At 44.2% G+C, this 72,089-nt stretch overlaps 3 protein-coding genes, 3 non-coding genes and 3 pseudogenes across 6 annotated transcripts; 6 read left to right on the forward strand and 3 right to left on the reverse strand.

Annotated features, from left to right (window-relative positions):
* Positions 1 to 21,886: 21,886 nt before the first annotated feature.
* Positions 21,887 to 22,616, forward strand: LOC147961638 (uncharacterized). Its single transcript, XM_087533885.1, has 2 exons — positions 21,887 to 22,345; positions 22,515 to 22,616. The coding sequence occupies exons 1-2, from the start codon at positions 21,887 to 21,889 to the stop codon at positions 22,614 to 22,616; spliced, it is 561 nt and encodes a 186-aa protein (XP_087390011.1).
* A 4,736-nt stretch (positions 22,617 to 27,352) lies between these two features.
* LOC125521005 (histone H2B.3-like) lies at positions 27,353 to 27,969 on the forward strand. The gene has a single exon (XM_048686044.2). It carries the CDS (start codon positions 27,423 to 27,425, stop codon positions 27,840 to 27,842), a length of 420 nt encoding a protein of 139 aa, XP_048542001.1. The 5' UTR covers positions 27,353 to 27,422; the 3' UTR covers positions 27,843 to 27,969.
* A 6,868-nt stretch (positions 27,970 to 34,837) lies between these two features.
* On the reverse strand, positions 34,838 to 36,654 carry LOC147961639 (F-box/FBD/LRR-repeat protein At1g13570-like; annotated as a pseudogene).
* A 3,283-nt stretch (positions 36,655 to 39,937) lies between these two features.
* LOC125519373 (alpha carbonic anhydrase 7-like) lies at positions 39,938 to 41,312 on the reverse strand (annotated as a pseudogene).
* Positions 41,313 to 44,067: 2,755 nt separating this feature from the next.
* Positions 44,068 to 44,985, reverse strand: LOC147961640 (nuclear transport factor 2-like). Its single transcript, XM_087534662.1, has 2 exons — positions 44,793 to 44,985; positions 44,068 to 44,630 (listed from the first exon to the last, which is right to left on the reverse strand). The coding sequence occupies exons 1-2, from the start codon at positions 44,983 to 44,985 to the stop codon at positions 44,068 to 44,070; spliced, it is 756 nt and encodes a 251-aa protein (XP_087390788.1).
* A 5,683-nt stretch (positions 44,986 to 50,668) lies between these two features.
* On the forward strand, positions 50,669 to 51,191 carry LOC125519375 (SKP1-like protein 1A pseudogene; annotated as a pseudogene).
* A 5,393-nt stretch (positions 51,192 to 56,584) lies between these two features.
* Positions 56,585 to 56,697, forward strand: LOC147961641 (small nucleolar RNA Z278). The gene has a single exon (XR_015612465.1). It is a non-coding gene; the product is annotated as a small nucleolar RNA Z278 (small nucleolar RNA).
* A 274-nt stretch (positions 56,698 to 56,971) lies between these two features.
* LOC147961642 (small nucleolar RNA Z221/R21b) lies at positions 56,972 to 57,063 on the forward strand. The gene has a single exon (XR_015612466.1). It is a non-coding gene; the product is annotated as a small nucleolar RNA Z221/R21b (small nucleolar RNA).
* Positions 57,064 to 57,536: 473 nt separating this feature from the next.
* On the forward strand, positions 57,537 to 57,631 carry LOC147961643 (small nucleolar RNA Z221/R21b). The gene has a single exon (XR_015612467.1). It is a non-coding gene; the product is annotated as a small nucleolar RNA Z221/R21b (small nucleolar RNA).
* The last annotated feature ends 14,458 nt before the right edge of the window (positions 57,632 to 72,089 follow it).

The raw sequence follows: 72,089 nt of genomic DNA on the forward strand, positions 1-72,089 counted from the left end.
ATAAGGAGGACAATCAAAGAACACCTCATGTTTCAAATTTGTTACATAATGTTTACCATATGTGCATGCTATGGGACTTGCAAACTTCAACAAAAGTATTTCTCAACATCACAACTACTCAATTAGCACAACTTTAATATCACTACCTCCATGTCTCAAAACAATCATCAAGCATCAAACTTCTCTTAGTATTCAACACACTCATAAGAAAGTTTTTTACTAATCTTGAATACCTAGCATATTAGGATTATTTAAGCAAATTACCATGCTATTTAAGACTCTCAAAATAATCTAAGTGAAGCATGAGAGATCAATAGTTTCTATAAAACAAATCCACCATCATGATCTAAAAGATATAAGTGAAGTACTAGAGCAAAACTATATAACTCAAAAGATATAAGTGAAGAACATAGAGTATTCTAATAATTTCCGAATCATGTGTGTCTCTCTCAAAAGGTGTGTATATCAAGGATGATTGTGGTAAACTAAAAAGCAAAGACTCAAATCATACAATACGCTCCAAGCAAAACATATATATCATGTGGTGAATAAAAATATAACTCCAAGTAAAGTTACCGATGGAAGTAGACGAAAGAGGGGATGCCTTTCGGGGAATCCCAAAGCTTTGGCTTTTAGGTGTCCTTAGATTATCTTGGGGGTGCCATGGGCATCCCCAATCTTAGGCTATTGCCACTCCTTGTTCCATAATCCATCAAATCTTTACCCAAAACTTGAAAACTTCACAACACAAAACTTAAAGTAGAAAATCTCGTGAGCTCCGTTAGCGAAACAAAACAAAACAGCACTTCAAGGTACTGTAATGAACTCATTATTTATTTATATTGGTGTTAAACCTACTGTATTCCAACTTCTCTATGGTTTATAAACTATTTTACTAGCCATAGATTCATCAAAATAAGCAAACAACACACGAAAAACAGAATCTGTCAAAAACAGAACAGTCTGTAGTAATCTGTAGCTAACGCAAGATCTGGAACCCCCAAAATTCTAAAATAAATTTCTGGACGTGAGGAATTTATCTATGAATTAACTAAATATAACTTTTCAAATAAAAATGGAAGCAGTTCTCGTGAGCGCTAAAGTTTATGTTTTTTACAGCAAGATTAAAAAGACTTTCCCCAAGTCTTCCCAACGGTTCTACTTGGCACAAACACCAATTAAACACAAAAAAGACAACCAAAACAGAGGCTAGATAAATTATTTATTACTAAACAGGAGCAAAAAGCACGTAATAAAAATAAAATTGGGTTGCCTCCCAACAAGCGTTATCGTTTAACACCCCTAGCTAGGCATAAAAGCAAGGATAGATCTAGGTATTGCCATAGTAATAGGATAAATCATTAAAACTCATTTCATATTCTCTATGTTCGGCAGCAAGTTTTCTTTGAGGCAAGCAAAAGTAATCAAAAGGGCTAAATTTAATGGGACAAAAGTCCCCAAGATCAACTTTAGGAGGTATAGGCTCCTCCTTCGGCCCTTCATATTGCACAATTAATTCATCATTATAAGCATTCTTTTGACAGAACTTCGTGAGCCTATACTCGAGGGAATATTCTAACTCATTATTTCGAATACCCAAATCATTATTAAGTTCAGAGATTCTATCAACTAGAACATTGGTAGGAACCCTTTTTCTAAGATTCTCATTGAAAGCAACAAAGTCTAGAGATTGAAAACGCATTATTTCTTCTTGATCAAAAAGGATAGCCTCTATGGGAGGACGACCAGCGTCCACCCTATAATGCGCAAAGATTTCTTTGTCCTCTTTTATTATGAATCTAAACTCTTGAGCTAAAAAGATAGTAGCGGCACGCTTAATAGAAGAATGCTCAATATTAGAAAATTCTAGGAAAATCCTTTGTATGCAAGGGTGCAAGTGCATAAATTGTCTTTCAAGTTCAACTACAAGCATGGCGATAGCGTCCGCAAGGCTACTGGTTCTATGAAGAATAGAACTACCCATAGAAGGCAAAGCACCGGCACAAGTAAAGAAATCTTGGATAACTCCTTTTCCAATAATATTACCACTACCAATAAGGAATTTCTTTGTATGTAAGATAGGGGGTTCTTCATCAGCAGCATCAGAATTTTCCATAGTATTTTTATTGTCCATATCGACAATAATTTTCCCAATTTTAGATATGACGGCAAAAAGTGCAAGGGGCAGAAAGATGCAAATAGAAAAAGAGGGAGGATAGAGAGAGAGGGCGAATAAAACGGCAAGGGTGAAGTGGGGGAGAGGAAAACGAGAGGCAAATAGCAAATAATGTAATGCGGGAGATAAGGGTTGTGATGGGTACTTGGTATATTGACTTTTGCGTAGACCTCCCCGGCAACGGCGCCAGAAATCCTTCTTGCTACCACTTGAGCACTGCGTTGGTTTTCCCTTGAAGAGGAAAGGATGATGCAGCAAAGTAGTGTAAGAATTTCCCTCAATTTTTGAGAACCAAGATATCAATCCAGTAGGAGGCTACGCGCGAGTCCCTCGCACCTGCACAAACAAATAAATCCTCGCAACCAACGCGGTAAGGGGTTTTCAATCCCTACATGGTCACTTACGAGAGTGAGATCGGATAGATATGATAAGATAATATTTTGGTATTTTTATGATAAAGATGCAAAGTAAAATAGAAAGCAATAAAAATAACAAAGTATTGGAAGATTGATATAATGGAGAATAGACCCGGGGGCCATAGGTTTCACAAGTGGCTTCTCTTGAGAGAATAAGTATTCATGGTGGGTAAACAAATTACTGTTGAGCAATTGACAGAATTGAGCATAGTTATGAGAATATCTAGGTATGATCATGTATATAGGCATCACGTCCGAGACAAGTAGACCGACTCCTGCCTGCATCTACTACTATTACTCCACACATCGACTGCTATCCAGCATGCATCTAGAGTATTAAGTTCATAATAACAGAGTAACGCTTTAAGCAAGATGACATGATGTAGAGGGATAAATTCGTGCAATATTATAAAAACCCCATCTTGTTATCCTCGATGGCAACAATACAATACGTGCCTTGCTGCCCCTACTATCACTAGGAAAGGACACCGCAAGATTGAACCCAAAGCTAAGCACTTCTCCCATTGCAAGAAAGATCAATCTAGTAGGCCAAACCAAACTGATAATTCGAAGAGACTTGCAAAGATAACCAATCATACATAAAAGAATTCAGAGAAGATTCAAATATTGTTCATAGATAAACTTGATCATAAACCCACAATTCATCGGTCTCAACAAACACACCGCAAAAGAAGATTACATCGAATAGATCTCCACGAGAGAGGGGGAGAACTTTGTATTGAGATCCAAAAAGAGAGAGAAAGCCATCTAGCTAATAACTATGGACCCGAAGGTCTGAGGTAAACTACTCACACTTCATCGGAGAGGCTATGGTCTTGATGTAGAAGCCCTCCGTGATCGATGCCCCTTCTGGCGGAGCTCCAGAATAGGCCCCAAGATGGGATCTCGTGGATACAGAAAGTTACGATGGTGGAATTAGGTTTTTGGCTCCTTCTCTGATTGTTTGGGGGTACGCAGGTATATATAGGAGGAAGGAGTACGTCGGTGGAGCAACATGGGGCCCACAAGGGTGGAGGGCGCGCCTGGGGGGTAGGCGCGCCCCCCTACCTCGTGGCTTCCTGGTAGCTTTCTTGACGTAGGGTCCAAGTCCTCTGGATCATGTTCGTTCCGAAAATCACGTTCTCGAAGGCTTTATTCTGTTTGGACTCCATTTGATATTCTTTTCCTGCAAAACTCTGAAATAGGAAAAAAATAGCAATTCTGGGTTGGGCCTCCGGTTAATAGGTTAGTCCCAAAAATAATATAAAAGTGAATAATAAAGCCCAATATTGTCCAAAACAGAAGATAATATAGCATGGAGCAATCAAAAATTATAGATACGTTGGAGACGTATCACACTGGTGGCCAATTTTGACGGCCAGTGTATGTAATATGCTTCTTTGTTCCCTATATTTCCACTGGTGGTGAACTTTGATGCCCAGTGGATGTAATATGTGTAATAGCGGTAATAGTCTAGCGTTAATTGCTTACTTATTTATGTCCTTATTGTCTTATTTAGTTGTTTGCTTGTAGTCCCTGCAGTTCTTTTTCTGTGTTTTTCTAGTGGCCACAATAACCTATTTTTGGAAACTAGGCCAAAATAATCATGGCAACACACGAACTGTTGTAACCATGGGCCTTCTACGGGCCGCACGATCCATGGGCCTTCTACGGGGCGTATCGTCATTTCGCCAATCATGGGTCGTACTATTCGTGGACCATAACGGGCCGTTAATAGGCCGTATTTGATAACTCTATGAAAACAGCCCAACTGGTTTTTTTGACATGAAAACGGCCCAACGTATTAACGGGCCACAAATGGGCCGACTGTAACCACTTTGGCCCACAAGCAGAAAATGACAGTAACGGGCCATAAGTAACTGAATGCTGGAAATGAGCCCAAGAATAAATGGGCCCTGAGAAGGCCGAAAGATAACCTGGGCTGGAAATGGCCCAATGGAATAATGGGCCGTTAATGGGTATGAATTGATACACTATTCGTTACGGGCCAGTTTCACCACGGGCCGTTAATGGGCCAAGAGTTACAAAGGGCCTCATATGGGCCGAAATACGTCATGGGCCATACATGGGCCGGAAGTTAACACGGGCTGGAATCATATTGGACGGCCCAGATGACGGTACTGAGCCTAATTCAGAGAGGTCGTAACGGGCCCTGGGTTAGCGGGCTGTAAATGGGCTATATGCGAACATACCGTTAACAGGCTTTCCGTGGGCCGGCCCGCCACCTTTTCACCAAGTCAAACGGGTCGGCCTTTTCACAGGAATGGGCCTCTCTTGGGCCGTGCCACATGTCGACGTATCATACGCGCCTTGGGTCCAATGAGTGGATGACATATGTCCTAACAGTGAGCCGACACGTGTTTCCTCCAGCCAATGATGATTTTACACGTGGAAAATCCCCATTGGCCGGGGCTGTTAACGGGTTAAAGGATCCAAAACTGGACCTGATAGCTTAACGGTGTTCCGTTATGGTGGATTTCACGTGTCGGTCACCCTTGCCGAAAGCACTTCTGTGACGCGCGATTTATCGTCAGACAAGTGGACACTTCTGTGATGATAATTTTGGTAATGTCATGGAACACTTCTACGACAGCACAGGTATGACTATCTTGATTCTGTCATAAAATCGTCATGGATGTAGATGCATGACAAAAAATGTGACCTACTGTGACAAACATGTATCATCATGGAAGTGTATTTTTTTGTAGTGTTGGTACTTGTGAACCATGCCTTATGGGCAAGATGACTAAAACTCCGTTCTCCGGAACAATGGAGCGAGCAACAGAGTTATTGGAAATCATACATACTGATGTATGTGGTCCAATGAACATTGAGGCTCGCGGTGGATATCGTTATTTTCTCACCTTCACAGATGATTTGAGCACATATGCGTATATCTACTTAATGAAAGATAAGTCTGAAACATTTGAAAAGTTCAAAGAATTTCAGAGTGAAGTGGAAAATCATTGTAACAAGAAAATAAAGTTTCTAGAATCTGATCGTGGAGGAGAATATTTGAGTTATGAGTTTGGTCCTCATTTGAAACAATGCGGAATAGTTTCGCAACTCATGCCACCCGGAACACCATAGCGTAATGGTGTGCCCGAACTCGTAATCGTACTTTACTAGATATGGCGCGATCTATGATGTCTGTTACTGATTTACCGCCATCGCTTTGGGGCTATGCTTCGGAGACATCTACATTCACGTTAAATAGGACGCCATCTAAATCCGTTGAGACAACACCTTATGAACTGTGGTTTGGCAAGAAAACCAAGTTGTCGTTTCTTAAAGTTTGGGGTTGCAATGCTTATATGAAAAAGCTTCAACCTGATAAGCTCGAATCCAAATCGAAGAAATGTGCCTTCATAGGATACCCAAAGGAGACTGTTGGGTACACCTTCTGTCACAGATCCGAAAGCAAGATATTCATTGCTAAGAATGGATCCTTTCTAGAGAAGGAATTTCTCTCGAAAGAAGTGAGTGGGAGGAAAGTAGAACTTGATGAGGTAATTGTACCTGCTCCCTTATTGGAAAGTAGTTCATCACTGAAATCAGTTCTAGTGATTCCTACACCAGTAAGTGAGGAAGCTAATGATGATGATCATGAAACTTCCGATCAAGTTACTACCGAACCTCGTAGGTCAACCAGAGTGAGATCCGCACCAGAGTGGTACGGTAATCGTGTTCTGGAAGTCGTGTTACTTGACCATGACGAACCTACAAACTATGAGGAAGTGATGATGAGCCCAAATTCCGCAAAATGGCTTGAAGCCATGAAATCTGAGATGGGATCCATGTACGAGAACAAAGTGTGGACTTTGGTTGACTTGCCCGATGATCGACAGGCCATAGAGAATAAATGGATCTTCAAGAAGAAGACTGACGTTGACGGTAATATTATTGTCTACAAAGCTCTACTTGTTGCAAAAGGTTTTCGACATGTTCAAGGAGTTGACTATGATGAGACCTTCTCACCCGTAGCAATGCTTAAGTCCGTCTGAATCATGTTAGGAATTGCCACATTTTATGATTATGAAATTTGGCAAATGGATGTCAAAACTACATTCCTTAATGGATATCTTAAAGAAGAGTTGTATATGATGCAACCAGAAGGTTTTGTCGATCCAAAAGGTGCTAAGAAAGTGTGCAAGCTCCAGCGATCCATTTATGGACTGGTGCAAGCCTCTCGGAGTTGGAATATACGCTTTGATAGTGTGATCAAAGCATATGGTTTTATACAGACTTTTGGAAAAGCCTGTATTTACAAGAAAGTGAGTGGGAGCTCTATAGCATTTCTGATATTATATGTGGATGACATATTGTTGATCGGAAATGATATTGAATTTTTGAATAGCATAAAAGGATACTTGAATAAGAATTTTTCAATGAAAGACCTCGGTGAAGCTGCTTATATATTGGGCATCAAGATCTATAGAGATAGATCAAGGTGCTTAATTGGACTTTCACAAAGCACATACCTTGATAAAGTTTTGAATAAGTTCAAAATGGATTAGGCAAAGAAAGGGTTCTTGCCTGTGTTACAAGGTGTGAAGTTGAGTCAGACTCAATGCCCGACCACTACAGAATATAGAGAGAAAATGAAAGGTGTTTCCTATGCTTCAGCCATAGGCTCTATCATGTATGCAATGTTGTGTACCAGACCTAATGCGTGCCTTGCTATCAGTTTAGCAGGGAGGTACCAAAGTAATCCAGGAGTGGATCACTGGACAGCGGTCAAGAACATCCTGAAATACCTGAAAAGGACTAAGGATATGTTTCTCGTATATGAAGGTGACAAAGAGCTCGTCGTAAACGGTTACGTCGATGCAAGCTTTGACACTGATGCGGATGACTCTAAGTCAAAAACCGGATACGTGTTTTTATTAAATGGTGGAGCTGTCAGTTGGTGCAGTTCCAAGCAGAGCGTCGTGGCAGGATCTACGTGTGAAGCGGAATACATAGCTGCTTCGGAAGCAGCAAATGAAAGAGTCTGGATGAAGGAGTTCATATCTGATTTAGGTGTCATACCTAGTGCATCGGGTCCAATGAAAATCTTCTGTAACAATACTAGTGCAATTGCCTTGGCAAAGGAATCCAGATTTGACAAGAGAACTAAGCACATCAAGAGACGCTTCAATTCCATCCGCGATCAAGTCAAGGAGGGAGACATAGAGATTTGCAAGATACATACGGATCTGAATGTTGCAGACCCGTTGACTAAGCCTCTCTCACGAGAAAAACATGATCAACACCAAGACTTCATGGGTGTTAGAATCATTACAATGTAATCTAGATTATTAAATCTAGTGCAAGTGGGAGACAGAAGGAAATATGCCCTAGAGGCAATAATAAAGTTGTTATTTATATTTCCTTATATCATGCTAAATGTTTATTATTCATTCTAGAATTGTATTAACCGGAAACTTAGTACATGTGTGAATACATAGAAAAACAGAATGTCACTAGTATGCCTCTACTTGACTAGCTAATTGAATCAATGATGGTTATGTTTTCTAACCAAAGACATGAGTTGTCATTTGATTAACGGCATCACATCATTAGAGAATGATGTGATTGACTTGACCCATCTGTTAGCTTAGCACGATGATCGTTTAGTTTGTTGCTGTTGCTTTCTCCATAACTTATACATGTTCCTATGACTATGAGATCATGCCACTCCCGAATACCGAAGGAACACTTTGTGTGCTACCAAACTTCACAATGTAACTGGGTGATTATAAAGGTGTTCTACAGGTGTCTCCGATGGTGTTTGTTGAGTTGGCATAGATCGAGATTAGGATTTGTCACTCCGATTGTCGGAGAGGTATCTCTGGGCCCTCTCGGTAATGCACATCAATATAAGCCTTGCAAGCAATGTGACTAATGAGTTAGTTGCGGGATGATGCATTACGGAACGACTAAAGAGACTTGCCGGTAACGAGATTGAACTAGCTATTGAGATTCCGACGATCGAATCTCGGCAAGTAACATACCGATGACAAAGGGAACAACGTATATCGTTATGCGGTTTGACCGATAAAGATCTTCGTAGAATATGTGGGAACCAATATGAACATCCAGGTTCCGCTATTGGTTATTGACCGGAGACATGTCTCGGTCATGTCTACATAGTTCTCGAACCCATAGGGTCCGCACGCTTAACGTTCGGTGACGATCGGTATTATGAGTTTATGTGTTTTTGATGTACCAAAGGTATTTCAGAGTCCCGGATGTGACCACGGACATGACGAGGAGTCTCGAAATGGTCGAGACATAAAGATTGATATATTGGATGACTATATTCGGACACCAGATGAGTTATGGGGGTCACCGGATAATTATCGGAGTGCCAGGGGGTTATCGGAACCCCCTGGGGAACTAATGGGCCAACATGGGCCTTGTGTGTGAGAGAGAGAGGAGGGGCCATAGGGTTGGCCTCACGCCCCCCCCTTGGGAGTCCAAATTGGACAAGTAGGGGGTGGCGCCCCCTCTTTCCCTCCCTCTCTCCCTCTCCTTCCTTCCCCTCCCTCCTCCTAGTTGGACTAGGAAACGGGGAGTCCTACTCCTACTAGGAGGAGGACTCCTTCCCCTCCTTGGCGCGCCCCAAGTCCGGCCGGCCTCCCCCTTGCTGTTAGGGAACATAGCAGAAATTCAAAATTTTCTACGCATCACCAAGATCAATCTATGGAGTAATCTAGCAACGAGGGGAAGGAGAGTGCATCTACATACCCTTGTAGATCGCTAAGCAGAAGCGTTCAAGTGAACGGGGTTGATGGAGTCGTACTCGTCGTCATCCAAATCACCGATGATCCTAGTGGCGAACGGACGACACCTCCGTGTTCAACACATGTACAGCCCAGTGACGTCTCCTACGCCTTGATCCAGCAAGGGGAGAAGGAGAGGTTGGGGAAGACTCCATCCGGCAACAGCACGACGGCGTGGTGGTGGTGAAGGAGCGCGGGACTCCAGCAGGGCTTCGCCAAGCACTACGAGAGACGAGGAGGGAGAGGGGTAGGGTTGCGCCAACAGGGAGAGCAAATCACATGTGTTGGGCAGCCCCAAACCTCAAGTATATATAGGGGGAGGGGAGCGGCTGTGCCCCCACCTAGGGTTCCCTCCCTAGGGGTGGCGGCCAGCCCTAGATCCCATCTAGGGGGCGGCCAAGGGGGTAGAGAGGGGGGCGCACCACTAGGTGGGCCTTAGGCCCATCTGAGCCTAGGGTTTGCCCCCTTCCCCTCTTGGAGGCGCCTTGGGCCTTGGTGGGAGGCGCCCCAGCCCACCTAGGGGATGGTCCCTTCCCACTATTGGCCCATGTAGGCCTCTGGGGCTGGTGGCCCCACCTGGTGGACCCCCGGACCCCTCCGGTGGTCTCGGTACACTACCGGTGATGCCCGGAACACTTCCAGTGGCCAAAACCATACTTCCTATATATCAATCTTTACCTCCGGACCATTCCGGAACTCCTCGTGACGTCCGGGATCTCATCCGGGACTCCGAACAACATTCGGTAACCACGTACATACTTTCCCTATAACCCTAGCATCATCGAACCTTAAGTGTGTAGACCCTATGGGTTCGGGAACCATGCAGACATGACCGAGACGTTCTCCGGTCAATAACCAACAGCGGGATCTGGATACCCATGTTGGCTCCCACATGCTCCACGATGATCTCATCGGATGAACCACGATGTCAAGGACTTAATCAATCCCGTATACAATTCCCTTTGTCTAGAGGTACGATACTTGCCCGAGATTCGATCGTCGGTATCCCGATACCTTGTTCAATCTCGTTACCGGCAAGTCTCTTTACTCGTTCCGTAACACATCATCCCGTGATCAAATCCTTGATCACATTGTGCACATTATGATGATGTCCTACCGAGTGGGCCCAGAGATACCTCTCCGTTTACACGAAGTGACAAATCCCAGTCTCGATTCGTGCCAACCCAACAGACACTTTCGGAGATACCTGTAGTGTACCTTTATAGCCACCCAGTTACGTTGTGCCATTTGGCACACCCAAAGCACTCCTACGGTATCCGGGAGTTGCACAATCTCATGGTCTAAGGAAATGACACTTGACATTAGAAAAGCTTTAGCATACGAACTACATGATCTTGTGCTAGGCTTAGGATTGGGTCTTGTCCATCACATCATTCTCCTAATGATGTGATCCCGTTATCAACGACATCCAATGTCCATGGTCAGGAAACCGTAACCATCTATTGATCAACGAGCTAGTCAACTAGAGGCTTACCAGGGACATGGTGTTGTCTATGTATCCACACATGTATCTGAGTTTCCTATCAATACAATTCTAGCATGGATAATAAACGATTATCATGAACAAGGAAATATAATAATAACCAATTTATTATTGCCTCTAGGGCATATTTCCAACAGTCTCCCACTTGCACTAGAGTCAATAATCCAGTTCACATCGATATGTGATTAACACTCAAGGTCACATCCCCATGTGACTAACACCCAAAGAGTTCTGGGTTTGATCATGTTATGCTTGTGAGAGAGGTTTCAGTCAACGGGTCTGCAACATTCAGATCCGTATGTACTTCGCAAATTTCTATGTCATCTTGTAGATGCTACATTTGGAGCCATTTCAAATAACTGTTCTACTTGGAGCTATTCTAAATTGTTGCTCCATTGTACGTATCCGGTATCTCTACTCAGAGCTATCCGGATAGGTGTTAAGCTTGCATCGGCGTAACTCTTTACGTCGAACTCTTTATCACCTCCATAACCGAGAAACATATCCTTATTCCTCTAAGGATAATTTAGACCGCTATCTGGTGATCTACTCCTAGATTACCTTTGTACCCTCTTGCCAGATATGTGGCAAGGCACACTTCAGGTGCGGTACTCAGTATGGCATACTGTATAGAGCCTATGACAAAAGCATAGGGGACGACCTTCGTCCTTCCTCTTTCTTCTGCCGTGGTCGAGCTTTAAGTCTTAACTTCATACCTTACAACTCAGGCAAGAACTCCTTCTTTGACTGATCCATCTTGAACACCTTCAAGATCATGTCAAGGTATGTGCTCATTTGAAAGTACCATTAAGCGTTTTGATCTATCCTTGTAGATCTTGATGCTCAATGTTCAAGTAGCTTAATCCAGGCTTTCCATTGAAAAACACTTTCCAAATAACCCTATATGCTTTCCAGAAATTCTACGTCATTTCTGATCAACAATATGTCAACAACATATATTCATCAGAAATTCTATAGTGCTCCCACTCACTTCTTTGGAAATACAAGTTTCTCATAAACTTTGTGTACACCCAAAATCTTTGATCATCTCATCAAAGCATACATTCCAACTCCGAGATGCTTACTCCAGTCCTTAGAAGGATTGCTAGAGCTTTGCATACTTATTAGCATCTTTCAGGATTGACAAAACCTTCCGGTTGTATCACATACAACCTTTCCTCAAGAAAATCGTCGAGGAAACAATGTTTTGACATCCTATCTGCAAGATTTCATAAATTATGCAGTAATCGCTAATATAATTCCAACAGACTCTTAGCATCGCTACGAGTGAGAAAGTCTCATCGTAGTCAACTCCTTAAACTTGTCGGAAAACATCTTAACGACAAGTCGAGCTTTCTTAATGGTGATACTTACCATCATTGTTCGTCTTCCTTTTAAAATCCATATGTACCTAACAGCCTTACGACCATCAAGTAGTTCTTCCAAAGTCTACACTTTGTTTTCATATATGGATCCTCTCTCGGATTATATGGCCTCGAGCCATTTTGGAATCCAGGCCCACCATCGCTTCTCCATAGCTCGTAGGTTCATTGTTGTCTAGCAACATGACTTCCAAGGCAGGATTACGTACCAATCTGAAGTAGTACGCATCCTTGTCATCCCACGAGGTTTGGTAGTGACTTGATCTGAAGTTTCATGATCACTATCATAAGCTTCCACTTCAATTGGTGTAGGTGCCACAGGAACAACTCCCTGTGCCCTGCCACACACTAGTTGAAGAGACGGTTCAATAACCTCATCAAGTCTCCACCATCCTCCCACTCAATTCTTTCGAGAGAAACTTTTCCTCGAGAAAGGACCCGATTCTTGAAACAATCCCTTATTGCTTTCGGATCTGAGACAGGAGGTATACCCAACTGTTTTGGGTGTCCTATGAAGATGCATTTATCCGCTTTGGGTTCGAGCTTATCAGCCTGAAACTTTTTCACATAAGCGTCGCAGCCCCAAACTTTTAAGAAATGACAGCTTAGGTTTCTCTAAACCATAGTTCATACGGTGTCATCTCATCGGAATTACGTGGTGCCCTATTTAAAGTGAATGTGGTTGTCTCTAATGCCTAACCCATAAACTATCGTGGTAATTCGATAAGAGACATCATGGTATGCATCATATCCAATAGGGTACAGTTATGATGTTCGGACACACCATCACACTATGGTGTTCCAGGCTGTATTAGTTGTGAAACAATTTCCACAATGTCTTAATTCTGTGCCAAACTCATAATTCAGATATTCATCTCTATGATCATATCATAGATATTTTATCCTCTTGTCACGACGATCTTTCAACTTCACCCTGAAATTACTTGAACCTTTCAATAATTCAGACTCGTGATTCATCAAGTAAATATACTCAACATCTACTCAAATCATCTGTGAAGTAAGAACATAACGATATCCACTACACGCCTCAGCACTCATTGGACTGCACACATCAAGATGTATTACTTCCAACAAGTTGCTTTCTTGTTCCATCTTACTGAAAACGAGGCCTTTCAGTCATCTTGCTCATGTGGTATGATTTGCATGTCTCAAGTGATTCAAAATCAAGCGAGTCCAAAGATCCATCAACATGGAGCTTCTTCATGCGTTTTATACCATCGTGACTAAATTGCAGTGCCACAAGTATGTGGTACTATCATTACTATCTTATATCTTTTGGCATGAACATGTGTATCACTACGATCGAGATTCAATAAACCATTCATTTTAGGTGCAAGACCATTGAAAGTATTATTCAAATAAACAGAGTAACCATTATTCTCCTTAAATGAATAACCGTATTGCAATAGACATAATCCAATCATGTCTATGCTCAACGCAAACACCAATCTCGATGGTAGAGGGAGCGTTCGATGCTTGATCACATCAAGCTTGGGAAAAACTTCCAACACATATTGCCAGCTCACCTTTAGCTAGTCTCCGTTTACTCCGCAGCCTTTTATTTCGAGTTACTAACACTTAGCAACCGAACCGGTATCTAATACCATGGTGCTGCTAGGAGTACTAGTAAAGTACACATTAACACAATGTATATCCAATATACTTCCATCGACCTTGCCAGCCCTCTCGTCTACCAAGTATCTAGGGTAATTCTGCTCCAGTGGTTGTTCCCCTTATTACAGAAGCACTTAGTCTCGGGTTTGGGTTCAACCTTGGGTTTCTTCACTAGAGAAGCAGCTAATTTGCCGTTTCATGAAGTATCCCTTCTTGCCCTTGCCCTTCTTGAAACTAGTGGTTCCACCAACCATCAACAATTGATGCTCCTTCTTGATTTCTACTTTTGTGGTGTCAAACATCGCGATTATCTCAAGGATCATCATATATGTCCCTGATATATTATAGTTCATCACGAAGCTCTAGCAGCTTGGTGGTAATGACTTCGGAGAAACATCACTATCTCATCTGGAAGATCAACTCCCACTCGATTCAAATGATTGCTGTACTCAGACAATCTGAGCACAAGCTCAACAATTGAGCTTTTCTCCCTTAGCTTGCAGGCTAAAAAAATCGTCGGAGGTCTTATACCTCTTGACGTGGGCACGAGCCTGAAATCCCAATTTCAGCCCTCGAAACATCTCATATGTTTCACGACGTTTCAAAACGTCTTCGGTGCCTCAACTCTAAACTGTTTAACTGAACTATCACGTAGTTATCAAAATGTGTATGTCAGATGTTCGCAACATCCACAGACGACGTTCGAGGTTCAGCACACTGAGCAGTGCATTAAGGACATAAGCCTTCTATGAAGCAATGAGGACAATCCTCAGTTTACGGACCTAGTCCGCATAATTGCTACTATCAACTTTCAACTAAATTTTCTCTAGGACCATATCTAAAAAGTAGAACTAAAGCGCGAGCCACGACATAATTTGCGAAGACCTTTTGACTATGTTCAGGATAATTAAGTTCATCTTATGAACTCCCACTCAGATAGACATCCCTCTAGTCATCTAAATGATTACATGATCCGAGTCAACTAGGTCGTGTCCAATCATCACGTGAGACGGACTAGTCATCATCGGTGAACATCTTCATGTTGATCGTATCTACCATACGACTCATGCTCGACCTTTCGGTCTTCCGTGTTCTGAGGCCATGTCTGTACATGCTAGGCTTGTCAAGTCAACCTAAGTGTTTCGCATGTGTCCCGAGGCCATGTCTGTACATGCTAGGCTCGTCAACACCCGTTGTATTCGAACGTTAGAATCTATCACACCCGATCATCACGTGGTGCTTCGAAACAACGAACCTTCGCAACGGTGCACAGTTAGGGGGAACACTTTCTTGAAATCTTAATGAGGGATCACGTTATTTACTACCGTCGTTCTAAGCAAATAAGATGCAAAAACATGATAAACATCACATGCAATGAAAAAGTGACATGATATGGCCAATATCATTTTGCTCCTTTTGATCTCCATCTTCGGGGCTCCATGATCATCGTTGTCACCGGCATGACACCATGATCTCCATCATCATGATCTCCATCATCATGTCTTCATGAAGTTGTCTCGCCAACTATTACTTCTACTACTACAGCTAACGGTTAGCAATAAAGTAAAGTAATTACATGACGTTTATATTGACACGCAGGTCATAAATAAATTAAGACAACTCCTATGGCTCCTGGCGGTTGTCATACTCATCGACATGCAAGTCGTGATTCCTATTACAAGAACATGATCATCTCATACATCACATATGTCATTCATCACATCCTTTGGCCATATCACATCACAAAACACTTGCTGCAAAAACAAGTTAGACGTGCTCTAATTGTTGTTGCAAGTTTTTACGTGGCTGCTATAGGTTTCTAGCAAGAACGTTTCTTACCTATGCCAAAACCACAACGTGAATTGCCAATTTCTATTTACCCTTCATAAGGACCCTGTTCATCGAATCTAATCCGACTAAAGTGGGAGAGACAGACACCCGCCAGCCACCTTATGCAACTAGTGCATGTCAGTCGGTGGAACCGGTCTCACGTAAGCGTACGTGTAAGGTTGGTCCGGGCCGCTTCATCCCACGATGCCGCCGAATCAAGATAAGACTAGTAACGGCAAGATAATTGACAATATCGACGCCCACAACTACTTTGTGTTCTACTCATGCATAGTAACTACGCATAGACCTAGCTCATGATGCCACTGTTGGGGAACGTAGCAGAAATTCAAAATTTTCTACGCATCACCAAGATCAATCTATGGAGTAATCTAGCAACGAGGGGAAGGAGAGTGCATCTACATACCCTTGTAGATCGCTAAGCGGAAGCGTTCAAGTGAACGGGGTTGATGGAGTCGTACTCGTCGTGATCCAAATCACCGATGATCCTAGTGCCGAACGGACGGCACCTCCGTGTTCAACACACGTACAGCCCGGTGACGTCTCCTACACCTTGATCCAGCAAGGGGAGAAGGAGAGGTTGGGGAAGACTCCAACCAGCAGCAGCACGACGGCGTGGTGGTGGTGAAGGAGCGCGGGACTCCAGCAGGGCTTCGCCAAGCACTACGAGAGACGAGGAGGGAGAGGGGTAGGGCTGCGCCAACAGGGAGAGCAAATCACATGTGTTGGGCAGCCCCAAACCTCAAGTATATATAGTGGGAGGGGAGGGGCTGCGCCCCCACCTAGGGTTCCCTCCCTAGGGGTGGCGGCCAGCCCTAGATCCCATCTAGGGGGCGGCCAAGGGGGGAGAGAGGGGGCGCACCACTAGGTGGGCCTTAGGCCCATCTGAGCCTAGGGTTTGCCCCCTTCCCCTCTTGGAGGCGCCTTGGGCCTTGGTGGGAGGCGCCCTAGCCCACCTAGGGGCTGGTCCCTTCCCACTATTGGCCCATGTAGGCCTCCGGGGCTGGTGGCCCCACCTGGTGGACCCCCGGACCCCTCCGGTGGTCCCGGTACACTACCGGTGATGCCCGGAACACTTCCGGTGGCCAAAACCATACTTCCTATATATCAATCTTTACCTCCGGACCATTCCGGAACTCCTCGTGATGTCCTGGATCTCATCCGGGACTCCGAACAACATTCGGTAACCGCGTACATACTTTCCCTATAACCCTAGCGTCATCGAACCTTAAGTGTGTAGACCCTACGGGTTCGGGAACCATGCGGACATGACCGAGACGTTCTCCGGTCAATAACCAACAGCGGGATCTGGATACCCATGTTGGCTCCCACATGCTCCACAATGATCTCATCGGATGAACCACGATGTCAAGGACTTAATCAATCCCGTATACAATTCCCTTTGTCTAGCGGTATGATACTTACCCGAGATTCGATCGTCGGTATCCCGATACCTTGTTCAATCTCGTTACCGGCAAGTCTCTTTACTCGTTTCGTAACACATCATCCCGTGATCAACTCCTTGATCACATTGTGCACATTATGATGATGTCCTACCGAGTGGGCCCAGAGATACCTCTCCGTTTACACGGAGTGACAAATCCCAGTCTCGATTCGTGCCAACCCAACAGACACTTTCGGAGATACCTGTAGTGTACCTTTATAGCCACCCAGTTACGTTGTGACGTTTGGCACACCCAAAGCACTCCTACGGTATCCGGGAGTTGCACAATCTCATGGTCTAAGGAAATGATACTTGACATTAGAAAAGCTTTAGCATATGAACTACATGATCTTGTGCTAGGCTTAGGATTGGGTCTTGTCCATCACATCATTCTCCTAATGATATGATCCCGTTATCAACGACATCCAATGTCCGTGGTCAGGAAACCGTAACCATCTATTGATCAACGAGCTAGTCAACTAGAGGCTTACTAGGGACATGGTGTTGTCTATGTATCCACACATGTATCTGAGTTTCCTATCAATACAATTCTAGCAAGGACAATAAACGATTATCATGAACAAGGAAATATAATAATAACCAATTTATTATTGCCTCTAGGGCATATTTCCAACACTTGCTCCTTTATATACAGGGGCAGGGGAACCCTAGGACACACAAGTTGATTGTTTCCAGCCGTGTGCGGTGCCCCCCTCCACCATAATCCACCCCGGTCATATCGTAGCGGTGCTTAGGCGAAGCCCTGTTCCGGTAGCATCATCATCACCGTCATCACATCGTCGTGCTGACGAAGCTCTCCCTCGACACTCTGCTGGATCGTGAGTTCGTGGGACGTCACCGAGCCGAACATGTGCAGATCACAAAGATGTCGTACTTTCGGTACTAGGATCGGTCGATCGTGAAGACGTATGACTACATCAACTGCGTTGTCATAATGCTTTCGCTTACGGTCTATGAGGGTACGTAGACAACACTCTCCCCTCTCGTTGCTATGCATCACCATGATCTTGCGTGTGCGGTGGATTTTTTTGAAATTACTGCAGTTCCCCAACAATATTCGCTTCGATATTGCCACTAATGACTAATGAATGCAAATGATTCCACAAATCCCTTCTTAATATTTTCCATAGGAAATGGGCTAAAAAGGGAAGATATCACGTGGGAGAAAGGAAAGGAAGGAAAATGGAGAAGAAATAAATCATCAGGAGGCGTCAGAAGGCCTCCAAAGCAAAAGACGACGTTCCATGCGACCGCACGTGCTCGCATGAGCGGTCATTTGGCATGGAGACCGAGGCATGCCGTCCACCTGAATAACTTTTATTAAGGGGACCCTGTCGAAATGTCAACAGAACGAGCAGAGGAGGAGCATCCAACCCAGCCACAACCCATTCATCATCATCTCCATCCACAAACCCTAGCCGCTGCCATTTTCACCTCCATAGTCATATCGACCACCATAGCCCTCTCTCACCTAGTTCATACTTGTAATCGTGCATCGCACAAGGCATCCATTGTAAGACATATTGCAATCAATCAAACTCAAGAGGTGTTCTTCAATGATTTCTTCTCGTGATCTATCTCCATGTGTGAGTAGGCTGGTAAGGTATGGGGTGAGACATGAGCCTTGCAACCCTAGGTATTTGGTGAAGGGATCAATGGAAGTCTTTGATACAACATCTTGTATGTGTAAATAAAATTGCATCATGAAGTATCTTTTGTCTTGTCTGCGATCTTCATCCCTGCATGTAACCATCATCATGGAGATCGAGCACCGGTGAGGTTAGGAGCAAGGGGACCGTGAAGCGTTATACCAAACACCGGTGACAGTAAGGTTTAGTAGGGTAACATGGATCATATCCTTGGGGATTCATGAGGTGTAGTCATTGAACGCCCGAAGCTTTTGTCTGACATTATTATCTTAATTATCGGGGCAACCCCGCAAGACAGATAGGGCCTTCGGTAGGACAACTGATTCTTGATGCAGGACTCGCGCCGGTCAGGATGTTATTTGGATACATCCCCCATTCCAAACGAAGCAAGCATCTTAATGGGTGACTTCCCAAGCACGGGCTAATATCATTTTTTATCCCAACACTAATACATGGTTGTAAGCATTAAGATCCCATTGTACCTTGTTTTTATTATAAGTGTTTGAACCACTATTTGCTTGTTGATCTGATCAAAAGCTGGATTTGACACTTTGGCAAAAGCTTGCTAGAGACCATCGCTTCAAGAGAATCTTCCTCTCATGGGTTCGATAACCCAGTGTCACCTCTGATGAAATAGGTGTGGGATACTTTTTTCTAGTTCCAATACCGGATCAATAAAAAGGAGATATCAAGCCCTTTTTCTGGCGCCGTTGCCGGGGAGGAGTTTACTATTCCTAGTCTTTGTGTTTAGAGTCTTCGTTGAAGTTAATTTTCAGTTTTTGTCTTCACTTTTCAGTTTTAGTTTTATTTTATTGCAAGTCTTGTGAGTAGAAAAATTCAAAAAGTTACTATGGCTCATAATCTTGGGAGTTTTGCTACTTCTAGCGATAATTTTATGCCTGAACCAATAGCACAACCTGATGTTGCAGCTGCAGAATATGAGATCAAACCAAAATTGTTTCCATGGTTCAACAGGACCAATTTGGGGGCTCTGCTTTTAAGGATGCAGGTATGCATTTATAGATTTGAGTTCCTAGCGGCGAGAGCTTTCGAACAATGCAATCTTGAATACATATGAGGTACTTTAAATTTAATCGTTTCAATCATATTTATATTACCTTAAATATGTGTTAAATAATGAAAATTCTGATATCATTTGTTTGAAATGGTGAAAATATTTAAATAACTTTGTTTAAATAGTGAATCTGCCAAAATCACTTTGTCAAAACAATTTCTTTATTTAGAAAGTGCATTTCAATTATTAAAAAAGAATAGTGATATAAACAATTGCATTATTTCAAAAAAGTGATTTCAGTTAGTTTAATTTCATACTTTAGTATTTGAAATTGGACGTTTGAAAAGAATTGAAATGGACCTTTGAAATAACTGAAATGTTTCTTCTGAAATGATTGAAATGACCCTTGACATAAATCGAAATGGAAATTTTGAAATAATTGAAACGGGGCTTCCAAAATAATTGAAATGGTCCTTCTTGAAATAATTGAAATCTATCTTTTGAAATAATTGAAATATATCTTTTAAAACAATTGGAATCAATCTTTTGAAATTATTGAAATTGGCAGGTTGATACCATTGAAATGGGTGTTTTGAAAAAGATTAAAATTGGTATTTTGAAATAATTGTAATGAGACATTTGATTTATTTTTTAAAATGAGATCTTTGAAATCCATTTTTTGAATTAGTGAAACAATCAAAATCCCTTTTGAAACAATAGAACAATGTATTATTTATGAAAGCTCATGCCAAACATAACCGAAACAGTAAAGTCAAAATCGAGAGCTCCTCGTTGGCGCCTTCAGCGGCCGCTAGCGAACCCAGCGCCCACTGCGTCGTTTGCATGGGCCTGGCCCAGCAACGCGCGCTGGCTCGCTTTCCCACTCTCGATCGCTGGCTCACGCACGCTCGCTTGTTTTTTTTCTTTCCCCAAAAAATGCTACATTATGTCATGATTTTCTTAGAACAAACCAAACCGGGTTGCTACAGTACATACTCTTGTTCTTAGGAAAATGTTCATCGAATTTGAAAAAAGTTCATCGAAATATGAAAAAAAGTTCATCGAATATGAAAAAAGTTCATTGAATTCAAAAAATAGTTTATTGAATTTGAAAAGAAGTTCATCAAATTTGCAAAAAGTTCATCGAATTTGAAAAAAATATCATCGATTTTGAAAAGGTTCATTGAATATGAAAAAAAGTTCATCGAATTTGAAAAAAGTTCATCGAATTTGAAAAAAGTTCATTGAATATGAAAAAAAGTTCATCGAATTTGAAAGAAGTTCATCAAATTTGAAAAAAGTTCATTGAATTCAAAAACAAGTTTATCGATTTTTGAAAAAAGTTTATTGAATATGAAAAAAGTTCATCGAATTTGAAAAAAAGTTCATCGATTTGAAAAATGTTCATTGAATATGAAAAAAAATTCATCGAATTTGAAAAAAGTTCATTGAATATAAAAAGAGTTAATCGAATTTGAAAAAGAGTTCATCCATTTGCAGAAAAAACATGAAGAAAGAAATTTTCTCGAATTTTAAAAAAGGGAAAAAGGAAATGGAGAAATGAAAGGGGACACAAGAAAGGAAAGAAACGATGTGTGTTGTCCCAGTGGGTTCGGTGGCGCGTTGGTTGTCGCGGCCCCCCTCGATGCAGGAGGTCGCTGGTTCGGGGGTGTGCGCTCGATTGCAGGAACAACTAAATCGGACGCTTAAGGTGCGAAATAGGATTTGGCGTCAAAATCAGCCGAATATGTCGACTGCATCTCTATGAAAGCATCGCGTTGGGCCTGAGTCTTGTCCAAGCGTCAGGGAAGCCCAGCTCTTGCCCAAAGCCCGGAACGGCCATGTCGTCTGGCACCTTGAAATACCTCAGCTTGGCGCTCAAAGTAACCGCCTCACCCAACAGCTTTCTTTCTCCGCCTCTCACCGGCCGGCCGTAGCCCCAGCGAACCAAGAACGAACCTCTCCCTCGCCGTGTCTCCACCTCCAAGCGGCACAGCACCGGCGACCAATGGACCAGTTCCACGACAGGCAGCACGTGCGGCTGCGGAGCCGCGGGCGCGGCAAGTACCTCCTCGCAGCCGACGACGGGGAGAGCGTCACCCTCTGCCAGCACCGCGCGACATTGAACGTGGCTTGGGCGGTGCACGTCTACCACGGCGCCAACGGCGTCGGCCCGTACCTGCTCCTCCACAGCGCAGCCTACGGCCGCTACCTCGCCGTCACGGACACGCCGCTGCCGCGCGGGCCGAGTCACTTCGGCGTCGAGCAGCGCGGCAACGACCAGCCCGGGGTGGGGCCCGTCATGTGGCAGGTCATCGCGGGCGGGGGCTTCCCGAACGACGTCCGGCTCCGCAACGCCGGCGGCCACTACCTCCGCGTCCACGGCAGCTTCCCCGCCGCGTTCTACTGGAGCGTCGAGCCCATCCCCGCCAGAGAGGGCCCGCCTCGCCTTCCACCACCGTTTCGGGTGAGTCCCGGCCGCTTCTTGTTCTTGATACCTCTCGAATTGCTTCTTGCCGTTCTTGCCATTGTTTACCAGCTCTGTTTTCGATCAGAAAGAAAATTCAGATTCCAGATAGCTTCTTTGATTTGATCTCCTCTTCATCAACATAACAATTCATGGTTCTTTGGTGCAGGAGGTGCCTCCGGCGTGGCGGCTGATCCGGTTCCGGCTCTACACCGACGACGGCTGGTCCCAGTTCCAGTTCCAGGGGAACTCAGCTGCGTGTACAACCTGAGGAAGGACCTGGCCATGCGCCTCCACCTGCCGCTACCCCGGCGCCACGCCTTCGTCATGTGCGTGCGAGCGGGCCGCTACGGGAGGCTGACCCCGCTCGTCGTCGACCTGCCCCACGGCGGCTCCGGCGAAACCCTCGAGGTCGTCGTCATGCTGTCCGGGACCCCTGGTGAGAGCCTTTCTCCACGACTTGCTGAATTTGTTATGCACAATGTGCAGATCTGATCTGTCCTCCCCCACGGTTTGTTAGGCATTGGGATTTCTCAGAAACTTGCTATAGTCTTGTAGAAACTAGTAGAAACTCTGAAGACAGTGGTAAAAGATGGTCTGAACTCTGAAGCTAGTAGAAACTACTGTTCCCCCCATTTCTTTTTCTTATTCCAGATAATTCAATTCCTCCATTTCTTAACACTTTGCTGCCAGTAGAAATTATGGACCTAAAAAGCCAAACCAAGTTCAGTCATCTCATTTCACCTTTGCAGATATTACACTAAGTTTCTTCTAGCCAATGAACAGAATTCAGGCTACAATGGACAGTGGACAGTGCATAAAAGCTTAGTTCCTTGCACATTTATATTGTTTTGGGTTTTGCATTCTTGATGCTGTCATTATAATCTTATTGACCATTGGTCTGCCACTTAACTTCCACATTATATATGCTGATTCAGCCTATGATGAGCTGCGGCACCCGGATGTCGACGCGGAGTAGAGAAATATTGGAGCTGGAGTATAGAGAGTTCACTTTTTCACAAGTTTCGCCGCCTCGGATACGATGGCAGCAGAAATTTTGCCTGTAGATAGATAGAATAGATATAGGTTGAGAAAACTCAGCAGCTCTCGTGTTTCTTCTACTAGTTAAACTTGTTCCGTTCTCGACAGGACAGGGAGAGGGGGAAGCGCTGTCTGTTGCCTCGCTGTTCTATGATTCAGAACTACCGAAAGCGTTATTGCGTCCAATGGCTGAACAATGTTGTCGTGATGCTGGTTTTAATAGTCGCTGCATTATAGCTTTTCTGGCATTCATCTCTTTGATGTGATTTCTACCATTTCTTTTCACTGTAGGGTTCCTGTGATGAGTTGATGATCCTGCAATAAAAAATGAAAATTTAGATCATGCACTTCGCGTAACTGGAAAATCAAGTGTTTTTTTTTTTTTTGCAACGAGTTGATGATCCGGCATCCCTTTTGCACTATATATGCATTTCGTGTATAAATGAATTTTTTTGCAAGTTCTTCCTGTGAGCAGTAAAGGGTACTATTCACTATAAAAGTACATGATTTTTTTTTGTACAGCTCACATAAAAACATATTTCGTGATTAAATTTCACACACCTCTAGTATAAATCAATGTTTTAAATAGCGGGCTATGGAAAATAACGGCGGGCCTCCAAATTAGCTATAGCGGGCTATTTGTGAAGGCGACCATTTAGCGGCACCCTACTGAAAAGGCTATAGCGCTATTTAAAACTATGGTATAAATTTATAAGTACTTTTGTATTTATTTTCAGAATTTTTTTACATAAAATTTGAATTTTTTTTTAGAAAATTTGGGGCTCCATGGAGTGCAAAAAATCCACTTTTCATTCCTAGATGTGAAAAAAAACATATTTTAACCAGGAACTTTGCATGAATAACAGTTTCTTGCACAGTCAGTGGCTACATCCATTGTCTTTGAATATCTTGTTTCAGCAACATGAGATTATTGATCTGCGGTATGGTGCCTTACTTCTTCATTGTTCAGGCTTAATTCAGGCAATAGCAGGCCAGCCACGATACCCGGGATGTCAATGCAGAGTAGAGAAAGGTTAGAGCAGGACACCTGGCTGCCTTCTTCTTCTTCACAGTTCACCTCTTCAGAAGCGTCACCGCCATGGGCACGACAACATGAGAATTCAGAACAACGCCTTGAAAACCCAGCAGCTCGTGTGTTTCGGCTAGCTAAACTCGTTCCATTCTCCTGACAAGAGGAACCTGTCTGTTTTGCCCTAGCAGTTCTAAAGCTTCACAATCTTTTTTTCTGAACATCCTTATGTGCTTTACCCCTGAACCCGATTCTTACAAAAAGTAATCGTCAAATGGATTGAGCAATATTAGGTTGGTAACATTCAGGGATATTCAAACTTGTCCTTTCTTGAGCTCTAGCAATGGTTGCAACAGAGACAGTAGCTGGATAGTCAACCATAATCATATGCTTGCAAGTGTTTTTCGAATCATAACGGCATTGGCAGTTGGATGAGTTATCTGATTATTTCAGTCCTTGGTACGTCATTGGCAGTTGGACACAGCACAAGGTTACCTGCAGGCACTGGCAACTCGTGTGTTTCGGTCTTATTATTCCAGTCCTTGGTACTCAAGTCAAGTCAACCATAACCAAATTCTTGCCAGTTTTTTCCTTTCTTTTGATGGCACTCATAGTTGGATGAGTTGTCGAGTACCCAACAATAATGATATCGACGCTATCTAGATTGCAATATGGATTAACATATGCATGAACACGAACTAGTCAAGCTCATTTATTTAAAAAAACATATAAACAATTAAATTATTTCAAAAAATTGATTTCAGTTATTTCAATTTCATATTTTAGTACTTGAAATTGGACCTTTCAAATAATTGAAATGGCCTTTTGAAATAATTGAAATGGGTCTTCTGAAATAATTGAAATGACTCTTTTGAAATAATTGAAATGTGACTTTTGAAATGACTGAAATGGGTCTTTCGAAATAATTTAAATGGCCCTTTTTAAAATAATTGAAACATGTATTTTAAAATAATTCAAATGGATCTAAAAAATGAAATAAGTCTTTTTTAATAACTGAAATTGGTAGTTTGAAACCATTGAAATGGGTGTCTAGAAAAATATTATAATTAGTCTTTTAAAAAAATCGGTATTTCAAAATAATTGAAATGGGTCTTTTGAAATAATTGTAATGAGACTTTTAATTTAATTTTTTAATGAGGCTTCAGAATCCCTTTTTTGAATTAATAAAACAGCTGAAATCACTTTTTGAAACAATGGAACAATGTATTGTTTTATGAAAACTGATTTCAAACATAACTAAAACAGCAAAATAAAAATCAGCCAAATATGTCCAAGTTTGTTCTTGTTTTGAGGTCTTCTTGGTACGAATTCGAAAGGCGGTCTGCAGCTTGACTTCCTCATTATTTCTGCAGATTCAGCCATGGATGTGCTGCGGCCCCCGGATGTCTATGCAGAGTAGAGAAAGATCAAAGCTGGAGTCCTGACACGATGAAAGCAGAGCTGGACGCCTACTTTTGCCTATAGATAGATGGAATAGATATAGGTTGAGAAAACACAGCAGCTGTTGTGCTTCTTCTACTAGCTAAACTAATCCTGAAAAAAAATACTAGCTAAACTTGGTCTTTTCTCCCGACGGAAAAGGGAGAGGGGGAAACCCCTGTCTGTTTTGGCCTCGTAGTTCAAAACTGCTGAAGGTGTTGAGTCCAATGGCTGAACAATGTTTGTTGCGATGCTGGTTGTATAGTCATTGCATTGTCGCCCTTCTGGTATTCATCTCCATGATGTCATTTCTATCATTTCTTTTCACTGTAGGGGTAACTGAAATGAGTTGATGATCAAGCTGCAAAAAATCAGATCATGCATTTCCGCGTAACTGAAAATGCAAGGTTTTTCTTGCAATGAGTTGAGGGTCTTATATCCATTTTGTCGATCCCCGTCATAGTGCGACCCACCATTCGGTAGTCCTCGTCTTACCCGACATGTCTAGAACATCACCGAGCATCGCCATCCATCTCCACGCCGGTGAGTCCTCGTCGCCGTCTGTTTTTTGGGGGATAATCCTTCATTTAAATGGGTACATTCCCATCTGTTATCGACCCATAGCCCCATAACCCACGCGTGCTTACCGCTTCGCTGATAATACGCCATCGAAGTCACTCCCAGTTTGATTAGTTTTGTTTAAATATTCAAGTAGATAAATTTGACGGGCTATTTTAGCTCCAAATGAATTGATTTTTTGCTTAATTGTGCACTTAAATGCTCTTTCCAGTAGTATGCTTGCTAGAATTGTTCTTACTTTGTATGCTATTGTATACTAGAATATTGTTCTTGCATCCTTCTTATTTAAAGTAAATTAGTACTCCATCCGTAAATTAATATAAGAGCATTTAGATCACTAAAGTAGTAATCTAAATGATCTTATATTAGTTTACAGAGGGAGTATTATTTATCCTAGAGGGCTAAAATCTTGGTGGTGAGCAAGACTACCCCTGCAACCTCTCTGGTAAAGACAAGCTCTCTAAACTTATGCTTGCTACCATGAAAAGGATCTTGGTATTTTGCATGTGTTTGAAAGATTAAAAATGCATATTATACTTGTAATTTGCAATTTTTTCTGAAAGAAATAGTTTTGCTCCTGAAAGCAAAATGTCCAGGAAAAAAACAGTAACAGTTGAACTCAAAATTCCCGCCACGGAGAAAGCCCAGTTCGTACTCCGTATGCGCTCGCGGGCCGAAGCCCGTCTGCTCCCCGCCCACCATTCAATCCGCCACGTTTGTCTCAAAAAAAGTTTTTCAATGCGCCACGTCAGCGATCCGCGCCGAGGCGCATCCGGGCCGTCCATCACCCACAGCAGCGAACGGCTGAGATCGTGTCAAACCACTGGAGGCCACCGATCCGTGGCACGCACCCCTCCACCAATCAGAGCGCGCTCTCCCCTCCTATAAACTCGCCGCACCCCCGCCGCCTATTCCCCACCACTCCTGCTACCTCCCAGCGAAACACCACACCTCTCCCCGTCGACGCAAGCAGCAGCAGCGGCACCCATGGCCCCCAAGGCGGAGAAGAAGCCGGTGGTGGAGAAGGCCGAGAAGACCACGGCGGGGAAGAAGACCAAGGCCGAGAAGAGGCCGCCGGCGTCCAAGGAGGGCGGCCCTGACAAGAAGGGAAAGAAGAAGTCCAAGAAGAGCGTGGAGACGTACAAGATCTACATCTTCAAGGTGCTGAAGCAGGTGCACCCGGACATCGGCATCTCCTCCAAGGCCATGTCCATCATGAACTCCTTCATCAACGACATCTTTGAGAAGCTTGCCGGCGAGTCCGCCAAGCTGGCCCGATACAACAAGAAGCCCACCATCACGTCCCGGGAGATCCAGACATCCGTCCGCCTCGTCCTCCCCGGCGAGCTCGCCAAGCACGCCGTCTCTGAGGGCACCAAGGCCGTCACCAAGTTCACCTCCTCCTAGATGGGCTGCTCCCTGCCACGCTGGCCGATCGATGCCGCTCTCTAGTTAGTTAGCTGTTCCTACTGTGTCATCTTGCAAGTTTCATGAACTGGAGAAATAGTAACAGTGCTGATTTATTCTGTTTTAACTGTGTATCATGTTCAGTTTTTACCATGGTCCCTACATTTCTTGAGAGAGTTCTTGCTATGATCTTGCTTATGTGACTTTATCCTTGTTTTCTCTGTTCGTGTATGAGTGAAATTCAGATTCTATCCAGGAGCTCTGCATGAATAGCAGTTTCTGCACATCACGCTGTTTCCAGGTTTTGTACAGCAGCTGCATTCTCTGTCTTTAAATGTCTTATTTTAGCAACACTCCTGGCTGTCGATGATTGATCTACTGAAACGGTTGCAGCACCTGTGAATACCCGGATGTCGATGCAAAGTAGAGAATGATTGGAGCACTACTCCTGGCTGTCGCCTTCTTGACAGTTCACCTCTTTGTTTTCTGTCAATGCGCCTATGTTTTCTCCATCTTCACGACATGGCGATCTTGAATCGTTGATTGTTTTATTTCACACTATCTTAACCAAACATACGTGCTCTTTGGCGAGAATTTCTCTGCCTCTGTAACAGCAAACTGTATTAGTGTACTAGAGGCTGGAGGCATGTTGAAACTGAATGTTTCTCACGTACTCCCTCCATTCCAAATTATAGTGTGCCCGCGCTTCCCAGGTCAAACTTTGACCATAAATTTAACGTACGAGACCGACTGCGGCGGACGAAAAAATTACATAATTAAAAACTTCTTTTCAATACGAATTCACTGATATAATTTTTGCTCCCGCCGCAATCGGTCTTGATAGTTAAATTTACGGTCAAGGTTGAAGCACGGGGATAGAGGAAGCACTGCATTGTGGAATGGAGGGAGTAATTGTTTGTTTGAACAGCTCCAGTGCTCTCTCTTCGCCATCTTAGAGCATCTCCAGCCGTTGGCCCCCAAGGGGGTGTCTAAAAGCGCCGCTTGGGGGTGAGCCGGCGCAAAAAATGGCCCTGGGGGCGAGTCAGTCCCCAGCCGTCGGCCCGCAGGGCCGCCCCCAGGCGCGTATTAAAATAAAAAAAAGAAGGACCGTTCGGCGAAGTTATGATAAAAACTAGTTAAATTTCGGCCAAACATAGCAAATTTCGGTGAAATTCGTGCATTTTCATTACATTAACCTAATCTAAAAAAGAAAGGGGCTGAAGTTGTCGCCGCCATCGTCGTCGTCGGCCTTCTCCTCCTTGACGCGGGCGCCCCTGCTGGACCCCTGCCCGGCGTCGCCATGGCGGACTGGCGGCGGCGCGTCGTCGTCGTCGTCGCTGTCGCATAAGACGACGACCCCGTCTTCATCGCGGCCGCGTCGGCGCTCCTCGAAGCGACGCAGGGCGGCGCGCTGGCGCTCCTTCTCCTTCTCCCGGCGCGCCTTCTCCATCGCAATGGAGTCCTGGCGCGCCCATTCTAGGGCCGCGTCGTCGTCGTCGAACTCCGCCTTCACCAGCGCCAGCCCCGGCTCCGTCTTCACCGGCGCCAGCCCCGGCTCCATCTTTGGCTTGACGAAGCGCGGAGGAGCCAACGAGGAGGAGGCGCGCCGGCCGCTCTCGTTGATGACGATGCCGACGCTGCGAGTGCGCCGACCGATTGGCGTCTCCACCGCGGGCTCGGCCTTGACGCCGAGAAGCGCCGGAGAACCGGAGGAGTGGGAAGATGAGCGAGAGGAGAAAGACGAGGAGGAGGCGAACCTCCTTGGCACCCATGCGCGTCGGTGTTGCGACGGGGCGGCCCCCGTCGCAGGATAAGTCAACGGCGGGTTGTTGCCGCCGTCGAGGTACGCCAGCACGCCATCCAGCGTGCGGCCGGGGACGCCCCACCACAGGTGGCGCCCCTCGCTGTTCTTCACGCCGCCGACCACCGGCGCGCAGTTGGTGGAGGCCAGGCACTACTGCTGGCGGCGCTGGAAGTATGCCGCCCAAGCCGCGTGATTGCCGGCGGCGTACTGGGGGAGGGAGCGCTCGTCGTCGGTCAGGGAGGCGCGCGCGACCTCGACCTCCTCGGCGAAGTACCCGGGCTTCGCCACGGCGTCGGGTAACGGGGGAACGGGCACTCCCCCGTCGCTGAGCCGCCACCCCGTCGGCCCGGCGCGCATGTCCGGCGGCGCCGGGATGTTCGCCTGGAACAGGAGCCAGGACTCCTGTTCGCGGAGCGAACGGCGGCCGAAGCCGTTCGCCGCCGCCTCGTCTCCGGGAAAGCGCTCTGCCATGGCGACGGACTCGGCGGTGGTAGAAAGGGAGAGAGAGGGGCTGTCGGTGGCGCTCGGGAGAGGAAGACGGAGACGGAGAGAGAGGGGCTGGGCGGCGGCGAGGGGCGAGTCTGGTGTGGGCACAGGCGACCGCCGGCTTTTATAGCCGCTCCGCGCCCGTGTGTACGCGTGCGAGGGAGGGGAGGCGTCGGCGCGCCGTCCCATGACGCGCCGCCCGTGAGGAATCAATGGCAAGGCTGACCAGCGGCAGCCTTGCCATTGATTCCCCGCGGGAACCGAGGCAGTTCGGGGAAGACGAGCCGCCGTGTCCCTGACGCGGCTGGCCCGCGGCTTTTTCGCGCCAAAACAGTTCGCCCCCGGGCGCCCCCAGCGCGCCGGGTTCGGCCTGAGTCCGCCGGCGCTGTTTTCGGCTCAGGCCGGCGAAAATCAGGCTCCTAGGGGCTCAACTGGGCCGTTTTTTCGGCGCCGGCGCAAAAAAAACGTTTGAAGAGGCCTTCCTGGGACGCGGCTGGAGATGCCCTTAGACCTAGAGACACAACTCTCCTGTCTCTAGCAAGTCAGAAACAACAAGGCCAAGTCAGACATAACATAACCAACATTTTAGTATGTTTACCCTATGCCGATTTTGATCCAAAATAGCACTGTAGCAGAGTAGCCATATGGCTTCTGATCGTTATAATTAATGGACAAACAAGTTCATAACCTTTATATTTGGAGGTTGGGGAGGTTATGAACTCGCTTCAAACCCAAATGCCAACGCAGGAGGGAAGTCTTAGCTTCTTCGTCCTCATGCCATGACCGGTTTGAAGCAGCCCGCCGCCCGTACACTCACTTACGCATTTCAGTTTAACAGTTTGTCTAATTCATATCTAAATGTTTTTTAAGGATGTTACATCTAAGCTTCTACAAACATATAATGCAGCAAAAAAAAACTATGACAAAAAAAAAGACCACAAACAGAGTGAACATCAGTTTAGATGTGACATAACTATGCCACATCTAGATGTGTCCTAGACAGACCCTTCGGTTAATCACCAGCGAGTCGGGAGATGTGACAACTATTTAATCACATGCCTATTAGTGCTACGGCTGTTCCTCCAGCTTCTTTAGAGCATCTCCAATAGGAGGTGTATATTTAGAGATGTAAAAGTAGGCGTTGTATAATTTATATCATTAAAAAGTGTTTTTTACATCTTTAAAAAATTCACAACTCCAACAGATGATGTACATTTGGTGATGAAAAACTACTACTCCAACAGATGCTGTAATTGAAGATGTAAAACTAGTTCAACTACTACATCATTCAAAACATAATTCAAACATAGCAAGTTCATTTGAAGCAAATATAGTACATAAAACACAATTCAACATAAATATAAAACTACAACATCATAAAACTACTTGTCGATGTATCTAACTCTCCCACAACGCCTTGTTTGACGAGTACTCATCGGAGTCCCCATCCTCGAAGTCCTCCTCCTCCGAGTCGGACTCAACGGAGATCACAGTCAAGGGGCCGGCGGTCGAGCGATGAGAGCTGGTAGCTCGAATGGCCGGTGGCGCGGCTGTGAATCGGGTGGCGGATTGGCGTTGGCAGAGCGACTGGTGTGCAGTGCGAGAAGCTCGAATCGGGCGGCGAAAAAGCGGCGGCGGGTGTGTGGCTCGAATCTGTCGGCGGCACGACGGTGGCTGGGAGGCGGAGATGTGGTCGATTGGAGGCGGACAGCGGCAGAGATGTGGTGGAACCGACGCGGGGTGGGGGGGTGTGGAGAGGGGAATCTGGTGGCGGGACGGTGTGGCGTGATGCGATGGGGCGGGGCTGAGTGTTTTCCAACACTTAATAAAAAAGGACTGTGATATGTGGCACACGTGTGCCACATTGCTAAAAGTACCACACGACTCTTCTCCCTTAGATCCCACCTCCTCCCGAATGACCACCCTCCTTCGATCCCATCTTCTTCAGTTTTTCTCGTGCCTGTAGTTTAAAATAGGCAAAAAAAAATGGCATGGAAGGGGAATCAAACCCAGACCCTCTCATATATAACTGAGCTACAACATCCAGCTGGGCTAGCTCACTTAACTAGTTACATACAACTTACATACTAGTTGTATCTTCTTGAGATGACAATTAGCAAAAGAGGCAGTGATCAGTAACTGAAAATCCAGACCAACGACCTCACTTGTACGGGTTTTAGAACAATGCACCCTAGTTCTATCATTTTTCTGCATGTTTCACACGGTTCACAAACCCCGGGCGTCCTCTTCACTCTTTTTTAGATGCAAAAATCATGATGTTTGCAGGTAAGTTATCAGGTACGAAGTTGTAATGTTGCCATGCTTTTCTTACTCAAGTTTTTGGAGTATGTTTCTCAATAGCTTTTTCCTTGTTTGTACTTAAATTATCAGGTATGGGCTTCGTATATTACCATGATATTTGCAGATAAGTTATCAGGGGTGTATTTTTCAACAACCCCTCCCCCTGTCAATGTTATCATGGTGTTTGTACGTAAGTAATCAGATATGCGATGAGTAAATTATCACGTTATGTAGACAGAAGTTATCGCGTGTTCATAAAAAACATTCACTTGGGCAAAATTACTATGGTGTTTTGTATCATGTTTGCGGTGTGTAAATCATCATGCTAGGTACATAGAAGGTACCGCGTGCATGTTTTCAACAATTTTTACACCCCCAAATCAGAAAAGTTACCATGATGTTCATACACAAGTTATACACACAATTTATCGGGGTATGTTTCAACATCTTTTTCTCCGAGTCAAAAGTTAACACGGTGTTTTTACGTAAGTTATCATATCCATGATGCGTGAATTACCATGCTATTTACATAGAATTATAGCGAGTATTATCTAAAACTTTCCCTATCCAAGGAATTACCATGGTGTTTGGACGTACATTACCGTGTTATTTGCACAGAAGCTACCGGTATGATTATTCTCCTAGTTAAAGTTACCGAGGTGTTTGGAGGTAAGTTATCAGGTCTGTGAGCCGTATATTACCATATTATGTATAAATAAGTTAGCAAGGGTATATTTTCCAACAACTTTTTCCTAGGGCAAAAGTTATCATGGTGTTTGTATGTAAGTTATCGGTTATGAGCTGCTTATACTATCATGTTTTTTAAAAAAATAGCGGGGGTATGTTTGAACAATTTCTTTTCCAGGGTCGAAAAGTAATCATGGTCTTTATAGGCAGTTTAACAAGTCCGCGGTGCTTAAAATACCATGCTATGTACACAAAATTTGCCATTGTATGTTTACAACAACTTTTTTTCTACCGAAGAAAAAAATATTGCGGTATTTTAGACGTAAGTTATCAAATCAATGGTGCATATATTATCGCGCTATTTACACAAAATTTATCGAAGGTATGTTTTCAACATTTTTTAGTCGCGACTCAAAATTACAGCGGTGTTTGTGTGTAAGTTATCTAGTCTGTCGTGCGTATATTATCGACTATTTACAGAGAAAATTACCGGCGTTATATTTTTCAATAAAAAAATTTGGGGTCAAATTTACCGCGGTGATGGTGCCTAAGTTATCAGAATCAATATTGGGAACATTTTCAAGGGGCAGTTTACTGCAAGTGAGAGAGATACCTACCCGACAAAGTATCATTCTTTTCGAAACTGCTTTTACTTTTTTCTTACCAAAAAAGAAAGATTGGGAGCAAATTCCATGAAAATTATAGCAGCAGATAGTAGTAGCATGAAGGAGCACAGGTGGAATTTGCTAACTAGCAAGCACGCAACATGTAGATAGCAGCTAGCTAGCCAAAATACTAGCATTCGTTGGAAACATAATTCAGGCATTCGTTGCACTGAAAAAAGAAAGGGCATGTGTTGCCCAGAATCAAAATACAACTGTCTCCTCTGTTTTCAATTGCTCTGGTCTTTCTCTGAAACTCTGAAGCTGGTCTCCTTTTGAAACACTGCATGTGCGTCCACTGAAATTGGAGAGCGAGAGAGATTGTGAGGGTCTCAGCCAACAGGAAATGGGGTTAAGATGGACTTGCTGAACTTGTGGCATCTATCGGCAGTAGTCAGACACCTACGCGACAACCCGGATGAACACAAATCATCAGATCGCAGGGTCGCTCAGCTAGGCTGTCATTGGTGACGAATCCAAGGGGGTGAGAGGGGGTTTCTAGTCCTAGCTAGGCAAACCTCAGCGTCGTCGTGGCCATCAAAGAGGGCGAAGAGGTGCGACGGGAGGCAGAGCGTGTCGGCGTCGAGCCCCATCCCGTCGAGGTCACGGCGCCTGGCGAGCAGGCGCACAGGCATGTCGGCGAAGCGCGGGACCGCGGCGCATGAGTCCCCCATCGTCCCGCCGTGATCCGGCGAAGGTCACCACAGTGGCAGCACGTCTGAGCGCATCTCTTTGGGCCGGCATGCCTTGTGGGACAAATCCACGCCAAGGACGATACCTGCGACAGTGCGGGGAGGAAGACGAGCGAAGGGGAAAGGGCCACGCGATTGAATCTGACGACGCTGGATGGGTTGACAGTTTTGCAATCGGGCACAGGGTTGCCAAATACATATTTCGATAAGAAAAATACCATATCCATAATGTTGTATTGCGATTTCATTATTTCATCTTTGAGAGAACACAAAAGCACACGCCAACAATAGCGATTTCAGTAAAAAGTTGCTTCCTATTGCTTATACACAGCTAGCATGTTAATGTTATGCCCTCTGTCCGTCTTACAGAAGGTAAAGCTTGGCATCTGGTGGAAGTCTCTTAGAGAGAGGATCCCTGACAATATCAAGGGCAGAGCTGCGGAGCGTCGGGAGAATCTCGTCTGGATCCAACAGATCATACCGTCTTTGAACTGTATCTACGGTCACAGTCTCTATCGCAGGGGCGTTTTCCACGACATGCAACAGGAGTTGAAGCTGGCCTTTCGTGGCTTTGAATCCTGTGACATGCACATTCTTCAGGTGTAGGTATTTGTGTTCGGATCGTGGAATGTCTTGTCTCGAAGACCCCTTGTATGCAAACCACATCGTGCAAGTGCCATCAAACTGCCAAGGTAGAACTAACACTAAGCATCCTGATAAAAGGTCATTTAAGCAGAATCCTTAACAAATACGGTTCCTTTGTTACCTACAAAGGTGATCCGACAAGAAAATACTCACATGTACTTGCAAGTGTTCAATAAACGGAGCAGCCCTCAAAAGGGAAACCAAGTAGAGAATCTTGTCGTCGTGTTTATGATATACAGCCAATATTATGCTTGAGCTGCGGGAACATGTAACGGCTATCTGATGTCCAATGAAGTCTGAAAGAGAAAGAGCAAGTTGAGCTCAGCGAAAAAATAAAACCATATTGCACAAACTAGAAGCTTGTTCTAACAACGTACGTACATACCTCTAGCACTTCAACTGAAATTTTCAAAGTGAGGTTCTGAACATGTGGAAGCCCATTGAGAACCACAGCTGAACCACGCCGAAAGGTAGAAGCACAGAAACAAATTTCTGCATTTTCCATCTCGGGAGCTTGATGGAGGGCAATAGGTATGCAGTCCCCTTTATACACAAAGGTGGAGAGCTTGGCAGCATGGAACTCTATCTTGGTGAACCCGCAGTATTTGACTCTCAGGTACTTCAGGTTGGACAATGGTCGCAGGACCACCTTTAGTTCATCGTCTAGATCACACCTGACTATGCTCAGCCTATAATGGGAAACCTGTGAACCGGGAAGGGGGTGGTTTCAAACATACAAATCTAAGATGAAGACATCGTAGACAGGATACACTTTCCTTGTCTAAAAGTTCAAATGGGAACCTGTAATGATTCCTATGTTTCCAAAATTCAGGTAGTGGTGCCAAATCAAAAGATAGATTCTTAGTCCGGGAGGACATAGCAAACCTTATCCAACTGTTGAGATGATAAACTAGCTTGCTCTCAAATACAAATTTGATCTCAAGATTGTCGACAACCTTGCTGTGGTGCCTTTTCAAGACTGCATTAATATGGTCTATGAACATCTGGGCATGTTGTTTCCCTCCATGCCTAGGCACATGATCCTTGCCGTTGAAACTCAGTTTGGGGCAAGTTGTCCATATAGATCTCCACTCGCTGGACAAAACACTAGACCGCACAGCCTCTTTTGCAGGTAAGTTTGATAAAATTATGCACATCACATCCTTGAACGAAAAAAGAAGGAAAGAAACCTACTCCCTCCGTTTCTAAATATTTGTCTTTCTAGACATTTTGAATGACTACTACATACGAATGTATCTAGACATGTTTTAGAGTGTAGATTCACTCATTTTGCTCTGTATGTAGTCACTTGTTAAAATGCCTAGAAAGACAAGTATTTAGGAACGGAGGGAGTATTAGTTTAGGAATCTATTTACCCTGAAAGTCAACTGAACATTTTCTTGGCAATTTGAACATACCTCTGGAAGATCTTTAAGTTGAACATTGGGCCTCCCATTGTCATTTATTGATCTTGTTGTTGGTTTAATATGGACATGCTTCTCTGCAATTGTTGCACTCGTTCGATGATTACCCATTCTAACGCTGACTGAAAAAGGTGATATTTGAGGAAAAAATAGGTGGATGGTGACCATGAGTTTAGATAGTGAGCAACACAGAAAAAATGCATCAGTTTGGTTGGGATAAGACAAGTGACAGAAACATAAGCAATAACACCACCTCCACTCAACCAAAACTTAATATGGACATGATCCATCTTGCATAATGCATATTCCATGTTTTCATAAACGTATTAAAAATGCAGCGCTAAGTCAAACCCTAGAAATTGCAGCAGAGCAACAGGGTGGAGACTTCCGTTGGCGGCTCGATTGGTCGTGGGAAGAGACGCGGCCGCGATTCGCCGGAGGAGACGAGGCAGACCGTGCGCCTCGCTCGGCCCTGTGGATTCAACGATAATTGGGCCGGGAACTTTTCCGCTCCTCCGGCGAACGTGGACCGGGCCGAAAGGTCAAATCGAGTTGCGAGCCTGCGGGACCCACCGACCCATCGCCCTCTCCCGTGTTGCTCGCAAACAATTCCCCGTTCGGTCTAGGGTTTTAGCCTGCGCCGGCCGCCGGCTGCTCCACCCGTGCTCGCCCCTTTCATGCCTGCCTACTGTGTAATATGTATCGGAGGGAGCAGTAATATTATTTCAGTTTACACCATTAATCCATAACTATTTCCTTTCAGCAATGGCAACGCAAGCAGGTCCTCGTCTTTCTCCTCAAGTGGCAGCCTTCGCTCCATCTCCATTAACAAAGCTATTTACATGCACCACGATCGCTTCGATTGACTTCTTTTTTTCTTGTATAGATTTGCGCCGTGTTTGTTGATCAATACTATCATATTCTACATTTGACACCAGACCAGGCGTACAAATTTTATCTAGACAGGAACACGATTGGCCGGCCACGTCCTGATGGAGTCGTGGAATTAAAACCATTAAGCTACGCATGAAGGGCGGCCAACCAGCTATGCCACGTGGCGCAAGCTGGTTGGCCGCGGTGAGAAATCTTTTGTTATTTTTTTAGATGAAGGTGTGGATTATTTTTTAAATGTATTTTTTTATATGGAGATGAGGACCTCTGGTATTTTTTAAATGAAGGATTATGCAAAGTGGCACTCGCTGATAGGCTGTTGTGGATTTTTTTCTTTTTTACTTTTTTTTATATGAAGGCGAGGACTTTTTTTAAATGTTTTTCAGGCGAAGACCTGAGGACTCTATGTATTTTTTTTTTAAAATGCGTACAACTTTTTCTCAAGCGGCATCATCGGGTGGCGCCCCAATCACTAGTACGTAACAACACTGCACGTAAGTTCTGTCCTCTCTATGAAAATTACTTTTGTTGCTACAAATTGGAGTATCAATCTTTTTCTACCAAAATATTCGCTGAAGAAACTTTATATGGAAAATCTTTACACGTAAAACTTCTAGTACATATATAATTTGTACCTACTAGCTAATTTAGACTGGCAACTACTCCCTTGATTTTAGCTAACGGCCATCAACTTGGACTAGTGCGTAAACTCTTTGTAGATTTTGTACGTAGAAGTAGCATTGCTCACCTTTATATACTTTGATTAATTCTTTTTAATTAATTCTACCCTGTGTGTTTGAACAACAGGAGATCAACAAATCATTAATATCTATGGACTTCAGCAAATACTTGACGGAGATAGACACCGCAGATGCAGTCTCATCTCACAATGGTGGTACCCTCATTGTTGTTACTGGATCGTTAACCACGGCTGATGGCGTTTGCACAAAATTTACGCAGTCGTTCTTCCTTGCACCACAAGAAGGTGGCGGCTGTTTTGTTCTCAGTGACATATTTAGAACTATGCCTAAAACGTCACGACTTGTGATAAGTCAATCCGATAGTCAAGAAAATGACATCAAGGGGAATGTCGGATCTATAGTTGAATCAAGAGAGGCAGAGCGCGTGAAGACTGGCCTGGCCATGTAGTTGTGGAGAATAAGGTTGGAGAATTGGAACTTCCAAACCCCTCAGCTAATGGCACAACATATGAAGATTATAATGACACCGAGCCACTTGTGGACCAAGGAGGATCTAGAAGGGACTCATAATGCTTTTCCTCCTCCACCTCAACCTCATAAGGATGCTACTAGCAGCTCTTACGCATAGATCCTGAAAAAGCTCTAACTTCTAGAAAGATGACATCGCTCTTGACCTAGGAGGAATTGCCCAACTTAAGGCAGCTCACTTTGCTTAGTATTATGTGCTACTATCATAGCGCATGATATACTATTGTAGTTACTACATTCACATTGCATATTATCATACACTAGTGTTATCAATTTATTTATTTATTTATGGAATCCCAATACAAATTGTGGATATGATCTATTTCTTATTAGCTTATTCGTTTGATGTGCTATGATAATGTATCATAATCTGAAATATGGTAAAGTTACGATCCGGGGGGATACGCATGGGGCCTATGGACAAACATCACCATTGATTTTAATTTAGCCACCCCATGACATAAACCTACCCTCCCACCCCCAACCCCCGCGGTCATTTCAAGTAACTATCCCCTGATTTCCATGTCTTCCGTAAGATAATTTCGGTAATGAAATTCCTTATCATAATATGATACAACGTCATGGATGCTCTAGCCGCACTACCGCCTTGTCCTTCTATAGTACATCCTCCAACTATTTACATCAACATGTGTCCTTCCGATTCCTCCCATGGCAGCCACCACCGCTACAACCACGTCCTCGTTCCTCTTCCACTGCCACATTTTCTCGCCGGCAGCGGCAACTCTGAGCCCGCGTAGCTACCTCGCTTTCTACTCGCACAACCAACACTACTCTAGGATTTGCTTTCCATGCCATAGATGTGTCTGGGGTCGATCCCTCTGTGGCTTGCATCGCCCAAGAAAGGGGAAGCAGTTGAGTACCGTGGGTGCTGCTGGTGGGGCACTAGCGTTGTGTTATATAGTATGGGATGGAGAGGAGATGCTACTTCTCTGGTATAAGGTAATAAGGACCAGGTCGTCACCATCGACAACTGCTTCTTGGGAGAGGACACATACACAAAGGTTCTCCTCAATGTACGGCTCTTACAATGATAGCAATGCTCTCTGTTTTTAGTTTTGAGTGGTGATCTTTACCCGGGGGTCAGTGGTGGAGCGTGACACGAAAGTAAGTAGTGGCCAAATTCTAAGCCCAAAATGCTAGCACATGCCGAATAAGCCCAAAGACACGAGAGTTGACTGCATCAGGAGAGAATAGTTCATGAAAAGGGTTTGAGAAACAGAAGAATGAAATAGCAACGGGGCAAAAACTAATTCTTATGCCTTGACGGCCTCCCGGAGAAGCTCCAGCTAATGCCGCGACACGGTACGAACCTGCAAAACCAGAGCAAAAATTTCAGAACACCAAACATGTAATGTAACAGGGCTTATGCAAGCATCTAGCCTACCCGCTTGACGATGGTCCAGATGACCCCTTGGGCGCATGGCGGGGGGGGGGGGGGGGGGGGTTGAGGGAGCCCACGTAGCGGTAATACACGCTGGCCCTGCCCCTCGCGGCCCGGGCGTCCACCACCCCCACCTTCTCCTCCCTCTCCCGCTGCTCCGTGATCATCTCTAGGTATGGCTCCAGCTGATCATTCACGAGGACTAGAATGTTGCATGCATGCGGCCATATTGCAACTTTATAACAAGAGGCGCCTGAGTTGATTAAGAAATCACTCATGGATATATCTAGAACTAAAATAATGCGTGTGCGTGTGCGTGCCCCTCATGTTGTCATGTTGGCTTTAGTTAAGCTTAACGAATTGAGCCTTGTTGACTACTCCCTCCGTTCGGAATTACTTGTCTCAGAAATGGATATATCTAGATGTCTAGATATATCTATTTTTGAGACAAGTAATTCCGAACGGAGGGAGTAGTTGCTTGGTTAAAGAAATAGGATGAAAGAGAGAAAGAAGCAAATTAGGGGTGTACCTTGTGCAGGAAGGGGTCACGGGCACCGATCTCGTAGAGGACGCCGATGACGGCGGCCTTTTCCCTGGGCGCTCTGGTGCACCATGTGCAGCTCCATGTCGTACCGGCGGCCGTTGACGCTGTGCTCCGTGGGCGCGTGCCAGTGCAGCTGCCGCAGGTGGTACGCCGTGCCGTCGATCGACACGCTCCCGGCGTCGCCCTCGAAACGCACCTGCATATCCAAGCATTCACGGTTAATCATACTTGGAAACGGATGGGTAACGTTGGATACCATGATGTCGTGGCCGCGGTTGACGATGGATGCGTTAGCGGGGGCGTAGGAGTGGTTCAGGTGGCCGAGGCGGCGCACCAGGGACACGCGCGGGCCGGCGAGGTCGATGGGTGACTGCATCTCCCCGCTGCCGCACGCCGACCACACCTCCCTGATCTCGCCCCAGTGCGCCGGCCCGTTCTCCGCGTCCACCGAGTAGCTGAACTCCTCCTCGTGCTCTACAATCAGGACATCATGCAACGGACATGAATCCTCAAGACATGCACACACGGCATGGCGTCGATCGGCGGTGGATGATGGAGCTCACGTACCGGTCTCCTGCTGGGCTCTTGCTGCCGGGACTGCTGAGAGGAGGACGGAGGCGGAGAAGAGGAGAAGGAGGAGCGCCGCCGCCGACGCCGAGACGGGGTGGTCGAGGCCGTGACATGGACGCATGTTGTCTACTTGTCCTTGTCGTGTGACTGTTGAGCCGGAGACACTGCAAGGTGGTGCGGCTGGAATATATAAAGCGAGTAGAATGGCACGGGTCAGGCGTGGCCGGCCGCGTTAGGTAATTTGGAAGCTAACCTGCTACGGCGTAGGTACTGACGTACGTACACACATCAAAATTCTGAGCTAAGAACCGACGAGATATGTTCTCCTTGTCCACCTCTGCCTGAAGACTCTGAACTTAATCGATGGGTTGCCTTCAGAGTTACGAGCAATGGCGCCCCTAATGCCATCGTAACCGCGCAAAGTCATTTTCAGTGGCGATGCTATCTATCCGTAGATCACACACCGCTCATATTTCTTCCTTTACGTATTTCAAAGTCAAATCACTGCAAGGGTCCTATAATATTCAGAAGAAGGACACATGCATGTTACACATCTTTCTCTCTTTTCTCATTCAAGCACATACTCTCTCTCTCTCTCATAAATACATCACTTCTATTTTTAAATTCCTAATTTGGATGATTCATATCTCTTAAGAAAATTCCGTTTCTGATTTTTTAATATATTTGAACTCCTGGCGTCAAGACCTTTAGAACAAGATTAAACCTGGATACATTTGAAACACGCTTATTTTTTGACATTTCACAATGCATATTTGAAACAAACATTTTTCACAAGAAAATATGAAACAAACCTATTTTCACTAGAAAAAAATTGTGAAACCAACCTATTTCACGGGAAACCTATTTACCGCAAATATCAAACTTAAATGTCAATTTGTGAAACTGATTATTTGAAAATGTGTAACAGTTTATTTCAAAAGAGTGAAATATGTTACTTAAAAATATGCAATTGAAATAGATGTAATATTTGTGAAACAAACCAGTGAAAAATTAAATGTAGGTTCTGGAAACAAAAACAATATGTAACTAAAATGTCAAGTTGTGAAACTGATTATTCGAAAAGAGTGAAATATGTTATTATGAAATATTTTTTTAAATGAGTGAAATATGTTATTATGAATCTTTTTTGAAATGAGTGAAATATGTTATATGAAATGAGTGAAATCTGTTTTGGAATGTATGAAATCGGTTTTGGAATGAGTAAAATATGTTATTTATGAAATGTGTGAAATATGTTATTCTGAAATATTTTTCTAAATGAGTGAAGTATGTTGTTAGGAAATGAGTGAAATATGTTATTGTGAAATTAATTTTTTAAACTCATTATAAATATATTCAAGGTCGGTCTTGTTTTAAAAGGTCTCTTCACCATGAGTTCAAATATATTAAAAAAATAAAATGGGTTTTTTTAAAACATATGAATGATTTTAAGTTAGCAGAGGTTAAATAAATGGATGAATTAATTTGGGTGGGAGAAGAGAGAGAATGGGAAGCACATGCATGCAAGACTACTTTACCATCTGACTAAAAGCTGACTTTGGTGGGACCCGTGTATCGTATTTCCAGGTTGTGTGTATTAGGGGTTCCCGAACTAAGGGTCTTTACACAATGGTAAAGGATGCACGAGTTTTTACCCAGGTTCAGGCTCTCTTGAGAGAGAAATCCATACATCCTACTTGTGTTTTAGTGCTTTGGATGAAGTACAAAGTACTGATGCTCTACCTCGAGATCGTTGTGTGTCATCTACATGCCCGACCCCTCGGTTTATATAGGTACTGGGGGTCTAGGATTACATCCTAGTGGGCTATGCACAACGAGAACGGGTTGTGGACGACTTCTAATATCTTGGAGTATACTGTATACGGCATGCCTTTGGGAGCCTTCCTTTCATTTGCCACGGGCACCACCTTGATGTGGCCCACTGGTGAACTGACATGGGGGTCCTCGCCCTGGCCCACCAGGCTAGGAAACGACGTGGTGAGAGACCCCCCATCCGGGACACCGTCAATATGTGGCATGGAAAGGAAGCCAAGAACAGTGTGGTTTGTTCACATGGAAAGTGAGGTATCTATGCCGGGTCAAGGCTGCCGCTACCAGCGAGGAAATGTGGCAGTGAAGGGCAACGAGGAAACCATTGTGGCGCTGGTGGCCGCGATGGGAGGAATGGAAGTGAAAATATAGGAGCTAAGAGGTTAATGTTGGGGGTTGTATTGGAGAAGGATGAGGTGATCGCGTAGGTAGAGCATCCATGACCTAGCTAGAAGGAATGCAACACCTCCGATGGCTGAAGATAAATGGCAAGACTGGATATCGCAAGTTGGATGGGGGGGGGGGGGGGCTAGCCGCCATGTCAGGAGCAACAGAAGTTGCATCAGGGCGACAGTGATAGAATCAAGAACGACTGAGACACACCGCATGATGGTAAAAGCGATAGGCGTGGCAGGCAAAGCCATGTGTACGACCCGTGGAAATCCGTGGGTAGTTTAGGTTGAAATGCGGGGGGGGGGGGGGGGGGGGGCTGAAATTAGGGGATTAAGTCAAGGGGGAGGTTTGTACATAGCCCCTAGCTCGTAACTTTGGCATTTTTGTATTATGAACATCAAGCAAATTTTTTAATAAGAAGTAAATCATATCCACAATGTTGTATTGGGATCCTAGAAATAAAGAAATAAAGTCTCGATACTGATGTATGATACTATGTGATGTGAATGTACAATATTATATATCATGCACTATGATACTAACACATAATACTAAGCAATGCGAGTGGCCTTAAGTTGGACAATTCCTTCTTGGGTCAAGAGCAATGCCACCTTTCTAAAAGAAGTTAGGGCCCTTTTATGGTTTTGAGACCCACTCGATCGAACTTAACCCCTCACATTAAGTAGACGGGAAAACAGGGAAGTCACAGTTGACGCGTAAGACCTCCTAGTAGTGTCTTTTTGAGGTTGAGGTGGAGGAGAAGCAGCAACAAGAGCCCCTTTGAGATCCTCTTTGGTCACTTGCAGAAATGGATCGATACCGTCATGATGTTCATCTCTTTTGCCATTATCTTTGGGGTTTGGAACTACCAAGTCTCCAACCTTAGTCTCCGCCAACACATGGTTAGTACTCATGCGCTCCACCTCTCTTGGTTCAGCAACAGAGCCGATATCCTGCTTGATCTCATTTTCTTGATTGTCGGCTTGACATACCGCAGGTGGCGACGCCTCAGGCATAATTCTTAATGTATCACTTTGGACAAAATAGCCATCCTCTATTGGTGCAAGGGAGAACAACTGCTTAAATTTCTGGCAAGCACCATCAGACATGGTTAACGATCCAGTGACAACAATGCGCACACCACCATTGAGAGATGGCACTCCATCTGCAGTATGTATCAGAATCTTCAAGTATTTGCTGAAGTCCATGGACATTAATTTTTCTTGATCTCCTGCGTTGTTCAGACAAAAGGGTTATATATATAGAACTAATAAGAAGAACCATTCTGTCGTTTAAACAAAGATTAATTCTGTCGAAGTATATAGAGACGGGCACCATATTGATTAATTGTAGCAACAAAACTGAATTTCAAATATACATATACAGGAACTTACGGGCAGTGTTGTCACATATTCCACGACTCCATCCGAACCTGCCCGGCCAATGGTGCTGCTGTCTTTATAAAATTTGTACGCCTGGTCTGGTGTCGCGTGCAGACTCTGGTAGTAATGCTTAACGAAAAAGGAGAGAAGTTCTAGCACTTCCTCGGGAGGGGTATCACGAGAATCAGCTTGCATCGCCATTGCTGAAAGGAAATTATACATTAACGGGTATATTAACTGAGAGAATGTATTTTAGTATGAGCATAAAGAGATGCTAACATTAATTAAAAGGAACAATGCAGAAAATCGAAGATTGTTGCAGAAGATGAATGAATAAATAGAAGATGCAGGCAGAGAAATTTTGAGAAGGACGAGGAGATAGAAGGGGCGACGGTACCTCGATCAAGCACGGAGAGATTGAGGGCGAGTCGCCGGCCGGCCGGCGCAGGCTAAAACCCTAGAAGCAACACGAAACAGCAGCGGAGGATGGTTTTTCGCCGGACACGCGAGCGAGCACAACAGTAAGGGAGGAGGCGGCCGGGTTAATTTAAAACACAGTTGTTCACTTGTTCTCCGATTCCGATTGCGATTCCGTTTCCTATTTCCCTTGCCGGTTGTGCGCGCGAGCGGCTGAGCGACATGAGCGGCCAGGAGACGGTGGCCGGTCTCCTTTCTCTACATGGAGACGACGGTGACCGGTTTCGACTGACTTTTGCTGTCAACACAAAACGAGAAGAGGCTTGATTTTGACCAATCCAAGACCAGCCCCGTCAGCTATTTTTTTTAGCAAAACCAGCCCGTCAGTTTTTTTAGGGATCGTAACTTTATTAAAATTGAACAATATTTAACGGGGTACAAAGAGGGCCATGAAGGGATATAACAAATTTTACAAATTTTACAGCAGTGATAACAAATTTTACAACATTATGCGCCTTCTGATTGGAAGCTCGACCTTCGAATATAAAATCACAGCTGACAAAACCTACTCTTTCCTGTTTATCTCTTTCACAGCAGTGATATGGGGGCCTCCCAACCCCTTTGTGATGTCGTCCACTGCTAGTTCGCAGCCACGGGCAATTACCAAATGATTCGAAAATAGATCAGCCGCAAGTGGCAAGGTCTCTCAACATGCTATGGCCTCTAGCGATGTTGGATTATTGACACCAGGTAGAACAATAGCTGAAGACCCGAGGTACTGACCCATCATGAGACAAGCCGTCGTCTACATGGATTTTAACATGACCAATCGGAGGCGGTTTCCAAGCTCTTTGCACATTGACCACATGTGTGTGTCTCGCCGGATTGGTCGCAGTGGACTAGTTCATTTTTCAATGTCAATCAGCCCCGTCAGTTGAACGATGACGGACCCGAACAAAGAGCCCAACCCATGTGAGCTCATGGGGGAGGAGGAGTTGACCCATCATTCGATGTGAGGCTTCGACGTGTTCGCCGGTTTTCCAGTTATTAAATCAGGCATTGGTGGAGGAAGATATGCTAATATCATGAGAGAAATCAATATCTCAGCACAGAGTTCCTTCCCGCTCCTTCATCTTTGAAGGACATGAGTCTAATATCAAGGCACATATAGCCTCCCTAAATTCTCTCAATCTTCCTGAAGGACGCTAGCCTATCGATATTCACTGTATTACTGTAAACCATATTTTTTATCAATATAAATTGGATTGTGTTTAGCTTAAAAAAAGAGTGATCTTGGTTTCTGGTTTGGCGGTCGGGATTGACAGGGATGGCTAGGATTGTGGTGCTAATAGGTAAGGTTCGATTCTGACGAGTACTTTAATATTTATTTCTGACTTATTTAATGCTATTGTATTTTTAATCCCCGTTTAAAACTTAGGAACCAAAAAAAAATCTTAGGATTGAAATATCACAGGAATTGTCTTGTTACCTGAATTCCTACATGAATTCAAAACACATGAATGCTCCAAGACTGCTGTTTGGGCACTATATATAGGGAAAACTAAGAGATTGTAAACACCAGGAGAAGAAAACATGAGGTAAGACCTCATGTTTGCTTTCCTCCAAAATTTATATGAATTGGCTCATTCCATAAGAATCTTGGTAAGCTATTTCTTTGTTTTCAAATGGCATCATAAGAAGTTCTCCTATAGGAATTCAATCATCCAAAATTATCTTGCTTTTCTTTCCAAACAGGGGCATCACTTCATGGAAATGATAAAATCCGAATGTCCGATTTTTAACCATGCAAATCGAACATTTTTATGGCAATTTTAGTTGACGTGAGAATGGCAAGTTTATTAGTTACCACTTAGCAAGCATGACAATTTTCTGGCAAATAAAATTGAGGGTGGATTTGCCATGTTTATCAACTAAGCTAGCCAGGATCAAGAAATATAAATTGCCACAAAAAATGTTAGATTTGCCATGGTCAAATCCCGAACGTCCAGGACTTATCGGCGTCCTAGCTTTATCTGTCCCAACCCCTTCTCATTGTAGGTTGTTTGTTACCAAAAAAATAGAACTATTTTGAAATAGATGACTCCCTGGCCAATCTTTTTCGAATTTGTTATAAATATTCATTTTTCTGAGGGATAAATCATTATTCTCAAGCTTGAATCTCAGTCGCCAACTCAAAAGTCATTATTCATATGATTGTTATTGTTTCCACCAAATCAATTGAACTAGGTGTGGGCTCATTAGATATGTCCTGACCACCATTTTCCTCAAACCGCATTTTACAGAAACATGATTGCACTTTTTGATATTTTGTGTCATGTTTTCTATATATATATACTTAATAAAAGAATATTGTTCCTTTTTCTGCCAGGCAAAGTGATTCGTCCAACATTTTATTCTTTTACCAAGCATCATTTCTTGAAACCCACCTTAACTGTCCCACCTTTTATTGACTTACCAAATAAACTTATATTTTCTTTGGTAAGCTAACAAATCATTATAGAAAATAAAATCCTAAAATATGGGCAGGTTAATCACAGGGCAGGATTTGGTAAATATTTATTTACATGTTCACATTACTATGGACTGGTAAATCATGGGCTAAAATAATAGAATATTTATACATGTTGCAATGCACATGCAATTACCTAGTTACACCATTAAAAGTATTGCACTTTTGGACGTAGCGTGCATCATTTTATTTTCTTGGGTGAAGTTTATTTATTGCAATTGTTGTAGGAATCGAGAGAAACTAAAGAGTAAGCATAGTTAAAAGGAATTATAAATTCCCCGCGAAAAAAGGAAAAGGGGCTAAAATCTAGTAGGGTATCATTTATTTGAAAGAAAAATCTAGTAACAATTGGGTGAGAGAAAGAGGCGGGTGGAGGGGGGCTACCTCTTTTTTAACACCGCCAGGGCTACTTTTTCTAACACAATGCATTGCGCTGCCTTCACTTTCCTTCCATCTGGTAAGCCGAACCAAAATAAGTGATGAATGATTTCATCCCGGTCCATCTTAGCTGGTGAGCAAGTTCCCGACCCAATGATTGTCGATCCACGGGGCACAGCCAAGCGCCCCGTCTCGTCTCCCCGGGGGCAAATCGCGTCCGCCTCTCTTCTGACGACGAAAAAAGACCGGCGACAAAAGCCCCCCGGTCCTAGGTGAGCATCCGGCCTACACCCCACTCCAATTTCTAGCATTCGAGTCTTTGAGCATTGTTGATATATTTTGTAGATTACGCAATTTATTTTACATTGTATAAATATTTTTAAATGTCACATTTTTTGTAAAGCGTGATTTTTTGTAAATGTAGCATACATTTTGTTACAAAATATTTTTTTAATTACAAGAACTTTTTTCAATTATATAACATTTTTAAAAAATGTTGCGTACAATTTTTAGTGCCGGACCATTTTTGAATTTCACATGATTTTTCTGAATTGTACGAACATTTTCTAAAATTTCAGCGAACATTTTTTCACACTGCATGAACATTTTTAAAATGTGCGATGGGCACTTTTAAAAAATAACTATTTTTTCGTAATATATGTATTGGTTATTTTTGAAAATATAAAAAAGAAAAAAATACGTGTGTGACATCAGCATGACGAAACCACATGTCCACTTTATCACAACGCTATTTTCACAACCTGTTTGCTTCTCACGTGAGTTGAGTGACATGCTTGCTCTCTTTGTAAGCAGTATTAAAGAAAAGTTTGAGTTATTCATGGCTATAGTGCAACACCATACAATGCCACACAAAAAGAGTAGCCAAAAAAAAATTGTATAGGGTGCGCAGAAAAAAAACAGTGTTAGCAAATATATGTGAACATCATATAACAAAATGTATCACCATGCCATTCAACAAATAAACATAGAGCACATCCACTCCGTCATGTAAAAATCATGGAGCAAATCCAACACATAATGCTAGAATTATTATAAGAATTAGTACTACATTGGTAGAATTGTTTTCTGAATCTTTAGTACCGAGGAAACATAAAAAAGATAGGAGGTTTAGATACACGTGAGCTTAAAAGTAATAGTCTCAAGTTTTTTTTAGGGAAAGAATAGTCTCAAGTTAGTCATACAGATACGGGGAAGGCTTGTACGAGATCTCACATTAGGTGACATCGTAAGATCAACCCCAAAATTCATATTTATACATTTAAAAAAAACTAACATTATTTGACAACATCCATGTAGGGTATGTCTACAACTCCAAAAAAATTCAGCTCAAAACTCAGTACATTTGAAAATTCAAAAAAGACCAATTCAAATGTGAATAGTGGCAGCTTTGACACTATTCACGTCCAATTTTATCCTTTTTGTTTCTATTAATGTAGGTCGCATTAGGAGCTGAAACTTTTTGAGGTTGACTATCAACCATTGTTGTGTATCTACAAACTTTTTGAGAATGTTTGTAGATTTTATTTTTCAAAAAATCGATCATATTGATCTCACCTAATGTCAGATCTCACACAAGTCTCCCCCACAGATACACCCCATGTTTTTCATTTCATAAAATTACAAATTTAAAATTTGATCTCCAGCTTGAGAAATAAAAGTAAAGATTCATCAGTCATACGGATGATTGGCCAAAGTCCAAGCAAGAGAAATGTAGATTGCATATGATAAATCCAAATGTAGATTGTATATGAATATCAATTTAATGGTGAATTGTATAAAGGTGTACAATACATGTCTCACACTTCAGATAATGGTAATTGTCTTTTGCTTCGCTCTAGTGCAAGCGGCAGCAGATCTAATCTCTACCAGCTCCACCGCTCAACCCGTGGGTTTTCCTCCCCTCTTTGACATATTTGATGGAGCTCCGGTGTACATTCTTGATGTCTCTTTGGGGCAGTGAGGCTAGGGTTTCTTCATGTGCGTTCGCAACAGAGACCAATGGTGGCAGACACTTCAGATCAATTCAAGGTTCAACGGTGACGACTGCGGCTACGGGGCATCCGTCCTTAGGGGCAAGTGCATGAACTCTTCCCGACTATCATCGACAAGGTCAGACAAACTTCTGTAGGGGAGAAGCGACAACGACACGTGGACAGCTCGTTCAGTGACGATACTGGTCGTATGGTGGTCCAGATAACTTGATGTAATTTTCATTATGTTGGGATGCTTTGCACTTCTAGCTAGGGAACCTAATAGATTTTGGCTCTTCTTCATAGAAGGAAAAAAACGTGTCGTGACGTCATGCACTGTAACTTATACGTGCGCACTCATGATTGATTATGTGAGATCATGACGATATCGGATAAGTGACCGATCGATCGATCGATCGATCTCGGAACCTGACTAACATATCGATTCGGTCTCTCGCTTCTTGCCTTTAAATACGGGAGCACCGATCGAGCCCAACCTGAACCAAATCGATCCAAGCTTACGAGCTTTCCCTTCCCGAGGAGAAATCAAGCAAGCGAATCAAGAACCATGGCTGATGCGACGCCGGGGGAAACAAGCAGCAGCGGCGAGGCCGCGGGCGAGAAGAGCAATAAGAAGATCACGCTGATCAGCTCCGACGGCGAGCGGTTCGAGGTCGCGGAGGAGGCGGCGGCCATGTCGGAGACCATCCATCACATGATGGAGGACAACTGTGTCGAGAACGGCGTCCCGCTGCCCAACGTGCCCTCCAAGATCCTCTCCAAGGTCATCGAGTACTGCAACAAGCACGTCTCCAGCGCCTCCGACGCCGGCGGCGGCGGCGGCGAGCAGGACCTCAAGAGCTTCGACGCCAACTTCATCGACGTCGACCAGGCCACGCTATACGACCTCATCCTCGCCCGCCAACTATCTGGACGTCAAGGGGCTCCTGGAACTCTGCCTGCAGACGGTGGCCGACATGATCAAGGGCAAGACGGTCGAGGAGATACGCAAGACGTTCAACATCAAGTGCGACTTCACGCCAGAGGAGGAGGCCGAGATAAAAAAGGAGAACCAATGGGCCTTCGAGTAGACACGTCACCGCACGTCCTAGTAGAACATTTTTTTAATCTTCATCTGCAGCTGCTTAAGTCAAGTCTTTTGATGTTTTTCCTCTTCACTTAATTACTCCACTACTCCCTCCTTTCCGGTTTATAGGGTTTATCTCAAAATATTAGTTTTTTTATTTTATAAGGCTCAATTTTGTTGTTTCCCATCATATGTTCAGATTTCAAGGTAAATTAAATTATTGCACGCAAGTATTAAGAGAAAGTTGACCAATGCATGTAATTTAGGCTGGTCGTAACGGTAGTATCATAGGTAGTATCATGCATGCCAACTAGGCAATTTTGATAAGGTGTCATAGTATTAAATGAAGAAAGAGAGGGTGTAGTATCATATCATGATACCGTATCATATTAAATGCTAAGCTACCTTGTGTCATGCATGGCAATAAATAGAGTACTACATGATACTAATATATGATACTATGCATTAGAAAGGTAGTATCATATACTAGTATCATATGCATGATACTAGTATATGATACTCCTCATTACAACCAGCCTTATGCATGCATGCATTGCAATTAATGCATTGGTAAACATATTTTTTTAGAAAAATAAAAGCATTAATTGGGTGCTTTTGCAAATTACAAAAAATATTCCACCACTCATCATCTATCTTGTTTGGTGAGATTTTTGAATTGAGCCTTATAAACCAAAAAGAAGGAAGTATTTGGGTTACTCGTTTACTTGGTCGTTTGGAGCGGTGAAAACTATATGATTATGGGATGCATAAAATATTTCGTTCATATACTATACTAGTAGTATCCATTAGATATGTGTGGCGTAAAAATTGATGTACTGGATCTTCCGTTCGTTGGATAGTACTTTCTCTGTTTCTTTTTCTTTATATAAGGTGTATTTATTTTTTGAAAAGTCAAATGAGTGTGTTGAATATGTCTACATGTATGTAGGTCTAGGTTTTATATGCCGCACCTGTAGTGTCTCTCTCCCTTTGTATTTACTTGTATTTTGGGAGACAAGACACCGGTCACACTCCTTGTACCTATATATATGTGCCTGGTGCACGATCAATTAATTATCGATGCATCAAACCATTCTCTACATGGTATCTATCGCAAGTCGATCTCCCCGCTTCCGCTAACCCTAGCCCTAGCCGCCGCCGCCGCCTCCGCAATCTGCCGCCGCCGCCGCTACTGCCCCACGCCGTCGCCTCTACCCACCTCCCCGCCGCGCCGCCCTCCCGCCCCGCCGCCCTCTCCACCCGGCCGCGCGCGCCCTCCCGCCGCGCCGCCCCCTTCACCACCTCTTCGCCGCCATGTTGTCCAACGCCTCCACCTACTCCAACCCCTTTGCCGTCGACCCTGCGGAAATCCGCGACATCAACGTCCATGCACGTGTTCCCGTCGTTCTCGACGCCTCCAACTCCACGTACTTCGCGTGGAAGTCGTACTTCACGCTGCTCTTCTGCGAGAACAATCTGGTGGATCATGTGGATGGCACCGTTGACTCCCGCGCCATGGTGGATGACGCTGAGTGGACCGCGATCGACGCCACCATCATCCGGTGGTTCTTCACCACCATCTTCAAGGACCTGTTCCACACGGTCGTGAGCGCCGGCGACGACGCTCGCGCCTTGTGGGTCAAGCTGAACGGCCTCTTCACCAACAACAAGCTTCAGCACCGCGTTTTATTGCAGCAGGAATTTTTTGACTGTCACCAGGATGAACAGTCCATTGATGACTACTGCCGCCGCCTGAAGACGTTGGCGGATGAGCTCCACGACATTGGCGCCAAGGTTGATGACGACCTCCTCCTCAGCACGCTCACCGTCGGCCTCAACGAGGACTTCGGTAACGCCGCCTCCAACCTCACCTTGATGTCGAAGCCCTCCTTATCCAAATTTGTGGCGTACTTGCGGTTGGAGGAGCGCCGGATGAAGGGGGTCATGAAGCGCGTGCAGCATCACGCCCTCGCCGCCGGCACCTCCTGTGGCGCCCCATCACCGGTCGCCCCACCAGCGTCGCGCCAGCAGCCGCCGCCCCCGCTCCTCCGGGGTACTTCCCCCTGCCGCCCGCGCCCCCCGCCCCTCCCGCTGCCCCCAGCAGCCCAGTGGCGGGCGTCGCGGCAACCGCCGCGGGGGCGGCCGCAAGCAGCAACAGGCGCCGGGGGGGGGGGGGGGGGGGGGCTCGTCAGCAACATCAGCAGGTCAACCCTCCGTGGACGTACGGCACCAACCCATGGACCGGCGTTGTCCACGCGTACTCGATGTCGGTCCCTCGGGCTCCCGCTCCGGGCATCCTTGGGCCTCGTCCAGCGCGCCATCAGGCCCTCTTCGCTGCGCAGAACGCCGCTCCCTACAGCGGCTACGGTGCCGCGCCTCAGCCCGCTCCCGCCTACGGGGCCGCGCCCGCCTACGGTGCCGCCGCCGCGCCGGCCTTCGGCGCCGCCACAGCCCCCGCGGCGGTTGCCCCTTGGAGGAGGCTACATTCCTGATGGAGGATATTCCTAAGGACATTCGGCACATCAGTCACACTGAGCACATTTCCGTTTCTACTAGTATAGGCGCCAACTGATTCCATTGCTTCATTGGCCTGCCAATGAACTGAGCTGGAATAGAGAAAATAGTTCTAGGTTTATTATATTTGTCAAAAAGATAAAATGGTGATGTTTCCCGCTGTAACATGTACCATCACATATGGCATCTTGTTTGAATTTGCAATTCGTGTCACACTGCTGAAGTGATGTTTTTTTTACAATGCTCATCCGTTCCAGTAATAAATATAACCCTCTTCTCTCGCAAGAAAAACTATTTTTTTCACCATGCTCACATGTTTGTTCCTGGATTATGTGCAAAGCAGCTATTTAATCAAGGATATCATTTCTGTTTGGAGGAAGAAAGATGATAAGGCAAAGATGGTTCAGCCATATGATGTATTTCTCAGCCATATTGTGTGCAAAGCAGCTCGTCAAGGTCTTTCTTCTCCTCCATGCCCCTCTATTCGTTTCAAGTTAAGTTTCCCTCACGCGGTCTCCTCACGCCCTCAGGTGCAGCACATGCTACCATGTGCCTCTGCCCGATACGCCATGGAGCTCTCCCGCTGCTCTGACCCCACCCTAGTAGTGCTGGTGACATGGAGCTTGTCTAGGTCTCATCCCCTATCTCTCTACCCCTATGTTCGTCTTCTTCGTCCTGAATTTGATGTCCAATTTGATTGCTCCACTGTGTTATGCGTGAAAAAACTGAAACTTTTATTCAGAGAGGTCCTAGCTAGAGTGCATCTGCTTGGAGGGACTCAATCAATTATTGTAGGCACTATATCTATTGATGTTGTCACTTAACCAACATTGACATGAGACAATGTCTTTCCAAGAATTTGCCACCAATATGTTATCGTTTACCGTTCATGCAAAAAGAAAAAGAAAAAGAAAAAGAAAAGAAAAAGAAAAAGAAAAAGAAAAAGAAAAAGAAAAAGAATGTGACGCTTAGCTGCTGTAGGCACGGCCATCTTAGTGGGTGCCATCAAAGTTAGTAACAAGCAACGATGTGTGTGTCCATATAGCCTTCTCCACTAACCATTGCATGCTATATGAACAAGTGATGCATCCATCCATACAAGTTCAGTCCTTCACAGTTTATATGTACACACAGAATGTTTGTCATGCACCACCACACCACCATATACTACTCATCTCATATGCGGTTGTTTTGTAAGCTGCTCTGTTCCTGCTCATTAGTGACTGAACTCTTTTCCTGGGACTTGTGTTAAAATTTCTAAGATAAGTACAGTTTATGATGTAATATTTGGTTAATTAGCAAAAAGATAAATGGGATTTTGATCTTTTGCTGCTAGCACATTTGTATGTATTGCTATCCATTCAGTCCAACTCTACTAGTTTTGCATGGTTAATCCTGTGAAGTCGTGGGCCTGAGGCTGCTGTTGTAAGATCCATTGACTCCTCCTTTACCTTTATGTTTCATCTTCGTTTTGTAGTTTATTTCGAATCTGGTCCAGAGGGACATATGCGTTGGCTGCCGTCTAGTTTCCCTGATGTGGTCTCCTTACGCCGCTAATGCACCATAGGCCACCGCGTGCCTCTTCTCAGGACACCACTCTCCTGCTCCTCCGACCCTGTTGCGGGCGCCATGGAGCTCATCTAGGTATTCCCCCCCCCCCCCCCCCCTCTCTCTCTCTGCTATCTTTACCTCGCTTTTCGCTTTCTTCCTCCCCAATTTGATGTCCAATTTGATTGCCCCACTGCGTTATGCATGAAAAAGCTGAAACTTTTCTTCAGAGAGGTCCTAGCTAGAGTGCGTCTGCTGATGTGCATGTCATAGTGGTGAAATTGCTTGCATGGATTCTATCAGTTATTGTACCTATCTATTGATGTTCTCACTTAACCAACATTTACATGTGACAATGGTTTCCTAGAAATTGCCACACAATATGTTGTTGTTTACCTTTCCTGCAAAAAGAAAAAGGATGTGTGGTTTAGCTGCTATAGGCATGGAAATCTTAGTGCATGCTGTCAAAATTAGCGACAAACGATGATGTGTGTAGCCATATAGCCTTCTCCACTAACCATTTCATGCTACATGAAGTGTTGCATCCACACAAGTTACTAATCCATTTTTTGTTTTTGTTTTGGACAGTTGATGCATTGCAGATTTCTGTTGAAGTTTTGGACAGTTCAATTTATAGAAAAGGTATCCTGTTGGTTAGTGGAATTTGCAACCTGATATTCTTTTGAAAAGTTATATGTTGATTCTATGGGATCTTGTTGGTGCCTTATTAATTCAATTCTTGTTTAGCTAATGCCCATATTTTGATCTTTTATTCATTCTATTGGGATTTTTTTGTCAACTACATTGCTCCAGTATTATGTGCTACTGTCAATGTGGGATGTACAATAGGTCAGACTGATTTTTACGGATTCCATTGCTTCATTGGCCTGCCAATGATCTGGGTTGGAATAGAAAAAATAGTTCTAGGTTTATTATATTTGTCAAAAAGGTAAAATGGTGATGTTTCCTGCCGTAACATGTACCATCACATAGTGGTGAAACTGCTTGGAGGATTCGATAAATTATTGTAGCTATCTATTGATGTCGTCACTTAACCAACGTAGACATGTGACAATTGTTTCCCTGGAAATTAGCACCAATGATCATTCTATCTGCAAAATGGATGCTCTGTGGATTCCAGCCCCTGTTTCAGGGGGGACCTTTTGATGAAGCAGATATAATATGACATCAAATTGCCAAATCTAAGACATCGTATAATACTGTGATGCTTGGTGTGTAGTGATTTTAGTAGTAAGATTGAATTGTGGGGTGTGATTTCTGATTTAGCAACTGCCTTCATTGCATGATACCAGATCTATTGTTTATTTAAGTTTTGCCAATGATGATTATGTCTGAAAAATAGATGCTCTGTGGATTCAAGCCCCTGTTTCAGGGAGAACCTCTTGATGAAGCAGAGATAATATGACATCAATCGACATATCTGAGATATCCTATAATATTGTGTTGCTTAGTGCCTAGTGATTTTAGTGGTTAACATTGAAGTGAGGTGTGTGATTCCTTATATAGCAACTGCCCTTGTTGCATGATATCTTAAATATGAATTATTTTCTGTTTTCGGATGATGATTCTGTCTGCAAAATAGATGCTTTGTGGACCAAAGCCCCTGTTTTCAGGGAGACCCTCTTGAGAAAGCAGATGTAAAATGACATCAAATGATGAGTCTGAGGTATTCCATGACATTTTGCTTCCTGGTGAAGCAAAAGGCTATGATGAGAAAAGTCATGCACCACTCTGAAGGGATTTATCTCTTCGTGTTGATAAGCAAACTTACAACCCATTTTACATCTGAGCTACCTCATGGATACCTACTTCTGTATATCTTGTTTATTGGCTATTCTCGCCATAGATGTCTCGCTCTTGTCTTTTCTTTTTCCAGCTTTTTCAATTTGTTAAGTGCTTTAGTTTTGAAAATTAAAGTCTTCCAAGATTTTGGGAATAATGCACAAAACCAGATGATGAGGGTTGCCCAAGAGAGATCCTACCATGATGCGGACTAAAATTACATTGAGGTCAAATACATTTGCCGCTGGTGGTTTTTTCTTTCCAATCGTCCCTATCTTGAATGTATTTCTCCTCCCTATTTTGAATGGATACAGGATTGAAAATAAATGGAGTGTCCTTCTCTGTTCGTTCATACTGTGTTTTTTCTTGCATTTCATCTGAATTACTTTTTTAGAGATGTTGATTCTGTTTGTAAAATGGACATGCTTTGGCCTTTGGGAAACAAAAGTCAAACGGATAAATTGCATCTGCTTTGTAGAAACAAAAGTCTATGACGAGAAAAGTCATGCACTACTCTGAAGGGATTTATCTCCTTGTGCTGATAAATAAACTTACATCCATTTTACATCTGAGCCGCTTCATGGATTCATGCTTTTGTATTTTCTGATTTGTGCATCGCCTATTCTTGAAGTAGATGCCTAGTGGTTTTTGCCTTTGGAAGGTTAATTTGATTGTGTTGAGGAATAATGTACAGAACTCTGAAAGTTTTGAAGGTTAATTGAATCAGATGACGAGGGTTGCCTATCAGGGATCCTACCATGACTAGAAGAACGCCCGTGCGTTGTAACGGGGCGGCAACGACCTCGACGAAATCATGGCCTCCATCCGGGAACGCATGAAGGACCTCGGCCCCGTCGCTACTCCTCCCGCCGTAGCCGCACGCGGCAGCGGACCGTGGGTAGGAGGGCAGGCGGCGTCGCCTCGGCTGACGGCAGGGAGCAGCATTGATTTCGGGTAGGTGGCATCGCGAGGACGGCCGCGGCCACGGGGAAGCACCCCGATCATGCTGCCCGGCCAATCCTTCTCCTCCGATCCCCTATCCCCGAAGATTGCGCCGCCGCCCCGATCGTGTTGTTTCCATATATTATGCCATTTTTTCCTGTACCTAAACAAACGCGGGCGAGCGGATGGCAGAGTTTTGGTCCGCCCTCTAAAATTGCTAAACGCACTTTTGGTGAGGATTATTGTTAATAAATGAATTCAATCATGTCGCTCTAAATAAATGGATTCAATCTTGTGACTCTAATTACTTCGGATTGTTATGTGCACACTAAGCGGGGTGCAGTTAGGAAAGAAAATGTTTTCTAATTAAAGTGATTGAGTGATTTAAGGTAAGGTTAATTAATTTAGATTTGATTTTTTAGTGATTGTTAGTAAAGTATGATGCGTCTTTAAAATCTTTTATTTGTTTCCTTAAAATCTATTATTTGTTTCCTAAAGAAATTTGCAATAATGGAAGGTATCGGTTGATTTGGATAAGTTAGTAAATTAGATCCGTGATTGTGTGCACGTTTGGAAAGTGCTGATTTGCAAGGAAAAAGCTGAGAGGTAAATAAACCGGTGAATAAGAAACCAGCATCGAAAAAAATCTACGACGGTTAACCTACGAAAAAAACCGGACGAAAGTGGTAGGACGAAAAAAAACCTGGAAGCAAGACTACCAACTGCTCCATTAGGAGTAGAGATGTGAAACAGATACATTTACTGCTGATGTCAAGAGGTTCTCCTGACAATGGTTCTCATTGACCGGGATGTTTGGCAGTAACTAACCTTGATGTTTAATTTATCTTTCTCATTATTCATTTAATTAGTTGTTAACATGGTTACACATAGCCAAACTACATATGCTAGATCTATCTATATATGTTTTAGTCAAAGAGTCCCGCTTCGGTACAAACCCCCTCGCAATACGTATAAAGGGTATTATAGGCATTTCGCAATTTGTATCTATCTTTGTAGTAACTTATACACCAGGGAGCTTAATTGGGCCGGCCCACTTGCGGTGCCATGCGGATGAAAAATGGCGAAAAACGATCGCACAAGCTGGGAATCGAACCCACGACCACTCAAAAGATTAAGTGCGTCCACAACCACTGCGACAGCATGCCTTTGGTTAATAATGTAAAGCTAGGCTCATTAAGTAAGTGACCGACTGGGAATTTTAAAAAGATTTTACGAACACTTTGTGAAATGGTCATTTTTCCATAATTTATTTTTATTTATTTAATTTCCTTTTCCTGTTACATTTCTTCTTTCTTGTTCAAAGAATGGTCATGCTTTCAAAATGTTGCCCAAAATTTCAAAAGGTTCGTTATGTCCATATTTTATTCATAAATTAAAAATTATTTGCATTTTTGAAAATTGTAAGGTAATTTCATAAAATGTTTGTGTCTTTAATTTTTTTTCAAAATGTCAAAATTCAAATATTTTTTTTAAAAGCACAAACAAATTTGTGAAAACAAACATTTTCTCAGAGCACGGACAAAAAATAAATTTCAAAACATTTTTCAGAAATGAGACTAAATATATGATATCAAAAAAGTGTTCTAAATTTGCCTGAACATTTTTTGGATTTGTGAATTTTTTTAAAAAATGAGAATTTTTTTTATTTCCGAACAAATTTTAATAGTCGCTTAACAGGAGCGATGTCGTCACTTAGTTGGGAAAGGCCTAAGATTTTATTTTCTATTCTATTTTTTGTTTTTCTCATTTTTTGTTAATTTATCTTTTTTTCCGTTTTAAACTTTTTTTAAACCTGTACAAAACTTGAAATACCAAAGTTACAGTTTAAAGTAACTAATTCAAATCATGATTTTAATTATTTTTTGTTTATATATTTATTAAATGTTTTTAAAAAACATTTGTTGTTTTGAATTCTATCATTTTGTATTTACTAGTTATGTTAGAAACTTAAAATGACAGTTTTAAGTATCTATATAAATTATGATTTTAAATACATTTTTCCTTCAAACCTGGCATGGATGACTACTTGGGCATGCTATGTTGAACATGGTGTATTTTTTGGACATTCTTGAAATGACCTAAACATTTGCGAGTAGGTGGTATGCCCATGGTAGGCATCCATGCCTCTAATATTTTTTCCATGGCCTTGTATGACAAATTAAAGGCACCAATCCAAGTTGCATGGGTTTTCGACAAGTTTTGCATTTTCTAAAGTTTTCTTGGTCAAAAAAGATCGATAAATGGCTAGACGTGTCGCAACTTGCATATGGTGTCGGAAGTAGTTCAAATCTTCCATGGTGTTCGACAAGTTTTGCATTTTTCTAGAGTTTTCTCAGTAAGAAAATGCAAAAAAAGGTTGGACGTGTTGCAACTTGCATACGGTGTCAGAAATTGTTCAAACATGGCATGGATGCCTATGAGGGGCATGCACACCTGGTGGCAATAGTTGGGATCATTTCAAGGATGAACAAAAATAGACTACGTTGGACAAAGTATGTTCTGGGGCCAGAAGGCTCCGTCTAAGAGCATGTTATTTTTCGACATCCTTGAAATTTTAAGGGCCTCGTATGAACAATTCAAGGCATCATAAAAAGTTTTTTGGGTTTTCGACAAGTTGTGCATTTACTGGAGTTTTCTCGGTGAAAAAATGACAATTAATGACAGAACATGTCGCAACGTGCATACAGTGTCGGAAATAATTCAAACCAGGTATGGATGCCTTACATGGGCATGCCCACTTGCTTGCAAAAGTTGGGGCAGTCTTGATATTTCCAAAGAAATATCATGTTCAATGAAGAGTGTTCGAATAGGCCAGAAGGATCTGTTTGGGAGCAACTCATTTCTCGACATCCCGTAAATGAACCCATTTTTTCATGGCCTTGTATTCAAGGCACCATGCCAAATGGTATGGGTTTTGCCAAGTTTTGTCTTTTTTGGAGTTTCTCAGTGAAAAAGTTCTATTAATGGCAAAACGTGTCAAAACGTGCATACAGTGTCGGAAGTCGTTCAAATCAGGCATGGATGCCTAAAATGGACATGCCGACTTGCCCTTAAATTGCCCCATTTTTCATGGCCTTGTATGACCAATTCAAGGCACCATGCCAAATTATTTGGGGTTTCGCCTAATTTTGCATTTTTTTTGAAGTTTTCTTGGTTAAGAAGGCCGATAAATGACCGGATGTGTCACTACTAGCATATGGTGTCGAAAATCATCCAAACCAGGCATGCCTACCTTCTTTCAAAAGTGGTATTCATTTTAAGGATGTCCAAAAATAGACTATGTTCAATGGAGGGTGTTCGGATAGGCTAGAAGGATCCGTTTGAAAGCTTGTTGCTTTTCGACATCCGTCAAATAACCTACAGTATTTGCCACCAACTTTTATGACCAATCAAGACACAATGCCAAGTTGTTTAGATCTTTGAGAAGTTTTGCATTTTCTAGAGTTTTCTCCGTGAAAATAGGGTGATAAATGGTCAGACGTGTCGCAACATGTAAATGATATTGGAAGTCGTTCAAACCTGACATGGATGCCTCATATGTCCATGCCAGGCTCTTACAAGACGCTGGGATCATTTATCCATAGCCTAAAATATACCAGTTAGATGAGTGTATTTTAATTCCCGTCATTATCACTCAACATAAACTTTTTTATTTTTTCCTAACAATTTCCAGAAATTTGTCAACAGTTTTGGAATTTCAAAGTGTGTATGAAAATTGTACTAACTTGAACACTTTTTTTCCAATTTGAAAAAAATGTTTGTGGTTTGTTTTCCAATAATGCTTGCCAATTTGAAAAAGTGTTTGCATTTTTTTTAATGTTCGAAAATTGAAAATTTGTCATGTTTTCAAGAAAATGTTTACAAATTTGATAAATTATTCGTCTTTTTAAAAAATGTCTACAGTTTCAGAATTTTTTTTACAATTCTGAAAAACTGTTCTCAAGATTTGGAAAATATTCACAATATCAAAGTATTTTTCAAAAAAAGGTTCAGAAATTTGAAAAAAAATCACGTTTCCAAAAGAATTTCATATTTTTTAAAAAATCCAAAAGTTGAAAAAACACATTAGTTATTTTAGCTATAAAAGACGCTTTAGCTAGAATGTCCGGTCCGGTTGTATACCAGTTTTGATCTTCTACAGTATTCCTCATAAAAAAACACCTACAGTACGTCAATTCTAGGTGATAAATTACTGCGCCACACAATTATCACCAACTCGTGATGGTTCTGGTGGCTAGTAGAAATTTCACGACCCTGGAGGTCTTGTGTTCTATACCTAATATGGCACTGTTTTTTTGGATTTTCGATCCGTGCGTGCGACAGTACACAATCACTAATGGGCCGGCCCAAGGCGGACTCAGAACAGGCCAGATCTCCGACGTATTTTCTAGAAAGACCATCTTACCCTTTATTATGAAGGGGTGTGGACAGATCTCGTCCGTTAATGTGTTTCTGGGGGGTTGTACCGAAGAAGAAGTGTTAGTCAAATTCAACCCTTTTGCATTTGCTTTGCCTGCTGTGCTTCGCTTAGAAGAAATAGTGTGCTAAGGTGTTAGTGATGGTCATTCAACATCTGGAGTGAACTTTACTGGTGGGATAACATGATACTTATCGTCCTATGAGTGAAAACATAAAAAATATATTTGGAAATGCTATGATGTACTGTAGAGTTGTGAAATTACTAAGAAATGTTGTGTTTGTCCTGTTGAGATTGACATTATTTAATACTGAACATCAGCTTGATCAGATGATTAATTTTCCTTTTCCTTTTGGTAACAAAGTTAATAATCTCTGACTTGTTTTTGTGATTACCATGTTCAGCTGCGTCGTAACCTCCATGTCTGGCTACTATGGCTTGGGCCCCTTCTCCACATCCACGTACTGGCAGAGGAGGGCCTTCCTCCGCGCTCTTCTTCTTCTCCCACTTCGCCACCATGGAGCACCGACCCATAGCAGTCGCAGCCATGGGAGGTCTGGAGCTCGTCAAGGTTCCTCTTCTCCTCCCCGCCCCTCTATTCTTTTCAATTTGGCCACCGTCAAGTTGGGTTTCCCTAACGCGGTCTCCTCATGTGCAGACCACCGTGTGCCACTTCTTGGGAAGCCGCTCTCCTGCTGCTCTTACCCTACTGCTGATGCCATGGAGCTCGTCTAGGTATCATCCCCCCTCTCTATGCTCTCTCTACCCCTCTGTTCCTTTTCTACTTCCTAATTTGATGTCCAATTTTATTGCTGCGCTGCATTAAGCGTGAGAAAACTGAATTTTATCTTCAGAGAGGTCCTAGTAGAGTGCATTTGCTTGTAGGGATTCTACAAGAGCACTATCTGTTGATGTTGTCACTTAACCAACATTGACATGTGACAGTGGTTTTCCTGGAAATTGGAATGCCAATATGTTATCGTTTAGCTTTCCTGCATAAAGAAAAAGAAAAAGAATATGTCGTTTAGCTGCAGTAGACGCAGCGATCTTAGTGTGTGCCGTCAAATTTGGTGACAAGCAACGATATGTGTGGCCATATAGCCTTCTCCACTAACCATTGCATGCTATATGAACAAGTGATGCATCCATACAAGTTGTCAGACCTTCATGGTTTATATATTTACAAACAATGTTCGTCACCCAACACCACACCACTATTAGCTTCTCATCTCATATGCGGTTCGTTTGGTCAGCTCATTAGTGACTTAGAATTTGCCTCAGATAAGTCCAGTTTATGATGTAATGTTTGTTTAATTAGCAAAAAGATAAACGGGGTTGAGGCTTTTGCTGCTAGCCCATTTGTATGTATTGGTATTGCTATCTACTCCCTCCGTTTCAAAATAGATGACTCAACCTTTTACTAAAGTTAGTACAAAGTTGAGTCATCTATTTTGGAACGGAGGGAGTATTCAGTCCAGTCCTAGGTATTTCCGTGGTAAAACCTGTGAAGTGAGGGGCCTGAGGCTGCTGCTGTAAATTATAATATCCATTGACTCCTTTACCTTTATGTTCTGTCTTCATTTTGTAGTTTCTTTGGAATCTGGTCCAAAGGAACATATGTTTTGGTTAGCTACTCTGAACATGGTTGCGTTTTTTTTTCTTTTTGAAATGGAACCAGGGAAATGATCCCTGATGATCCAAAAAAACAACCATTACTATCCAATATCCGTGATAAAACAACAGCAACCGTGAAGTGGTTGTTGTTGCAATATCCATTGACTCCTTTACCTTTATGTTCCGTCTCTGTTTTGTAGTTTCTTTGGAATCTGGTCCAGATAGATAGATGCGTTGGTTAGTAGTTGTATTAGGAGATACTCTGAACTTAGGTTGTGTTTTTTTGGAACCAGGGAAATAATCCATGATGATCTAAATACTCCCTCCGTTCGGAATTACTTGTCTCGGAAATGGATGTATCTAGAACTAAAATACGTCTAGATACATCCATTTCTGCGACAAGTAATTCCGAACGGATGGAGTACATGAAATAAGCTTAAGCTCAAACCACTCTGCCTGGTGACTTTGGTAAATTCTCTAACATGTCTTAGTGTGTGGTGTAATGTTGATTTATTTAGAAAAGATAAATGAGGTCCAGACTTTTGCTTCTAGCATATCTGTGTTTACCTAATAGTACAATATAACTCTGTGCCCTAGATAGTCAAATTGTGCTAGGTAGTTATTGGCTTATGGCATCCTGCATTTTTTGTGGATATGATGTAGAAATAGAGTGATGGTTCAGAATCTATCACATGGTGTTGGAGATATTGTTGAGCTGGGCTTCACCTCTGTACATGACTATCGTTTCCCATAACACAGCTTATACTTTGGAGATGCATCGCCTAGCATAATGTTTACTTTTAAGACATTTTACTCGACCGCAGAATGAATTCACTTGTAGTGTTGGAATATTTTCTATAACTACTGGCAAAACCATGATACAATGTGTATTATTTAACCAAAATAATTGTCACACAACTATTTTGAACTAAAATTCTTACATTTCAATTATTGGGTGCAGATGATAGACATGATTTCTGCCATTGAAGAGCTTAGTGGGCTGACCACTAGGGAACTTAGTGAGATGCTCAAGGGAGTCAGAGAGCTTCGTCTTGCAGTGAAAGGCATAAGATGAAGGTGCAGAGCAGGTACCTATATAGGTGCAACGTTTACATCTATATTTTAATCACCTTTTTGCTAACATGTGTTCTTTGCAAGTGGACTTATAAGGTTTATTTCCAGTAATTCGACGTTTGTGCTTCTTGATCCTAGGATTTGGTGGATTTAGCCCCCAGGTGCTAATTTTGCTCTAAAAATATCTTATCCGCTAGTCATATAATTGGCTCATCTAGGGTTCTTGTATGTGTGCAACTTCTGTGAGGATTTGCTCTTGTTAGAGTGACGATTCCTCTTTTGGGTATTTATGTCATGGATGAGATTCACATGATAATTTGATTGGGCCATATGTTGTATAACTGAATTTTGTTGTGGTTTTTGTTTTATAATCTTATATCTTAGTACCGTTTCTCTGAATTTCCTAGTCTTATGATGATCACCAAATATCAGCATGCTTGTCTTGTAAGGGCATGTTTTGTTTGCAATGTTCTCTACTTGGCTTGGCTTCCCTTGATTGATGTTGATTATGCTGTGCATTTTTGCATATCTTGGTCATGTTGGGATATGCATTTTATTCCCCTATTCATGACTATGTGTATAGAAATGTTACATGTGACCTCATTTGAGTAGGCTTGCTCGCTGGGAATCACACTAGTAATTGGCCTTGGTACTCCAGGCCAAATTATTTAGTTAATTCGCTGTTAACATGGTTACACAGAGCCAAACTATATATGCTAGATCGCCTTGTATATTTGTTTATGTCGGATCCAACCTTGCATCTGCTTTGCTTGATGTACTTCGCTTACAAGAAATAGTGTGATATAAAACTTTACCGGTGGGATAACATGAAACTTATACATCTGACTTTCTTTTGTGTTGTTGGGGGGGGGGGGGGGGGGGGGGGGGCTCGTCAGCAACAGCAGCAGGTCAACCCTCCATGAACGTACGGCACCAACCCATGGACCGGCGTTGTCCACGCGTACTCGATGTCGGTCCCTCGGGCTCCCGCTCCGGGCATCCTTGGGCCTCGTCCAGCGCGCCATCAGGCCCTCTTCGCTGCGCAGAACGCCGCTCCCTACAGCGGCTACGGTGCCGCGCCTCAGCCCGCTCCCGCCTACGGTGCCGCCGCCGCAGCCCCCGCGCCGGCCTACGGAGGGTTTTACCCTCCTCAGGTGCCGCCGCCGTGGGACCCGGCCCTTCTCGCCGCCCTGCACTCCGCCCCGTCACCGAGTTCCTACGGTGGCGGTGGTGACTGATACATGGACTCGGGCGCCACCGCTCACATGATTGCTCATCCCGGTAACCTCACGTCTGCCACTCCTGTTCATACTCCCACTCGCATCACCGTTGGTAACGGTTCCTCTCTACCCATTACACATGTCGGTCATATGTCGTTTCATTCTACTTCTACTCCCGTTAACATGTCTAATGTTCCTGTGTCTCCTAACTTAGTCACTAATCTCGTTTCTGTTCGTCGTCTTGCTCGTGAGAATCCTATAACTGTTGAATTTGACGATATCGGTTTTTCTGTGAAGGACGCCCGTACATGGATGGTACTTCACCGATGTGACAACACGGATGAGCTTTACCCGGTGCATCCCTCCGGCGCCACCACCACCCGTCGTCCCGCCGCCTTCGCCGCTAGTGTCGATCTTTGGCACGCCCGCCTCGGTCACCCCAACTCCACCGTTATGCGTCAGATTCTTCATAGTATTTTCTTTCTCATGTAATAAGGTTGACGACCACACTTGTGAGGCTTGCCGTCTTGGCAAGCATGTTCGTCTCCCCTTTAACCAGTCTACAAACATTTCCGCCTTTCCGTTTCAGTTATTGCATAGTGATATTTGGATGTCCCCGGTTGCGAGCAACACGGACTATTTATACTATTTGGTGATATTGGATGATTTTACCCATTATGTGTGGACATTTCCTCTTCGTCGCAAGTCCGACGCTCTTGCCACACTCACAACTTTTTATTCATATGTCACCATACAGTTTGGTCGTCCCACGCCTTGCAAACTGACAACGGCAAGGAGTTTGACAACGTCGCCGTCCGCAATCTTCTTGCGTCGCATGGCACCATTTTTCACGTCACTTGTCCCTACACGTCACAACAGAATGGTCGCGCCGAGCGTGTCATTCGCACCCTTAATGACTGTGTCCGCACGTTGCTCTTCCACTCCTACGTGCCTCCTCGGTTCTGGCCGGACGCGCTCGCGACCGCCAGCCTTCTCCTTAACATTCGCCCGTGTCGTTCGCGCTGGAACTACACTCCTCACCAGCTCCTCTTCGGTGCGGTTCCATCTTATGATGGTCTTCTTATTTTTGGGTGTCTCTGTTATCGTAGCACCGCGTCCACGGCTCCTCACAAACTCGCTCCCCGGTCGCTTCCATGCATCTTCCTTGGTTATCCTTCCAACACCAAAGGTTACCGGTGCTATGATCCAGTGTCCCACCGCGTTTGCACTTCGCGGCATGTGTACTTTGATGAGATGGTGTTCCCGTTTCAGCAGGTACCGTCACCCTCGGCGCCGTTCGCCCCTGCCTCCTCCTCTGGTGAACCGCCCAGCTGCGCACTGGGCTCGGCCCTGCCAGCGCTCGCCGCACCGGTGGCCCCCGTCGCCGCGACCCCCACCGCGGCCCCCTTGGCGGCCCCTGTCGCCACGGCCCCCTTGGCGGCCCCTGTCGCCACGGCCCCCTTGGCGCCCCCCGTCGCCGCGGCCCCCTCGGTGGCCCCCGCCGCGGCCCCCGTCGCCGCGGTCCCCTCGGCGGCCCCCTCGTCCGCCCCCGTCGTCGCGGCTGCACCCCTCACCGGTGTGGTCACTCGGGCTCGGACTGGGACCCTTCGTCCTAGCACGCACTACACGTCTGACGAGTACGCGTGTGCTGCATCTACCTCGGCACCGTCTCCACTCCCCACCTCCGCTCGCGCAGCTCTTCGGGATCCGAACTAGCTTGCTGCGATGCGTGAGGAGTTTGACGCCCTGTAGCGCAACCGTACGTGGCAGCTTGTCCAGCGGCCTCCCCGTGCCAATGTGATCACTGGCAAGTGGGTCTTCCACCACAAGACTCGCCCCAACGGCTCTCTCGAGCGCTACAAGGCGCGTTGGGTGGTGCGCGGCTTTCGCCAGCGTGCCGGCGTGGACTTCACCGACACCTTCGCCCCGGTTGTCAAACCGGGCACGATTCGCGCTGTCCTCCAGCTTGCTGTTTCTCGCGCCTGGCCAGTTCACCAGCTCGTTGTGTCTAATGCTTTTTTGCATGGCCATCTCGACGAGCAGGTGTTTTGTCAGCAGCCTATTGGTTTCGTCGACACCGACTATCTGGACCACGTGTCCTTGATCTCCCGTTCTCTCTATGGGTTGAAGCAGGCGCCTCGGGCCTGGTCCCAGTGGATCGCGGCCTTCCTTCAGCAGCAGGGGTTCCGGTCCACACGGATGCCTCCCTGTTTGTTTGTCACCAGGGTCCCGCCACCGCGTACCTCCTCCTGTACGTCGACGACATCATCCTGACTGCCTCCTCGCCAGCGCTCCTTCAGCAGATCACAGCTCGCCTCGGCACTGAGTTCGCCCTCAAGGATTTGGGGGCTCTCCACTACTTCCTCGGCGTCGAGGTTGTGCGCCGGGTTACTAGCTTCTTCTTGCATCAGCAGAAGTATGCCTACGAGCTTCGAGCGAGCGGGCATGCTTAACTGCAAGCCTGCTCCTACGCCTGTCGACACGAAGGCTAAGGTGTCCGCCGTCGAGGGATCTCCGGCGTCCGACGCTTCCTTCTACCGCTCCATCGTCGGTGCGCTTCAGTACCTCACACTGACACGTCCGGAGATTCAATACGCTGTCCAGCAGGTGTGCCTTCATATGCATGCTCCTCGTGATACTCATTGGGCTCTGGTGAAACGTATCCTTCGGTACATACGTGGCACCACAGCTATGGGTCTCACCCTGACGGCATCACCTGACACCAGCCTTGTCGCCTACTCCGACGTCGACTGGGCTGGGTGTCCCGACACTCGACGCTCCACCTCCGGCTACTGCATCTACCTTGGGCCCTCTCTGATTTCGTGGTCGTCTAAACGACAACCCATGGTCTCACGATTGAGTGCCGAGGCCGAGTACAGGGTCGTGGCCAACGCCGTTGCGGAGTGCTCTTGGCTACGACAGCTACTTCAGGAGTTGCTATGTGTAGTTACCAAGGCGATGCTTGTTTACTGTGACAACGTCTCCGCGGTGTATCTCGCTGCCAACCCTGTCCATCACCGACGGACGAAGCATATTGAGCTCGACATTCACTTCGTCAGGGAGCACGTCGCACTTGGTCGTGTTCGAGTTCTCCATGTGCCCACCGATCAGCAGTTCGCCGATGTCATGACGAAGGGACTACCCACCTCGACGTTTGAGGGCTTTCGGTCCAGTCTTTGCGTCACCGGTGACGCTTTGACTGCGGCGGCGCGGGGGGGGGGGGGGGGGGTTGTTGAACATGTGTACATGTACGTAGGTCTGGGTTTTGTATGCTGCACCTGTAGTGTCTCTCTCCCTCTGTATTTACTTGTATCTTGGGAGACAAGACACCGGTCGCACTCCTTGTACATATATATATGTGCCTAGTGCACGATCAATCAATTATCGATGCATCAAATCATTCTCTACAGGGTGTATGTTTGACCAAGTTTTTAAGAAAATATATTAATATCCATGATACAAAATTTATATCATTTGATTCATTATGAAAGTTAGTTTCATATTTTATCTATCAGAATTGCTATTTCGCACCTGGATGTAATATACTTACCTCACATCTAAGTCGAGAAGCATTGATCAAACTTGTATAAGACGAATAACCTGACCCCGTACGGTCCTCGTAGATGCTCTCTGCCGTGAGTTTGGGACTTCATACTAGCTCGTCCACGAGTAGATGTGTTGCCCGTGTTGACCTTTGTTTTTAGGGGGGGCCGGTTGCATATTCTTCTTTCTTTTCCTTTTCAATCTGTGTCGCGACTCAGTCTAGATCTTCTCGTTTTTGTACACTCCCATTGAGTACCTTTTTGTTTCTTTTTTCTTTTCATTATTTTTTCAAACTATGAAATAGCTTAAATTCATGTCTTCTTGTTTTTATTTACATTTTCAATTTGCTTCTTATATATATTTTATTCTTTATTTATATGTTTTAAAATCATGTACTTTTTTTTACTGTCATATGTTCGCTTTACATGTCGTACAAATCTTGATCACGGGTTGTTTTCCCTTACGTGTCCCGTGTCATGTCTTGCGTCCGATGTCTACTTGTCGACCTGTTCACGTGTGCATCTTTTGTTGGATGGTTTTCACGGTGCAATTTGGGCTTCCGTTTCGAACTGGTTTTGCTAATTCTGATCTAAATTAGAGTTAACAATGTCGTGTATTTTGTTCATCCCTCATGAAGCAATGAGGCCCGACATGACTATGTTTAGTGGGCTGGTTTTATATTTTGTGTATTGAGTTTATTTTGTCGGTTGTAGCTTTTTTCTGGAGGGTCATGTCTTTTTTATTTTCTTATTTGTGTTTATAATGATTCGACTGTGTAGCTAGAGGAGAGCATAACTAACTTTTTTATTTCGGATTTGCTAAATGTCTTATCTAAGTCTATAACCGTCTGATTTGTTTGCTTTAATGTTCGCACAAGCTGTTGCTCGTCCAGTTGCAACTCCACAATCGACTCGCAACCAGGGAGCATAGTTAGTAGTTGTTCCACTTGTAAGTTGATCATCGACTCACAACCGGTACTGTAATTTTGTGTAGTACTAGTTGCAAGTCAACTCTGACAAGGAACTGAGACCATATTTTGTTTTTCAGCCCAGTTGCAAGTCCACTCTGGACTCGCAACTGAGGCCCAACTATTTTATATCCTAGTTAGAAGTCCACACTTGAGTCACAACTGGGGCCGGACATATTTTTGTCTCGTTTACAAGTTCACCCTCAACTTGTAATTGGGGCCATCATATTTTGTCCTAGTTGCACGCTCACCTTCGACTTGCAACTTTGGCCCTACCTTCGTTTTGTCCTAGTTACAAATCCACCCTCGACTCGCAACTGGAGGGTGACCTTTTTTTTGTCCCAGTTGCAAGTCCACCCTCGGCTCACAACTGGGGCCCGAAGTTGCAAGTCCATCCTTGACTTGCAACTAGGACCCAACCTTTTTTTGTCCGAGTTACTACAACACCCTTGACTCGTAACTGAGATCCAACATTTTCTTGTCCCGGTTGCAAGTCCACCCTCAACTCGCAAATGCGGGACCGACCTTTTTTGTCCCAGTTGCAAGTCCATCCTCGACTCGCAACTGTGACCCGAACTTTTTCCCCAATTGTAATCCCATTCTCTACTTGCAACTCGGCCCCGATATGTTTTTCTATTTGCAAGTCCACTCTCATCTCGCAACTGGGGCCCAACCTTTTTTTCTCCGAGTTGCAAGTCCACCCTTGACTCGCAACTGGGACCCAACCTTTTTTTTGTCCCAGTTGCAAGTCCACCCTCAACTCACAGCTAGGGCCCGATCTTTTTTCCCGTCCCACTTGCAAATTCATCCTTGCCTCACAACTGGGGTCCAACCTTTTTTGTCCCACATGCAAATCCACCCTCAACTCGCAATCGGGGCCTAATCTTTTTTGCCCGAGTTGCAAGTCCGTTCTCTACTCACAACCAAGGCTCGAGCTTTTTTGTCCCAATTGCATGTTCATCCTTGACTCGCAACTCAGGCCCAACCTTTTTTTGACCCAGTTGCAAGTCCACTCTCGACTCGCAACTGGGGCCCGACCTTTTTTGTCCCAGTTGCAAGTCCACCCTCGACTAGCAACCAAGGACCAACCTTTTTCGTCCCAATTGCAAGTCCAAACTCAACTCGCAACTGGGACCAAATCTTTGTTAGTCCCAATTGTGAGTCCACTTTCGACTCGAACTGGGGTCCAACTTTTTTTTACCAGATTCATGTCCACCCTCGATAGCGAGCAAACTGTAG

The sequence above is a fragment of the Triticum urartu genome, chromosome 7A (genome assembly GCF_056163025.1).
Source record: "Triticum urartu cultivar PI428250 chromosome 7A, HENAU_Tu73, whole genome shotgun sequence".
Lineage (NCBI taxonomy): Eukaryota > Viridiplantae > Streptophyta > Magnoliopsida > Poales > Poaceae > Triticum > Triticum urartu.

Coding starts and splice junctions, on each gene's coding strand:
- LOC147961638 (XM_087533885.1), top strand. CDS start 21,887: ATGGACCAGTTCCACGACAGGCAGCACGTGCGGCTGCGGAGCCGCGGG. Junction 22,346..22,514: donor GCCTTCCACCACCGTTTCGG/GTGAGTCCCGGC, acceptor TCTTTGGTGCAG/GAGGTGCCTCCGGCGTGGCG.
- LOC125521005 (XM_048686044.2), top strand. CDS start 27,423: ATGGCCCCCAAGGCGGAGAAGAAGCCGGTGGTGGAGAAGGCCGAGAAG.
- LOC147961640 (XM_087534662.1), bottom strand. CDS start 44,985: ATGGCGATGCAAGCTGATTCTCGTGATACCCCTCCCGAGGAAGTGCTA. Junction 44,631..44,792: donor TGTGACAACACTGCCCGTAA/GTTCCTGTATAT, acceptor ACAACGCAGGAG/ATCAAGAAAAATTAATGTCC.